This window comes from Arachis ipaensis, chromosome B1 (assembly GCF_059453495.1).
Source record: "Arachis ipaensis isolate K30076 ecotype BB chromosome B1, ASM5945349v1, whole genome shotgun sequence".
Lineage (NCBI taxonomy): Eukaryota > Viridiplantae > Streptophyta > Magnoliopsida > Fabales > Fabaceae > Arachis > Arachis ipaensis.
The window spans coordinates 146,094,232-146,165,195 of record NC_142436.1 but is presented as its reverse complement, the minus strand read 5'-3'; the positions used below and the strand labels follow the sequence as shown (position 1 = coordinate 146,165,195).

General features: G+C 38.2%; 8 protein-coding genes and 2 pseudogenes across 8 annotated transcripts; 4 read left to right on the top strand and 6 right to left on the bottom strand.

Annotated features, from left to right (window-relative positions):
• Positions 1 to 15,617: 15,617 nt before the first annotated feature.
• On the bottom strand, positions 15,618 to 16,524 carry LOC148578777 (uncharacterized). Its single transcript, XM_088500699.1, has 2 exons — positions 16,168 to 16,524; positions 15,618 to 16,085 (listed from the first exon to the last, which is right to left on the bottom strand). The coding sequence occupies exons 1-2, from the start codon at positions 16,471 to 16,473 to the stop codon at positions 15,618 to 15,620; spliced, it is 774 nt and encodes a 257-aa protein (XP_088356825.1). The 5' UTR covers positions 16,474 to 16,524.
• Positions 16,525 to 23,086: 6,562 nt separating this feature from the next.
• LOC107614759 (uncharacterized) lies at positions 23,087 to 24,901 on the bottom strand. Its single transcript, XM_016316899.1, has one exon. It carries the CDS (start codon positions 24,899 to 24,901, stop codon positions 23,087 to 23,089), a length of 1,815 nt encoding a protein of 604 aa, XP_016172385.1.
• Positions 24,902 to 26,992: 2,091 nt separating this feature from the next.
• On the bottom strand, positions 26,993 to 27,684 carry LOC107620112 (dirigent protein 21-like). Its single transcript, XM_016322331.3, has one exon. It carries the CDS (start codon positions 27,617 to 27,619, stop codon positions 27,077 to 27,079), a length of 543 nt encoding a protein of 180 aa, XP_016177817.1. The 5' UTR covers positions 27,620 to 27,684; the 3' UTR covers positions 26,993 to 27,076.
• An 11,784-nt stretch (positions 27,685 to 39,468) lies between these two features.
• LOC148578776 (uncharacterized) lies at positions 39,469 to 40,188 on the bottom strand. Its single transcript, XM_088503196.1, has one exon. It carries the CDS (start codon positions 40,186 to 40,188, stop codon positions 39,469 to 39,471), a length of 720 nt encoding a protein of 239 aa, XP_088359322.1.
• A 2,852-nt stretch (positions 40,189 to 43,040) lies between these two features.
• LOC107614750 (receptor-like protein kinase ANXUR1 pseudogene) lies at positions 43,041 to 45,767 on the top strand (annotated as a pseudogene).
• Positions 45,768 to 48,177: 2,410 nt separating this feature from the next.
• On the bottom strand, positions 48,178 to 48,843 carry LOC148578775 (TPD1 protein homolog 1-like). The gene is made up of 3 exons (XM_088503195.1): positions 48,762 to 48,843; positions 48,576 to 48,683; positions 48,178 to 48,491 (listed from the first exon to the last, which is right to left on the bottom strand). Exons 1-3 carry the CDS (start codon positions 48,835 to 48,837, stop codon positions 48,178 to 48,180), a joined length of 498 nt encoding a protein of 165 aa, XP_088359321.1. The 5' UTR covers positions 48,838 to 48,843.
• Positions 48,844 to 56,544: 7,701 nt separating this feature from the next.
• HCF107 (high chlorophyll fluorescent 107) lies at positions 56,545 to 59,792 on the top strand. Its single transcript, XM_016342669.3, has 8 exons — positions 56,545 to 57,184; positions 57,424 to 57,567; positions 57,658 to 57,963; positions 58,062 to 58,121; positions 58,230 to 58,475; positions 58,663 to 58,773; positions 58,869 to 59,045; positions 59,247 to 59,792. The coding sequence occupies exons 1-8, from the start codon at positions 56,660 to 56,662 to the stop codon at positions 59,601 to 59,603; spliced, it is 1,926 nt and encodes a 641-aa protein (XP_016198155.1). The 5' UTR covers positions 56,545 to 56,659; the 3' UTR covers positions 59,604 to 59,792.
• Positions 59,793 to 63,689: 3,897 nt separating this feature from the next.
• Positions 63,690 to 65,262, top strand: LOC148578774 (uncharacterized; annotated as a pseudogene).
• Positions 65,263 to 66,331: 1,069 nt separating this feature from the next.
• Positions 66,332 to 67,337, top strand: LOC148578773 (uncharacterized; the record flags this gene model as incomplete). The annotated part of the gene is given in 4 exon segments (XM_088503194.1): positions 66,332 to 66,697; positions 66,699 to 66,722; positions 66,724 to 66,930; positions 67,010 to 67,337. Coding segments are annotated over 4 exon segments (759 nt in total), but the record flags the coding sequence as incomplete, so codon positions are not given.
• Positions 67,338 to 68,946: 1,609 nt separating this feature from the next.
• LOC148578772 (uncharacterized) lies at positions 68,947 to 70,759 on the bottom strand. Its single transcript, XM_088503193.1, has 2 exons — positions 70,257 to 70,759; positions 68,947 to 69,220 (listed from the first exon to the last, which is right to left on the bottom strand). Exons 1-2 carry the CDS (start codon positions 70,757 to 70,759, stop codon positions 68,947 to 68,949), a joined length of 777 nt encoding a protein of 258 aa, XP_088359319.1.
• Positions 70,760 to 70,964: the final 205 nt, after the last annotated feature.

Sequence of the window (70,964 nt, the reverse complement as noted above, 5' to 3'; positions counted from 1 at the left end):
CGGAGAGCTCTATTACCCATTGAACCATTCTCCCTGCAACATCCATCTTTTGGAGGATTTGCTTCATGGGTTGGTTCGTGCGGACTCTTATTGTGTGAGCTTGGAAGTAAGGCCGTAGCCTTCGTGAGGCTACTACTAAGGAGTAGGCAAACTTCTCTAGTTTGTGGCACCTTAGTTCGGGGCCTTGTAGAACTTTGCTGATGAAATACACTGGGTGCTGACCGACCTCATCTTCTCTTATCAGGGCTGACGCGACAGCCTTGTCTGCTACAGCTAAGTATAGGACGAGGTCTTCCCCAGCTATAGGTCGGGTCAAAATCAGAGGTTGACTCAAGAATCTTTTGAATTCCTGGAACGCCTCTTCGCATTCAGGAGTCCACTTGAACTGACATCCCTTTCTTAATAAGGAGAACCGTGGAAGGGATTTTAGTGCTGATCCCGCCAAGAATCTGGAGAGGGCTGCAAGTCGGCCGTTTAGCTGCTGGACCTCTCTTAAGCAAGTCGGGCTTTTCATTTCTAGAATAGCTCTACACTTATCGGGATTTGCTTCGATCCCTCTTTGCGTCAGCATAAACCCTAGAAATTTTCCAGCTTCCACTGCGAAGGTACACTTTGTAGGATTCAGTCTCATCCCGTGTGACCTTATGGTGTCAAATACTTACGAGAGGTCTGCTAAGAGGTCGGCCTCTTTTTCAGTTTTTACCAGCATGTCGTCTACATAAACTTCCATTAGGCTCCCAAGGTGGGGAGTGAACACCTTATTCATCAGCCTCTGATATGTGGCCCCTGCATTTTTCAATCCAAATGGCATGACCACATAGCAGAAGTTGGCTCTGGGTGTGATGAAAGATGTCTTCTCTTGATCTGGCTCATACATCGGGATTTGGTTATATCCCGAGTAGGCATCTATGAATGACAAGTATTGATACCCCGAGCTAGAGTCTACAAGGGTGTCAATGCTTGGGAGTATATAAGGGTCCTTAGGACATGCCTTATTTAGGTCGGTGTAGCCGACACACATTCTCCACTTGCTGTTTTGCTTTTTGTCTAGCACTACATTGGCTAGCCATGTTGGATATTTAACTTCTCTGATGAAGCCGACTTCTAGGAGTGCCTGCACTTGCTCTTCTATTACTAGGGCTCGTTCTGGGCCGAGCTTGCGTCTTCTCTGTTGTACAGGTCGAGTCCCTGGGTATACCGAGAGCTTGTGGGACATAAGCTCGGGGTCTATCCCGGGTATGTCGGAGGCTTTCCAGGCAAAGAGGTCGGAATTGTCTCTTAGGAGCTTAATCAACCCTTGCTTTAGGGCTTCCCCCAGGTTGGCTCATATGTTGGTGTTTTTTTCTTCCTCTTCGCCAACCTGTATTTCCTCAGTTTTTCCTCCCGGCTGTGGTCGCAGCTCTTCTCGGGCCCTTGCACCGTCGAGCTCTATGGTGTGGACTTCTCTGCTCTTTCCTCTTAGATTCAGGCTTTCATTGTAGCATTTCCTTGCCAATTTCTGATCTCCCCTCACCGTCGCTATTCTCGCTGAGGTTGGGAATTTCATGCAAAGGTGGGGAGTGGATACCACCGCTCCGAGTCGATTAAGAGAAGCTATGCCGATTAAAGCATTATATGCTGACCCTACGTCGATGACTATGAAGTCTATACTCAGAGTCTTGGATTTTTTCCCTTTTCCAAAAGTGGTGTGGAGGGGCAAAAATCTCAGTGGTTTTATTGGCGTGTCGCCTAGTCCGTACAAGGTGTCGAGGTAGGCTCTTAATTCTTTCTCATCCAACCCTAGTTTGTCAAAAGCGGGCTTGAAAAGGATGTCCGCTGAGCTTCCTTGGTCTACTAGGGTTCTATGGAGATGGGCATTGGCTAGGATCATAGTAATTACCACTGGGTCATCATGCCCAGGGATTATTCCTTGCCCATCTTCTCTTGTGAATGAAATGGTGGGAAGGTCGGCTGACTCTCCTCCGACCTGGTAGACTCGCTTGAGATGTCTTTTGCGAGAGGACTTGGTGAGTCCCCCTCCCGCGAATCCTCCTGAGATCATATGGATATGTCTCTCTGGGATCTGCGGTGGTGGGTCTCTTCTATCCACATCGTCTCGTTTTCTCTTCCCATGACCGTCTGATCTTTCTATGAGATATCTGTCGAGCCGACCTTCTCTAGCCAGCTTTTCTATCACATTTTTAAGGTCGTAACAGTCATTTGTCGAGTGACCATATATTTTATGGTACTCACAGTAGTCGCTGCGACTACCCCCTTTTTTATTTTTAATAGGTCTGGGAGGAGGCAGTCTTTCAGTATTGCAAATCTCTCTGTATACGTCCACTATGGAAACCTTTAGAGGAGTATAAGAGTGATATTTTCTTGGTCTATCGAGACCGAGTTCTTCCTTCTTCTTGGGTTCCCTCTCCCTCTCTTTTGTTGAGGGGAGATGCCCAGGTCGCCAGCTCGAATCTCTTAGTCTAGCATTTTCCTCCATGTTAATGTACTTTTCCGCTCTTTCTTGTACATCACTTAAAGAGGTGGGGTGTCTTTTTGATATGGACTGTGAGAAGGAACCTTCTCTAAGCCCATTGACTGCCTCGGTGGGCAAGTCTTGGATTTCTAAACATGCTTTATTGAACCTTTCCATATAGGTTCGTAAGGATTCTCCGACCTCCTGCTTTATCCCCAGGAGGCTTGGTGCATGTTTTACTTTGTCTTTCTGGATAGAGAACCTCATCAAGAATTTTCTTGAGAGGTCTTCAAAGCTGGTGACTGACCTCGGGGGGAGGCTGTCGAACCACTTCATCGCTGCTTTCGATAAGGTGGTCGGGAAAGCTTTGCAGCGCGTCGCGTCAGAAGCATCAGCCAAATAGATCCGATTTTTAAAGTTGCTTAAATGATGCTTTGGATCTGTGGTTCCGTCATAGAGGTCCATATCGGGGCTTTTAAAGTTTCTTGGAACTTTTGCCCTCATTATGTCCTCACTAAAAGGATCCTCCCCTCCTGGGGGCGACTCTTCTCTATCGTCACGGGAGTTCCGACCTTTGAGGGAGGATTCTAACTTTAAGAGTTTTTTCTCTAACTCTTTTCGTCGATCCATCTCCTCTCTTAGGTGCTTTTCTATCTCCTTTTGTCGCTCCCGTTCCTGTTCTAGTTGTTCCAAGCGACTTTGGTGGACATGGACTAATCCCATAAGTTCGGTTGCGTGGGACTGTCCGTCTTTCTCCGAATTGCGCCCTTCTGAGGAATTTACCTTCGGAGTTTTGACTCCGGAGGTACCCTCTCTATGTTGATCGTTGGTTCCCTGGTGGAGGGTTAGGTCTACGTCATTATTTCCGGTGTCCAGATTCTCTTGTTCGGAATCTGTCTCCACATGACCCTCCTCAGGGGATCTGTCCGCCATCACTGGTTGATCTCTCGGGTCCCCGGCAACGGCGCCAATGTTCCGGGGCTTACCTAGAACCGGACAGTGGTTGGGCTTGTTTGTGAGGCCCAAGCGCATGAGGAGTGTGGTCTCCGACTTGGTTTATATTTGGGAGCCGCCTCCGAGTTGTATGTTCCAAGAGATGGGGGGTGGTACCTGCAAAGACACTCCGATGCCTAAGTCAGCATGGGGTTAAGCAGGTTTAGAGTGTATTGGAACTTAGAGATACCTGAGAGGTGTCAGTATATTTATAGTGGTGAACCAATAACCACCGTTGAAGTAGTGCCACTTTTTAAGGGGAATAACCGTCCCTTTATCTTAGGGTGGTTGAGATATGGCTCATGGAAGTGGTTAGAGAGATTCTAGGGGCAGTTATCCTCTTGAGGGAGGGTTTATCTGCCAGCTGATCCTCGTACCGACTTCTTTAGAGTAAGTCGTGAAGATAGCCGACTTCGTGGCATCTGGTTTGTGTAGTGTGAGGCTCAACTCCTTTGGGTTGGGCCTTTTTACTTGGATCCTGGGCCTTAGCATTGGGCCAGGGTATGATCAAGTATATTCTTTTAATTTGAAAATAATATGAATGTATTTAAATAAAAAAATTAACCACTATTATTTTTTAAAAATCGAATAAATATAATTAATTATATGAGTACAATAATATGAATACATACAAATTTATAAATCATTAATTTAAGTTATGTCTATTTAAATTTTAAATTATAAACTAATACAAGTTTTATAATTTAAAAATCTAATTATTTAAATAAAATTAAATTGATTAAAATTTATAAAAATATACTAATACAATTCAAATCGTATTAAAATGTAAACAAGTTTGTTGAGTCCGTAAACAAGTTTGTTGAGTTCATAAACAAACTTTACGTAAATAAATAAGTTTAGTCAATGTGATAGATCAATTTTGTATCAATATTACTCCACGCATAAACCGAGTAACTTAGGGAGTTTTATAATCACACAGACTACTCATAAACCGTGGAAACCTAGCACACTCATATTATTCATACATAATCCGTGTTTACTTTTCGCGATTTATGCTCATTTTGTATCATTCGTAAACCGTGCTTATCTACCACGGTTTATGTGTAAAAAGTAAAACGTGGTAACTTATCTAGCAAAGAAAAGTGAGCCATTGGATGAAAGCTCACACCAATTTCACACAATTAAAACCATCATTGATGGCTACTTGATGGCTACAAATCACAAAAATTGCTGGCCCCCTAGCATTCCTCTTAAAAAAATATAGAAACCTAATTAAAAATTTAGTGAAATTATAAAGATGGATAGAGTAATTAAACAAAAAATAATGCAAATGAAAACAAAATCAATTCATTTATTTTAGTCAAATTAAATAATTAATATAATTAATTAATTATAGTTAATATCGTCAAATAAAATATTACATAATTTAATATTTATCTCGATTAAATCAAATAAATAATTAATTTAATATTTTAAAAAATCATTAATCAAATATATAAGAGAACAAAATTAATACAAATTAAAGTAAAATTAATTTATTTATTCTAGTTAAATCAAATAATTATTGTAATTGATTAGTTATAGTAATGTGGTCAAATAAAATATTAAATAATTTAATATTTATTTCAATCAAATTAAATAAATAAATAATTAATTAACATATTTAAATGAATTTGATAAAATAAATCAAAAAAAATATTTTTTAAAAATACATCACCTAAGCTACGGTATTAATTGAAAAAAAAAATCTGATTTTAATAACAAATAAATAATAGATTTTATAGCCAAACATGTACTATGCAAATAACTGATATATACTGATGTTTTGTTTAGTTGTCTCGCGATTTGTAGTCAGAGCTTGTGACCAAGGGAGTAAGGGATTCATATTCCCTTTTTTCTTATTATTTGTTAAAAAAGAAAATTCTGCGGTGAAAAATTGTCATCACACGAATGCATATATTTTTTTTTATTGGAGCGGTATATCCAGATGCGAATATAATGAAGCCTGGACGAAAATTGAAGAGATAATATTCAATTTGGTTCTTGAACTTATACGCGAGTCTCAATTTAGTCCTTAAAGTTTCAATTACCTTTATTTAGTCCCCAAATTTTGTGAACATAACTCATGTTAGTCCTTGAAACAATTTTTAATGTACAAACATTAACGGAATACTGTTGTGACAGCCGGATGCCACACTAAACTTTGTAAAATAATGTTGTTTTGGTTTTAGCACTCAAATAACCTAAAAACAACATCCTAAATGATGTTTATTAAAATTTTACCTAACAAAATAAGTAATACAATGTCGTTTTTGAGCTATTTAAATGTCAAAACCAAAACTGCATCATTTTACAAGTTTTAACGTGACATGTGATAGTCTACAACAGCACTCTATGAATGTTTTTATACTAAAAATGATCTCACGGACTAATATGAGGCACGTTTATAAACTTTAGGGACTAAATAGAGGCAATTAAAACCTCAGAAACTAAATTGAGACTCGCGTATAAGTTTAGGGACCAAATTGAGTATTATCTCAAAATTGAAATGGTGAATATTTATCTTCAGTTCTACTCCTAGAAGGCTAACAAGCGTAGCAAGCAGCAGTCTTAATTAAAGTTATTACTATTGCCTGATTACTAGTTATAGGACGTGAAGGTTTAGGTAGGGATAATTTGACTAATTTCGCTTCAGGCTTAGCTTACGTACACATTTTAATTCTTCGATATACCGCGGCCTCCAGCCGCAGCCTTCAACTAAATAGTCTAAACTAATAAATCAAACTTTAAATGCTTGTACTATTTTGCGTGTTGGACCCGCTGGCGGGACTCAAAGTCAAATTAAAATAGATCATCAGTTTGGTGGATTAAATTCCTATTTTAATTTTTGAGATTCACACTATTACTCATTTTGGTGGATTAAATTATCAATTTGGTTACATAATTATTCAATTTGATATTCAAAATTTAAAATTACTTATAATGATTTTCGAGATTTAGATTTAGACATAAATGTGGTCCCTCAACCTTTTCTAGTAATAACTCAGCAAATGGAGTGTCATAATGGTATCCTTTCTGCTATGCTGGATCCTGCAATGGCTAGCTAATGTTAGCGTAGCAGAGAGGGTGCCACCATGACACTCCATCACATTGGTGTTCGAATCTAAATCTAGAGGACCATTATAGATAATTTTAAATCTCAAAGATCAAAATGAGTAATCGTGTGAATCTCAAATACCAAAATGGGGATTTAGTCCAATTTGGTGCAATTACAGCCTCAGGGCGCCATATCCTTCCTGCTACCTTTTTTTGGTTTGTATCAGGATATCCATCAGATCGAAAACTCAATGACTAATTCCTCGAATATTGCAAAGGCACAAAGTAGACGACCCTTCCAAGCAAACAAGCTCCATTCTCATTCTCCAGTGAGTATCGAACTCGGAAAGATAATTAAGAAATACGGACCCTCATCCATCTGTCTACTTTTTAGTTTTAGATCGAGTAATGATAATTTATAACTCCGAATAAATTATTGAGTAATTGTTATAAGTTGTTTAACAATTTTTTTCACGGTTCTTTCACTGACTAATAAATTATTGTATATACAAAATAATATTCAAATTTTGAACTCTTGTTTAAACAGACAAATAAGTTAATCACTCGACTAACTTAAATTGGTTGATTTCGCAGTTTTTTTTTTGTTTTGCTAATTTTCAATTTCTAATAAGTTATTTAACACTTTGAATTATATAAATAGTACATAATACTTGTTCTAGACAATTTCTATAAGTCTAATACTAAGAACTAGATTCAAAAGTACGAAAAATTTTAAGAAATCTATTTGATAATTAAGAACTTTTTAGAATTTTAAAAAATATATTATAACGAGGGTACTAACTCTTCATTACTCATTTTATTTTTTAATAACTCAATTTTATGAGTATAATATTATTTATATAAGAGCCTCAAATCATGAATAAAATATCTTATGAAGGAGAAAAAAAATACTTTAGTAATGTTAGGAAGACAAAACATAATCAGTCCCAACAATCTAAATTTACTTTATTTAGTATTTGTTTATTATAGGGTGTATTAGCCAAATATAGTAAGTTTTGCTAAATTTTGACTAATTTTTTATGTTAACAAATATTTTTGCTTATGAAAAGGATAATTCATAAAAAGAACAACCTATCTAAGAGAAACTTATAACATCATAAAAGAAGTAAAGTATCTTTTTTGTCCCAAACGTTTGGGGTAAGTTCTATTTGTATCCCTAACGTTTAAATCGTCATATTTGTATCCCTAATGTTTATAAAAGTGATTCAATGTTATCCTACTATCAATTATACTAACAAATCATATTATATTTTTCAATTAGTCTCACTTGAATGTATTCATTTTCAATTAGGTCTCACTTGGATGTGTTCGATTTTAATATTATACCCACTATTTATGTTTAGATTCAATTATGTCCCTAGAAAAGTGAATTATGTAAATGTTGTAGGAATTAGTTTCAACATTTGATGAGCTATTTTTCGGAGTATATCATCGATTCTATCCCAGACATTTGTATTCTAACTTCAAGAAGAGATTTTTAAAACTTAAACTAAAGCGTTCATGATGTGTAATTGACAGTAGAATAACATTGAATCACTTTTACAAACGTTAGGATACAAATAGAATGATTTAAACGTTAGAGACACAAATAAGACTTACCCTAAACGTTGGGGACAAAAACAATACTTTACTCCATCATAAAATTATAATATATGCACTATTTTAAATACGTGTACTCAAATATAATTTCTATCTTAATCCCTATTGTGATTCATGCTAATTTAAGTATTAGAGTCTTATAAGTACACTTCCATCATAAAAATGACGGAATTTAAAACATTAAAAATTTGGAATAAAAGAGCAGTGACAATATCATGTCTCTAATTCACTTCTTTTACAAATTTGTTCGAGTAACCCCTAAATTAAAAAAAAAATTTGAATAAAAATACTGTTTTATATATATATAAAATAAACTATCAAAGTGTAGGTTTAAGTATCCATAAATGATTTGTTCGAAATCACTTACTCACATAAACACTTCAACAACAATACAATGTAATTTTAATATAAGTTTCTCTCAACAATAACATAACGCTATATTAAGAAGAAAAATAACACTATAACATTAAGACATATCTATATTTTCTATGAATTCTCCTAATAAAGAGAAAACAAAAACTCTCGCTGAAAATCTATAATAACTTATGAATTTTACTTAAGAACTATATCATATACAAATCTCTATTTATAAGTAAATATAAGTACCTGTGCCTACATCCTTAATATTTAATTTAAGAATAGATTTGATTGTGGATAACTTATATTTGCTGCTTGCTTTTCAATTCTTGAAGGTTCCATATTTTTCAATGTTTGTCAAAATTTACAACTCATGTTTCACTTTAGATTAAGTTAGCTTTTTCTACTTAATTCTTCTTCCTTCTAGTATTCATCAGGTGGTGCTTTTCACTCAATAGAGTTCAAATTAATCAAAACCATAAAATGACAATTGAATAAATTTTTACTTGTCAAACATATATATCAATTTGTATAATCTTGTTCTTGTGCAATTTGATGAATTCAGTTTGTCACATTCTTTTGGACATTTGAATGAGTTACCATATTAAAATTTTTATAATCTTTTAACAATTTGATTATGATAAGATCTTTTAATTTCTAATAAATGATACTAAAAAATTTGTGTCGCTAATAAAATAACTAATATACAAAAAAATCAGAGTAAAATTGGATCTCTTGAATTAAAAAAACTTGATGATTCACAATTATTTAAAAAAAAATCACTTTGATATAAAATTACTCATTTTATGAATGAAAATATAATTTTTTAATAATACTTAGAAAAAATTATATTAAAATATAATATCTAAAATATTTTTAAAAATATATTTAATATTTAATTATTTTTATCGTATTTTTTATTTTTTTATGAATTTATTTATCATTCATATTTTTTAAAAATATTTTTATTAATAATATAAACTGTTATGACCGTTATACATCACTGGAAAGTTATAGCTCGGCTAATTTTCTTGTAACCGATATATTAACTTCGTCGAATTATGATTATAAATGATTTGTTCAATAACGTCGGAAAGGGTATTAAATCCTCTTAAACGTCGGAAAACGGTTATCCTCGTTCCCTAATTATAAAAGAGAACTATCAGAATTCAAAAGGTAGGTCATCTTTCTAAGATAATAACTCTTCTCATAATTCTCATCAACTGACTTGATCGTCGGAGTGCTTTTTGCAGGTGCTCCCCCTCCTGTTTCATTTGGTGACCAAGGCATATCCTGATTCGGATAATAGGTCGGCCAACTCTCGCTGGGAAACAAGTTATAGCTCGGCTAAGGCAGGATATAGCTCGGCTGAACCAGGCAAGAACATTTGGCGCCCACCGTGGGGCCAAAAATTTAGGATATCTACCTTTATAGGCCCCAAATACCCAAACATCCGTCAATGGCCGATGCACCTCCTCCCACCCCGTCTGAGCTCCTTCGGATGGTAACCGAGCTTCAGCAAGCAAACCAGCGTATGGCTGAGGCGAATCAGCGTATGGCGGATGAGAATCAAAGGATGCAGCAACAAATTCAGCAATTAGCCAATGCTCGCCTTGAACACAACAATAATCGGCAGACAAATGATGAACGTCAATCCGAACCGACCCATATCTCGGAAACGCCTCAGAATGATGATGATGATGGAGATCCTCGGAATGACAATGCTTCACCTGAGGGCGAGGACGATGAGCTTGATAATTCTACAAGACTGTTCACAGCCGACATCATGAATTACCAACTTCCCAGACAATTCACCTTACCGACGACTCTAACCCCGTACGATGGGCTAGGAGATCCTAAGCAGCACATCAAAAAATTCCGATCTATTATGATCGTCAACGGTGCATCTGATCCTATTTTATGTCGTTGTTTTCCGTCTTTTCTAGATGGTCCTGCACTTGACTGGTTTTGCTCTTTGCCTGCAGATTCTATCTCACGTTTCCAAGAACTGGCGAAGCAATTCGAAGATCACTTTGCGGCATCAGCAATATATTTGCATGATTCCGATTATCTGACTACCATTAAGCAAGGTCCGCAAGAAAGTCTGAAGGACTACATTACCCGATTCACGAAGATAGCGATGAGGATCCCCGACCTTCACCCTGAAGTCCACTTGCATGCCATTAAAAGCGGCCTTCGCCCAGGCAAATTCCAGGAAGCCATCGCAGTGGCCAAACCAAAGACTTTGGCCGAGTTTCGGGAGAAGGCGAAGGGACAGATTGACATTGAAGAGCTCCGCCAGGCACGGAGGGCTAAAAAGTCGGCAGTCAACAAGGACGACGATAAATCTCGGGATAACAAGAAGAGCTTCAGACCTATGCCCCGCTACGAGTCATACACCCAGTTTAACACAAAGAGGGATGATATTATTAAGGAAATATTGAACTCCAAGCTGATTAAACCTCCTCGCAAAGCTGGGAGTTATCCTGAGCCAAAGAACACTGACAAATCTAAATATTGCACATTTCATCAGAAGTACGGTCATACAACTGATGAATGTGTGATAGCAAAAGATCTCCTGGAACGCCTAGCAAGACAAGGGCATCTTGACAAGTTTATTGCAGGTCATATCCAGAAAAGAACTGGTCCAACCACTGATCCATCCGCCATAAGTACATCATCAAGAGAAAAGGACAAGGCCCCTACTCAACCCAGAGGTATCATCAATTGCATCTCGGGAGGTTACGCCGGAGGCGGACACACAAGCTCGGCCAGGAAACGCACTTACAGGGCCATGTTGGCCCTTGGGGATACCACTAATAAACCTCAACCAGCCCAAAACGTGCCAGAGCTGACCTTTTGCCCTTCCGACTTTAGTTGCAATGACAGCAATTTAGATGACCCTGTGGTCATCTCCATCCAGTTGGGAGACCTAATAGTTCGGAAAGTTCTTCTAGACCCGGGTAGCAGCGCCGATGTATTATTTTTTACTACATTTGAAACGATGAAACTGAGTACTAACATTTTGCAGCCATCTGTTGGAGATTTAGTTGGATTTTCAGGAGAACGGGTCCCTGTTATGGGTTCAGTGTGGTTGCAAACCACACTCGGTGAGCAGCCACTATCTAAGACACGAGATATCCAATATCTTGTAGTCGACTGTTTTAGTCCTTATAATCTAATCTTAGGAAGACCTTTTTTAAATAAATTTGCTGCAATTGTCTCCACAATTCATCTCTGTGTAAAGTTTCCTGTGCAGGACAATATAGTGGCTACGGTTCATGGTGACCTTCAAGAAGCTCGGCACTGCTATAACACAAGCTTAAAGCCTATCAAAAGAAGCAGTGAGCGGAGGATTAATTCTATACATGCTGAACAGCCAACCCTTGCCGAATTAGATCCCAGAGCCGACTTTCAAGATCGTCCTCTGCCAAATGAAGAGCTAATAAAGGTCACATTAACTGACGACCCGATGAAGTTTACTTTCGTAGGAACATCCACTAAAGATGGGGAAAAGGAAAAACTCGTCCAATTTTTACAACAGAATGCCGATCTATTCGTCTGGACCTCCGGAGACATGCCAGGCATAGACCCCTCTGTGATCACACATAAACTGGCAATAAGTCCAGCCGCCCGACCAGTATCTCAGAAAAAACGAAACCTTGGAACCGAGAAGAGGCTTGCATCCATGGCCGAGGCCAAGAAGCTCATCGACGCAAATTTCATCCGAGAAATCAGATTTACAACATGGTTAGCCAATGTTGTCATGGTAAAGAAAAGTAATGGTAAATGGCGCATGTGCGTCGACTTTACTGATCTAAACAAAGCTTGTCCTAAAGATGCTTATCCATTACCGTGCATTGATACTTTAGTAGATAACTCCTGCGGTTATGGTACCTTGAGTTTTATGGACGCATACTCTGGTTATAACCAGATTCTTATGCATCCATCAGACCAAGAGAAAACAGCCTTTATAACAGAATATGGTAATTATTGTTATAATGTGATGCCTTTTGGTTTAAAGAACGCAGGTGCGACGTACCAACGACTGATGAACAAGATCTTCGACCGGCAAATAGGTCGGAACATTGAGGTATACGTCGACGATATGGTCGCCAAGACAAAAGCCGACCACTCTCACATTGATGATCTTACTGAAATCTTCGGCCAAATCCGAGCTTATAACATGCGGCTTAATCCTGAAAAGTGCGCCTTCGGTGTACGAGGAGGAAAATTCCTCGGTTTCATACTTACCAGCCGAGGAATTGAGGCAAACCCCGAAAAATGTCAAGCAATCCTCGACATGAATAGTCCGACAACGATCAAAGAGGTTCAGCGATTAACAGGGAGATTAGCGGCGTTGTCGAGATTTCTGCCGTGCTTGGCATCTAAATCCTCTAACTTTTTTCAGTGTTTGAGGAAAAATACAACTTTTCAATGGGATGAAAACTGTGAAGCTGCATTTACAAGTTTAAAAGAAATTCTTCTAAACCACCTGTTTTACAAAAACCTAAGATCGGCGAGCCATTATATTTGTACTTATCAATTACTAATATGGCAATTAGTTCTGTTCTTGTTGCAGAAAACCAGAAAATACAACAACCAGTTTACTTTGTAAGCAAGTCATTGCAGAACGCCGAGCTTCGCTACCCGAGGTTGGAAAAGCTCGCCTATGCGCTGGTATTCTCTGCAAGAAGGCTCCGTCCTTACTTTCAGAGCCACACAATCAACGTCAGAACTACACAGCCGCTACGCCAGATACTCGCTAAACCCGAATTAGCTGGAAGGTTAATCAAGTGGTCTATCGAACTCTCGGAATTTGATATTCATTATCAACCCAGAGGATCTATAAAATCCCAGTACTTGGCCGACTTTGTTGCCGAGTTCACCGGACCAAACCCAGAAACAGGGAGTACGCAATGGGTATTATTCGTTGACGGAGCATCAAATCCCCAAGGATCAGGAGCGGGAATACTCTTGGAAAATTCTGAAGGAGTTGTCATCGAGCATTCTCTTCGATTTTCCTTTAGGGCCAGCAATAATCAGGCCGAATACGAAGCACTAATTGCTGGACTCAGGTTAGCAATTGAATTGCATGTTACTGATTTAAAAGTCTACTGTGATTCCTTATTAGTTGTCCAGCAGGTAAATCAGTATTTTCAAACCAAGGATCCGATCTTGTTAAAATACCTAGATATTGTCAGCCACCTTGTGGGCAGTTTTTCAAAGATTGAAATTACTCATATACCTAGGGAACAAAATCACAGAGCAGATTTACTCTCTAAACTAGCTACCACTCAATCACACACTGCCACACTTTTACAGTCTACCCTGGATAAGCCGAGTATAAATCTAATCGGCACTTTTAACATCGTCCATGAAAATAGTTGGCAAAAGCCCTATATACAGTTCCTCAGAAATGGGGATATTCCAGAGGAAGTCAAAGATCAGAAAAAATTTAAAAGACAGGCATCCTTCTTTACACTTTTAAATAACGATTTGTATAGGCGAGGTTATTCTCGACCTCTATTGAAATGTTTAGACAGATCGGAGGCCGACCTTGTTATTGATGAAGCTCATGAAGGCATTTGCGGAATACATTCTGGAGCAAGAAGCCTAGCGCAAAAGATTCTCCGAGCTGGTTTTTACTGGCCGACAATATGGGAAGACAGCAGGAAAAAGGTCAGAACCTGCGATCGTTGCCAGAAGCATGCTCCGATCATTAACATACCAGCTGAAAACCTGCATCACTCAGTGGTAAGCTGGCCATTTAACCAATGGGGAATTGACATCCTCGGACCTTTTCCCACCGCTCCGAGACAGGTGAAATATTTAGTTGTTGCAATTGATTATTTTTCTAAATGGATTGAAGCTCAACCTTTAGCAAGAATTACTTCAAGTCAAATGATCTCCTTTGTATGGAAGAGTATAATTTGTAGATTTGGTTTACCTCGACATATCATCACTGATAATGGTCGCCAGTTTACCGACCATAATTTCAAAGCTTTTTTGCAGAATTTGCAAATAAAACAACACTTTTCGTCAGTAGAGCATCCACAGTCAAACGGATTAGCAGAGGCGGCAAATAAAGTTCTCCAACAAGCATTAAGAAAAAAGGTTGATGATGCCAAAGGCTTATGGGCCGAGCTTATTCCCGAAATACTGTGGGGATATAACACTACAGTGCATTCAACAACTAAAGAAACACCATTTCGTTTGGTATATGGTTCAGAAGCAATACTACCAATTGAAGTCTCACATGGCTCCTTCCGAACAGAAGCCGTAGAACATGAACAAGCTCGGCAATCCGAGCTTGATTTAATTGAAGAAGTGCGAAGCATGGCGGCTGTACGACATCAAGCACTACAACAACGGATAGGTCGGCGGCATGACCGAAGAGTACAACCAAGATCTTTTAATATAGGCGACCTGGTACTAAGAAAGACTGAAGAAGCCCGAAGACCTTCCTCCCATGGAAAGCTCTCAGCAGCATGGGACGGACCTTACAGAATACATGAAGTCCTTGGCAGAGGAGCTTATCAACTGGAGAGATTGGACGGGACAAAACTACCCAATACTTGGAATATCAGTTCCTTAAAACAATATTACAGTTAAACACAGCAGCACGCTAGTACTCTTTTTCCTACCCCGAGATTTTTCCCAAAGAGAGGTTTTGCTCGAGGAGGTTTTAATGAGGCTAGCTTACCTGATTTGAATTTGTACAGGTATTGCATTCAATAAACGTTTCCTTTCTATTTTTACCAAATTCTTATACAATAACGCCTTTGCCATACAAGAATACGCTCATTTCTTACTCTATTATAACAACGTTGTTACTTCAGCAAAAAAGATCTATTTCTTCAAACTAAAAGTCGCATTAGATGACGAATGCGCAAAAACTATGTTAAACATCGTTTAAGCAATACAGCCTCATAATCAAATCCTCTTTTATCAGAGGTATGAACAACAAATTAGGAACAGACAAGGCCTAATTTAATAGATAAATGCAGTCAGCAAAAATTCCATACTCAAAACAGTCTAAAACATCAGTTCTTACAAGGCTTTCACATATCATGTGTCAGAAGAAGCCTTCCAAAAACAAAACACAATTAAAATACTTAAAATAAAAACATCTTTTTCAATCAGCTAAGTTATCATCGCCTTCCTCGGCGACCTCCTCATCATCCACCAAATGGCCCTCCCGAACTACCTTACTCGGATCCATGGCAGTAAAATTCCCATCTGGCACCATGAATTTTGCTTGGGTAACAGCACGCTCGAAACCCTCGGCAAAAGCGTCCAAGATCTCTGCCTCTCGGCTAGCTTCCATCTTCTTCATTTTTAAAGTAACCTCAATCATCTGTTCACTCATAATAGATAAATCGTTCTCCTTTTTTCTCAGAGTTTCAACATCTCTTTCATGATTTTCTTTCTCCAACCTTAATTCTTCGTTAACTACGTCAAATTCTTTTTTAAGCTTACTCAAGACAGACTCTTTTGATTCCAACTGCCCTTTGAGCACATCACTCTCTGCAGCAGTCCGTAGCATTTTTCTATGCTTTTTCTCCTGACTCCGGCCTATGCTGACCAGCCGAAACCCTAATACCTGGTGCACAAACACAACTCACATAATAAATATCATAGCTACTACATATTCCTGAGTAAAATGTGCAGCAAGCAAGCCTCACCTGCATGAATTGATCAATACCCACATCCCCAACCTCATCAATACGAGACACATCAGAAGCAGCCTGAACAACTTCGTCGGCCACAACATTAAAAGGAAAATTTCTATCCCATACAGACAAGCCGTCCCTCCCGTCTTCAAAAACATGAAGTCTTTCTTGCTTCACAGTGAAACTCGATAATTCATCAAGTTGAATTGCCTTATCCTTTTCTTCTGCATCCACGATAACTACCTCAGACTTCCTCTTTTTGAAAACAATACCTTTCTTTTTCGGTGGCGGTTGGTTAACCTCAGCCTCACCTTCCATTTTTTCCAGATTTGATGAAGACCCTTCGAAATTTTTTACTTTGAAACGGGCCCTCAGACTTGATGCTGAAACCCCGGGATACTTCCCAGCTGCAAAAACAAAGTACAGTTAGTACGATAAATAAGTACATCATCAAAATCTATTGAGATAAATTACGATCCCTCACCAAAATAATTCTTGACTGAAGCTCTATTTTCATCCCAGGGAAGCAAATGTGAAACAGATATTAAACCACCCTTGCTGACCATTTTCATAAGGAAAGCTAATATACATTCATTCCTAGGAGTTATAAGCTCAGGGCCTAATATGTGCTGGGGTTGACAGCACCAATAAATCAGAAATTTCTCACCTAAGTGTTCATCCAAATAAAATGGAAATTCTTCGTCAACCGTTTTTACTTTAAGAAACATTTCCTTAAAATCTTTGAAAGAGGATTTGTATAACTTGAAAACAGAAAATCCAGGGGTGCTGTTCAGATTAACCCAGAGCCCCTTCCAGACCCCTTTGGCTTGAAAAAGGCTAAAGAAAAGTTCAATTTCTGGTTCAATTTCAAGAAACTGCATCAAAACTTGAAAACATTTTAAAAATGCCCACCCATTCGGATGAATTTGGGAGGGTGCACAGTTCATCTATTTTAATACATCACACTCAAACTTTGTGAAAGGCAGTTTAATGAAAAGTTCCTCAAGAACACAGCTATACATAAAGAAGTTTTCAAAATCTTTCTTCCTATGAAACACACGATCCATGCGATTGCATGGCAGCAACTCAATTCGAAAACCAGGCCTAATAATCCTGGATAAATTCACCTCACTAACACTCCCCTTGTCAACAAAAAGAGAAGCTCTTATCTTAACATCATTGTCTACCCATTCGTAAGATTCATCATCATCAACCTTAGGCAAAACCTTCACTTTCTTCTCAACCATTTTTCCTTTTTGAAAAATCAGAAAGTAACTAAAAGGTTAAAGAGTATTTTTACTAACCTCTTTGAGTCATTCTCTTCGCGTCTCTGGAACCAGCAATAGTTAAAACCACAACGCTTTGTTTCAGTAAGTGTAACTTGAATTAATTCCAAGCCATCCATTCAATAAACCATTCAGTTCCACAATAAATCCCAACCCTTCATTAAAACCCCATTCCAACGGATACAAGCCTGCTTAGGAAATTGCACCATTTTTTTATTACAGTTAACATTAAATGGCACTTATCACGACTTTTCCAATTTCTTAAAAAAAAAATTATATATATAATAATAATAATAATAATAATAATAAATAAATAAATAAAAATAATAAAAGTTTAACTTCCTTTAATAGCCAATGAGACACGTTGATTTGGGGGCTCCCTCACGCCGAGCTATAATTCAGATTCATAAAGCTCAACCTGCCTCATTTTAAACCAGGCTAAGCTTGGGGGCTGTGTTATGACCGTTATACATCGCTGGAAAGTTATAGCTCGGTTAATTTTCTTGTAACCGATATATTAACTTCGTCGAATTATGATTATAAATGATTTGTTCAATAACGTCGGAAAGGGTATTAAATCCTCTTAAACGTCGGAAAACGGTTATCCTCGTTCCCTAATTATAAAAGAGAACTATCAGAATTCAAAAGGTAGGTCATCTTTCTAAGATAATAACTCTTCTCATAATTCTCATCAACTGACTTGATCGTCGGAGTGCTTTTTGCAGGTGCTCCCCCTCCTGTTTCATTTGGTGACCAAGGCATATCCTAATTCGGATAATAGGTCGGCCAACTCTCGCTGGGAAACAAGTTATAGCTCGGCTAAGGCAGGATATAGCTCGGCTGAACCAGGCAAGAACATAAACTTTTAAATATTATTTTAGTAGTTTATCAGATATATATATATATCCCAATTAAAATGGTCCCTGATGTAGCATGTTTTTGTATGAATTCAACGAAAGATTTTACTATTTTGGGTTAATAATAAATAAATTTTAAAATTTAAAATTTTAATTTTTAAATTTTAAATTATTCTAAAAAATGAGGATTAGAATAATTTTATAATAAAATATTAGCTAATACCAATTAATCAAAATTTAACTACCTGTATTTTTTTTTAATTTAATTTGTGTACAAATTTCCACCGCCTCTACAAATAAAATACAGGAGAAAGTTTTGAATGATATGGATAGAGGAGATACAACATGTTTTGGAACATTTTCGGCAGAAGAAGATTAAGAATAGAAGAAGAATGCGGGACGCGTTTAGGGATTAGGGATTAGTAGGAAGAATAATTGAGAATAAGAGAGATAAGCTAGCTAATATTGTCTATTTAATTTACAAATTAAATAATAATGTTGTGTTAAGTTAAATATGAAATTAGTTTTTCTTGATAATTCTAATATTGTCAGTCCTCTTTGCTAATTAAGGTCTCTTAACTAGTCTTCAGTACTAATTAATTTTGATTTAAAAAAATAAAATAAAATAAAAAATAAAATACATAAAAAAAATCCTTAATCCCTTAAAATGAATTAGTTACTTCTATGTAAATCAAATTTTAAAAACTCAGATTTATGTCTCAATCTATTCAATTTGATTTATCATAAACAGTAATAAATCAAATTAAGAAATTTTGAATTAGGATTGTTCCTGTGTGAAAATGGATTCCGAGGTATAGCTTGTTCTGCTGATGTTTGAACTGGCTTTCCTCAAAATACAGAGTGAGGAACGTCGTCTTCTTCTGGGGAGGTGGCGTTGGGTACCTGAAAAGGGACTCCAACGCTCAAGTAAGTAGGGGTACGAGAGAGTTCAGAAGAAAACTTAGAGTGAAGTACGTACCCTTAGCTTAGTAGTTTGTTGGTATTTATAGTGGGTTATTTGAATGGTTTGTTACGCGTATCTTGCTTGTGGGTTTGACGGGGTCTGGATTTTGTTACTGTCCGGATTTGTTGGGATGATACTGTTCTGAGTGGGGAGGTTGTTGGAAAAAGTATATCTGCCAGCTATGCCAGATTCCGAGTTTATAGTAGGTGTGGGTCATAACTGAGTAACAGATCATAGCCCCCAAGCTTGACCTATTTTTCTGAGTCAAGATATAATAGGTCGAGCTTAGTGTATAGCTCGGAATCGGGTATAGTGATAGCCCCCAAGATCGACGTGTTATAGCGTGTGTGTTTCGAAAAATGGTTCAAACTGGTTGTTTTGGCAGTAAATTGAATATATATTTGGATGAGAGAGAAATTTTCGGGAATCGTGCGTGGTGCTTTAAATTTTTATTAAGAATAGGGATAGTTTTTTATCAGGGGCGTTGGTTTTGGAAACGGTAATCAAAATCAATGGTTAGGGTTTGTTTGGATAATTTTGATTTTTAACCTGAAAGTTAGGTTAATGGGCTTGTGGATTTGGTAGGCTCTTGGGTTACTGCTACTATTTTTACTTCATCTTCGCGATTTTCTGGAAATGAGCAGAAAAGATTAGTGTCTTCCACTTCTGTTTGTATTCTGTTTCGTTGCTTATGAATAAGGGAAAAAGTGTAGTTGACAAGAAGGTTAAGGGAAAGAAAAAGAAGGGGGTGGTGGATGACGTCGACAAGATTGTTGAGGAAGTTTTCGTTTGGGATCTCGCAGATCCTTATGGGTGGGTTGCTGAGTCTATTAAGGGTTGGGTGTCTGTGTTTGATGATGATCGGAGTGTTTCACAATTGGGTTCACCTTCTTCTTGGGTTAGGGCTGGGAGTGAGGTTAACTTAAGGTTTTTGTCATGTAGTGCGTCTGATCGTGTCTTCCATCGTAGTGAAGGTTTTGAGTGTTTTTACATGTATAGTGCTGTCTTTGTAGAATTAGGGGTTAGGTTTCCCTTTTCTGAATTTGAGTGTGGGGTGTTGATGCAGTTAAAATGTGCGCCATCACAATTACATCCGAACTCGTGGGCGTTTGTTAGGGCTTTTGAAATTTTGATGAGTGTGCTGGAGGTGGAGGCATCGTTGGAGGTTTTCTTTGCTTTGTTTCAGTGTAAGGGGGTAAAAAGGGGGTGCTGGCTGAACCTTGCTAGTGCTCCGGGCCGCGCTATATTTAGTTTGTATCGTTCTTCTTTCAAAGGCTTTAAGTCTATGTTTCTGAGGGTTGGGGTTGCTAAAAACGATTTTCCGTGGTATATCGATGATTGTTTGTTGGAGAAGTTTTCTTTGTATTGGGTTCCGAGACCTAGGCAGATTCTTGATATGGATAGGATGGAGTATGAGAACGAGATGGTTGTTGAGTTTCTTGTCAATCATGTATCCTCGTCTTTTCTTCTTTCTGTTGTTGATATGTTAGATCTTGAGGCTGATAAGGATGCCTTATCTGAATATATAGGTAAAGGAGTTGTTTGTGTTGTTTATTTTTGTAAGTTTTTGTTTGTTTGTTGATTGTTTTGATTCTGTGCCGTTGAGAAGGCTCTTAAGGTTACATCTAGTAGCTTGCGGGCATTCTTTCGAAATAAGAATGTCAAGAAGCAGGGGTCTAGCAGTCGGACTGGGGTTGATAAGGGAGGGGAAGTGAATCAACCTTCTCCTATCAAGAAGGTTAGCTATAAGCGGAAGAGGATGGATGCCAAGGACTGTGGGAATGTAGCTGAGGAGAAAGGTGATATGAGGGAGGTTAATCTGGACCAAGTAAAAAAGTTTACTGAGAATCAGAAAGTTCTGCATGGCTACAGGGGTGACGAGGACTTGACGTCATTGTGGAGTGAGTATTTTCCCTTTACTGTGTTGGCCGATGAGCATGTTCAGAGTCCAGCCAATGTGAAACTTATTCATGATGTTGGAGATGTTACCGTGGCTCAATATTTGCAGGTATTTGTTGTGTTATGTATAGATGTACTGATCAATTTATTGTTGTATTGATTTTGGTTTCTATATTGTTGTTTTGTAGGTTATTGGTGCTCGGTTGATGTGTGTTGGTCGGACGGAGGAGTTGAGGCTTTCAAGGGCTATTTTGATAGGGCTGCTATGGATCAACTAATGCGGGAGAATTTGGAGAAGGGGAATAAACTCCGCGATGCTTTGAATTTGGTGAACCAGTTGGGAGAGAAGTTGGCGACTGCTGAAGCTTCTGTGAAAAAGTGTGGTGAAGAGAAGACAGCTCTTGAGGCGAGATTGATTGTGCTTGGGGTAGAAAAGAAACAAGCTGAGGATGAGAAAGAAAATCATGGTCTGGAGATGTTTTCGGCTGGGTTTGAGAGGGCTGTTGAGCAGATCAAGCTGTTGGTACCTGCTGCTGATTTGTCGAAGATGGATCCTTGTAAGGTGGTCGTTGGGGATGAATTGGTAGATGATGAGGATGGTGTTGAGGGTGAGGGCAAGAATCCTGGTGCTTAATTGTTGACATTTTAGTTTGTCTTTTGCTGAACTTATTTGACGCATAGTTGCTTGACTTTTTGTGATGAACTGCTGGCTTTTAGCTTAAAATATAAAGTATTTGATGTTTTGATTTTGTTCATATAGTAGTTTGAAAGATATTTTGGTATATTATTTGTATGTTTGCTTGTGACGATCGGTCGGTTAGGATAGCGTATAGCACGTGTGTTTGTAGCGGTCTTACGTTCATAAGACTATTGGGGAGTATATGCACTATTTAGTGCTATTTGTAGAAGATTGGATGCGCTTTATTCGTCGTTTTAGGGAGATGTTGATATGGTTAGGACTGGGTTTGATAAGCTTGTTAGGCGTTTGATTAGTTTTGCGATATTTTGAATTTATCATAAACTTAATATTGCTTGCTTGAGTTTAGCTGCGCAGATGGTATGGGAGATAGGAACTAAAAAATTGTGTTTGTTTGGTTTGTAATATGGTTGGTAAGAAAGAGTGCGGGGTGGTGTGCCTCATTAAAACCTCTCCAGCAAAATCCTCCTTAGGGATAAAATCTGGTAGTAGGAAAAAGAGTGCATCACCATGTCCGACTTATAGACTAACTGTAGTACATTTTGAGAGAGGATATGTTCCAAGTGTTTGGTAGTATAGCTCCGTCGAGCCTTTGTATTTTGTATGCGCCCTTGCCGACGACTCTATGTACTTTGAATGGTCCTTCCTAATTTGCGCTTAGCTTGCCATGTCCTTGTGGCTTTCGTATGGCTTCGACTTTTCTTAGTACAAGGTCACCTTTCGAAAATGTTCTTTGTTTGAGTTTCCTGTTGTATTTTCGAGCTATAGCTCATTTTGCCGCTGTTTGTTGTAGTGCGGCTTTGTCACGAGTTTCGTCTATGAGGTCGAGTTCAACTCTTCTGCTTTCCATATTGTTGCTTTCGTTTGTTAGTGTGGTTTTGGTGTTTTGTAGGGATACCTAAATTGGTATCATTGCGTCACTTTCGTAAACTAGCCTGAATGGCGTTTCCTTTGTTGTTGTGTGTTCGGTTGTGTTGTAGCTCCATAAGATTTCGGGAATAAGCTCGGCCCATTCTTCTTTTGATTCATTGAGCTTCTTTTTTAGTCCTTGCAAAATGATCTTATTGGCGGCTTCAGCTAAGCCGTTAGTTTGTGGATGTTCGACAGAAGAGAATTGTTGAACTATTTTGAAATTTTGTAAAAAGGTTGTGAATTTTTTATCTATAAATTGTCTACCATTTTCGGTGATGATGGATTGAGGAATACCAAACCGGCATAGTATGTTTTTTCATACGAAAGAAATCATTTTTTCAGAAGTGATTTTTGCCAGTGGTGTAGCCTCTATCCATTTTGTGAAGTAATCTATGGCGACAATTAAAAACTTAACCTGGCCTGGAGCGGGTGGGAATGGTCCGAGGATATCTAGCCCCCATTTGTTGAATGGCCAGCATATGTCGGATGCATGTAGTTGTTCAGCCGGGGTATGAATGATCGGTGCGTGGCGTTGGCAGTGGTCGCAATGTTTGACTTTATTCATGCAGTCTTGTTGTAACGTCGGCCAGTAGTAACCAACTCGGAGGATCTTGGCAGCTAGACTTCGGCCGCCGATGTGTGTACCACAAACTCCTTTATGGACTTCATCTATTGTCAATTTGGCCTCTGCTGTGTTTAAGCATCTTAGCAGGGGTCTTGTGAATCCTCTTTTGTATAAGTCGGCTTCGAGCATTGTGTAGAAACTTGCTCTTCGTTTGAACTTTCGTTGATTTTGGACGTTGCTAGGGATGTTCCCTGTTTGCAAGTAAGTGATGAAGGGTGATCTCCAGTCATCTTCCTGCGAAATACTCGATATTGATGTTAGTATAACACTAGGTTCTTCGAGTGTTAGTTGGGATAAAATGGATGGTGTAGTTTGACTTCTTATTGTTGCTAGTTTTGAGAAAATATCTGCTCTGTCATTCTGTTCCCGAGGTATATGAGATATGTTGAATTTTTGAACATTTTTGACGAGGTTGCTGACGATGACATTGTATTTTTCTAGCAACGGGTCTTTTACCTGGAAAATACCTGTTACCTGTTGTACTACCAGCAGAGAGTCGCACTTGACGTTTAAATATGTTATTCCCATTGTTTGAGCTAGTCGGAGTCCTGCAATTAGAGTTTCGTACTCTGCTTGGTTGTTGCTTGCATGAAAAGTAAATTGCAGGGATTGCTCGAATTGCGCCCCGTGTTTGTCTTCGAGGAGTATTCCTGCTCCGGAGCCTTTGCTGTTTGAGGCTCCGTCGACGTATAGTGTCCATGTGTTGTTTTTAGGATCTTGTTCCTCTGCAGTGAGTTCTGCAATGAAGTCGGCTAGTGCTTGGGATTTGATGGCTCCTCTGGATTGGTATTGAATGTCGTATTCTGACAGCTCGATCGACCATTTGATTAGCCTTCTTGCTAGCTCGGGCTTCGTCAGTATTTGTCTTAAAAGTTGTTCTATTCGGACCACGATGGTGTGACTTTGGAAGTAGTGTCGTAGGCGTCTAGCTGTTGTGACCAGGGCTAGAGCTAGTTTCTCTAATTTTGGGTAACAGATCTCGGCATTTTGTAGTGATTTACTGACAAAGTATACTGAGTGTTGCTGCTTTTCTGCTTCTGTTACTAAGACAAAACTGATAGCATGGTCAGTAATAGATAAATATAGATAGAATGGTTTACCTACTTCTGGAGTTTGGAGGATTGGGGGAGCTGAAAGTATGGCCTTGAGCTCGGTGAAAGCTTTTTCGCATTCCTCGGTCCAGTGAAACTCCTGTTGTTTTCTTAGATTTTTGAAAAAATGGTGTGATCTGTGGGCTATCCGAGGCAGAAATCGGGCTAGGGCTGCCAGTCGGCCGGTTAGTTGATGGATCTCCTTGACTGTCTTTGGACTTCGCATGTTCAAGACTGCCCGACACTTCTCTAGATTTGCCTCTATACCTCGGCAAGTGAGTATGAAGCCGAGGAACTTGCCACTTTGTACTCCGAAAGCACATTTATCAGGGTTAAGCTTCATATTGTATTTTAGAAGTTGTTGGAATATTTCTGGTAGGTCTTTGACGTAGTTTGCTTCGGCAAACCTGGTCATGTAGTCTTTTAGGCTCTCGTTTGGTCCCTGCTTAATGGTGGTTAGGTAATTAGAGTTATGGACGTATATTTTGGATGCGGCGAAGTGATTGACAACCTGGTCTGCTAGCTCGTCCAAGTTAGAGATGGAGCTTTAAGGGAGATTGGAGAACCAAATCAGAGCGGCTTCGTCTAAGAAAGTAGGGAAAGTGCGGCATAAGATCGGGTCGGAATCTTTATTCATGAACATCATGGCTTGGAACTTAGTGACGTGGACGTTCGGATCTCCTATTCCATTGTAAGGTTTTAGGGTTAATGGTAGGGTGAAGTTTTGGGGCATTTCGAAGTTCATGACTTCTTTGGCGAAGGGGTTGGTTCTCTTTTTGGTAGTCATTTTGGTGGTTTTGGGAATGGCGTGTCTGGTTTCCGAGGTGTGCTCGTCATCGTTATACCTGTTTTCGGTACTTTTGTGTTCTCCTTTGCTCCGATCATGCCCCATCTGTCGTAGGAGCTCAGCCATTTTTTTATTCTCGGCCCTGAGGGCCCCATTAATTGCCAAAATTTCCGCTTGGTTGATGGAGGGAGTGTGACTGTGCTCGTCTGCCATCTGTTGTGTCCTGCAAAAGGAAATGAAGGGATATACAAAATACAGAAAAGGCGGGGTTAGATTAAAATCGTGGCCCCACGGTGGGTGCCAAATATTCCTGTGTGAAAATGGACTCCGAGGTATAGCTTGTTCTGCTGATGCTTGAACTGGCTTTCCTCAGAATACAGAGTGGGGAACGTCCTCTTCTTCTGGGGAGGTGGCGTTGGATACCTGAAAAGGGACTCCAACGCTCAAGTAAGTAGGGGTATGAGAGAGTTCAAAAGAAAACTTAGAGTGAAGTACGTACCCTTAGCTTAGTAGTTTGTTGGTATTTGTAGTGGGTTATTTGAATGGTTTGTTACGCGTATCTTGCTTGTGGGTTTGACGGGGTCTGAGTTTTGTTACTGTCCGGATTTGTTGGGATGATACTGTTCTGAGTGGGGAGATTGTTGGGGAAAGTGTATCTGCCAGCTATGCCAGATTCCGAATTTATAGTAAGTGTGGGTCATAACTGAGTAACGGATCAAGGATACATGTAATAAATTGAAGCGAATAATTTCGGTTTACTAGTGAAGTCATGTTAAAAAGTTACATTCCATAATAAATCGAAGAAAGTTGTTTCAATTTACTTCGAATAACTAAAAGTGTTAAGTACGATTTTGGTCTCTAACGTAGAAGTCAAAAATTTATTTCGTCCATGCCGTTGTTGTTACTCCTTGCTGCCGCTGCTGCTTCTTTCTTCCTCATCACATACACTAACGGCAAAATAAGAGAGAGCAGTGGGAGAGAGAAAGAGAAGAAAGGAACGAAGCCTTCCACAGCGTCGCCGACCACCACAGTGCCCTCTTCGTGGTGATTTGTAGCCCGCCAACACCGCATCGCCGTTCACCGCCGCAGCCCCCCTCCCCACCACCGCCGTCCACCGCAATCCTTTCCCTCTGTTTTAATTTTTTATTCCTTTTTTCTTTAATTTTTCAAATTTAAAAGATTTCATTGTTGTTGTTGTTGATGCTTCTGGTTGCTTCTGTTTATTCCTTTTATTCCATTGTTGTTGTTCATGCGTTGGTTGCTTCTGCTTCTGTCAGCTTCTGTTTTTACTTTTTCTTTTGGTTCTATTTTTATTGTTGTTCTGATTTCATTATCCATTGTTATTGTTGTTGTTGTTTTGCTGATTGTTGTTGTTTGATTGTTGTTATTCTGCTTCTGATTTCTACTTTTGCCTGCTTCTATTTTTGTGTTTGTGCTTCTACTTCTATTTCTAGTTAATGTTGAGGAAGAAGATTGAGAAAAAAGAGAGATATTTTCGTGCAAAGACGATTTTAAAACTAAATTAAACTATTGAGACCATTTTATAGAAAAAAAAGTCAAAAACAAAATAAATTTTCAACGTATGTTGAGACTAAAATCATATTTAACCTAACTAAAATTAACGGGTCCTACACATTCGACTTACCAATACAAACGAGGATAGTTAAATAATCGAATTATCTTAATAGAAAAAACTGTTAAATTATATTTTTGTGGTATCAAAATAACTTGTTGAAGAAACCTATTGATAGATCTAGCGCAATAGTTCAACCAATGACAAAAGATTTAAACTACAAAATCTAATTAATAATGCTTGACCGTTACATTGAGTTTAAGCGTTCCTCTGAGCTTAGCTAAATCCTTGAAAACCGTTTCCATAACCCCATACCCTTTGACGAACCGAAAATAACCGGTCCCAGAAACAACACCAAATTCTCGTTCCTTCATTCCGAATATATCAGAGCCTTGAATCTCCAACGTGCTTCCTTTGAACTTTCCATCGGTGAATATCACCGAGAATGCCATGTGCAACCCTTTTCCGTCAAGCTGCGAGTTTATGTAAAGTCCCTGGGCCCTTCCGATGACTTTTGAGTCGACGCTGGGTCCCACTGTTACTGGGTCATCCACCACTGCAACGGTGCCGAAGTGGAAGATGTTGGAGGTGGGGCCTGCCTTTCCGGCCACGGTTGCCGCGGTTGTGTCTTCGCCAGTGAAGTGTTCGTGGACGTAGAATGCAAGGTTTGTTTGATTTGGTTGGAGCTTGGGAAAGGTGTAGGCTACGTAGATGATTGTAACGGTGAAGATGAAGAAAAAGAAGTTGGAAGTGAGGTTCATTGGGGTGGCCATGGCTGCTCTCTAATGGTTTGAGCTATGGCTATTGCTATTATTGCTGTTGCGCATGTTATGTTAAATTTCACTGTTAGCGTTGATATAATTATGATTATTTGCGTTGATGATGATGACGAAGATGCTTATGTCTTGATTAGTTGATATTCGTCGCGGGAAGCGACAAAAGATTATGTTATAAGGTGGCAGCTCAATAATAGGAAAAGCATCTTTTTAAAATGAAGAAAATTGGTAAGATAATAAAATAAATGAATATTTAATTACATTAAATTTATAACCTTATATTTCATGATGTAAAATTTATTACTTTAATTTAAAAATAATTAGAATATTGTTTTCTGTTTTTGTGGAGGTTGACTGCTGTATAGCTCGTTTGCCGATAAGTATTTGCAAGCTTTTTTTTGGGATGAGTTATACTTCGGCAATGAGAAAACAAGAGAGTAGACAGTTGAAAAGACACTCCGTCACTCAAGTTAATAAGTAAATAGTATATACGTAATTTGTTAGATTTAAAAAAGTGGTAATACTAGGGAAACAAAAAAACAGTCAGAACTTACCTTATTTAACATTCATTAATTGTCGCAACAATTAATAAATGTTAAATAAGACAAGTTATGACTGTTTTTGGCTAATTTTCTTTAGTTATCAAATATTTCTGTTAAAAAATATATACACACAAGTTCTATTATTTCCACTAAAATTCGAAGTAAAGTGCTTACACAAGTAAGAGAAAAATTAATTTTTGGGTAATGTTAGGGGACTAAAAAAATAGCCAAAATTTGTCTTATTTAATATTCATTAATTGTTACAACAATTAATGAATACTAAATAAAATAAGAGTACTACTATGCATACAAGTCATTTTGGCATACAAGTCATACAAGTTAATCCTAACTCAACAAAATCCACTTGCATAACGCGCATGTGAAAATCACGTTTCTCTTTATATCTCGCGTTCCTCCTTCTCCTCCTTCTTCCTCTTCCTTCTTCTTCTCCTTCTTCTTTTGCGTTTTTTCTCCTTTTTCTTTGGTGTTTCATCTTCATCGTCGTTTTTTTATTGTTGTTGTTGTTGCTGCATTTTTTTTCCTCTTCCTCTTTCTATTGATTTTGCAACATTATGTATTTTTTTTTCTTTATTTGAGTTTTTCCTCCAAGAAGAATTATGAGAATATGAAATAAGAAAATGAAGAAGAAGAAGCAGCAGAAGATGATGAGGAGGAAGAGGAAGAGTTTTGAATTATGTAGAACTTATCAGCACACATACACCGAAAATTTTTAAACAATACACTCAAATATCTTCGTGTTACACCCAAATATTTTCGTGTTACACCCAAATTTGCTGCAAATACAGAAAAATATTTCCTCTAATGCTGCATTTTTTTCCTTCTTCTTTTTTTTTCCTTATTTCTTTCTTTCTTTTAGTTGAATGAATGTAAGTTCATCATTTTTCAAGTAATTTTGCAGCATTATGTGTTTCTTCTTCTTCTTTGTTTGATTTTTTTGTTTTTATTCTTGTTAAGAGAGTAAACCAAGAAGAAACTTGAGAAGGTAAAACAAGAAGAAGAAGAGTTTTGAATTATGCAAAACTTATCAGCACACATACACTGAAAATTCTTAAACAATACACTCAAATATCTTCGTGTTACACCTACATATCTTCGTGTTACACCCAAATTTGCTGCAAATACAGAAAAATATTTTCTTTAATGCATAACTTTTACATTATATTCAATTCAAACTATCAACGATGAAACATTATTCACCTCAAGAATCATAAACTACTAACAAAAATATTAACTAGAATCGAACAACACCTCAACCACTTGATTGGATTTAAAACAATAATCAATTTTGTTCTAGTTCAATTGATAATCTGAACTTGAATTATTCATTATCTTCAATAGCGAGATAACTGCTGATGGAGGAGAAGGAGAAGGAGGCAAAGAAAGGAGGAGAAAAAATTCCAATGAAAAAAGAATGAAAAAAGAAGGAGGAGAAGAAGGAAGCGATGTTGGTGACGACGATAACGAAAGAGAAGAAGAAGAAGAAGAAGAAGAAGAAGAAGAACAACAACAACAACAACATGCAGCAAGAAGAATAAGAGTAAACTACCATTTCTACTCATAAAAGTTGAAAACGCTGACATATCTACCCATAGAAAACGAAAATTACCATTTGTACCCATAAAAAATAGTTTTTACAAGCAAAATTATCCAAACCCTAAAAAATTAAATAAAATTCCTAAACTACCATTCTCTCCACCACTACCACTATCATCTCCTCCCTCCTCCTGTCTCTCTCAATGTTCTGAGCGACCCAATCCCAACATCAACCACATTACTGCTCAATACTACCGTCTCACCCTCCTCCTCAGCCGTCACCCTAACCCTTTCGACCGCACACTCCCCCATCGATGTCGATCGCGACTCAACAGCACCACCACCACCATCACCATCAGCCATCATTGCTGTTAACTTCACCACCTGAATGGATTGGGTTTTTTCTGCACACACATTCAAATGCTGCGACTTTTTTAAGGGTTAATCGAAAACACTCATCAGCAAGGTTAAGATCTATGACTCTAACCCTGAATCCTCCAAACTTTTACCATTGATTTCATTGTCTCCCTCGAGAACTCCCGCGTCGCCAACATCAGCTCTGACATTTCCACTGCACACTCCTGGCTCTCCATCCGCATCCTCCCCTTCCTGCCCGCCATATCCGTCGTCGCCATCACCGTTGGCAACGAGTACCTCACCACCACCGTTGACACGAGTATGGCGGCGCCGGCGCTAATAGAACATTTGAGTGGCTGTGCGAAGTGAGGATCGTCGATGGGGTCCATGGAGGCGCACTTGCGTTTGAGGGTGGAGTTCCAGTGGTTCTTAATGGCATTGTCGGTTCTGCCGAAAAAGAGTAGGGCTATGGTGGCCCACTTGTTGTCGAACCGAGCGTGAGCTCTGATTATGGTGCCATTCTCTTCGGGGGTGAAAGCCCGATGCTCCACCTGTGGAGAGAGCTGATTGCACCATCAGAGCCTGCAAGATTTGCCCTAGCAGAACATTGAGAGAGAGAGAAAGAGAGAGAGAGAGAGAGATGATAGTGGTAGTGGTGGAGAGAAGGGTAGTTTAGGAATTTTATTTAATTTTTTAGGGTTTGGATAATTTTGCTTGTAAAAATCATTTTTTTTTATGGGTACAAATGGTAATTTTTGTTTTTTATAGGTAGATATGTCAGCATTTTCAACTTTTATGGGTAGAAATAGTAGTTTACTCGAAGAATAATAAAAAAAAGAACGTGTAGTAATGACAGAAAGAAAAACGTGCGCGCGTGAATATAAATGACTTGTATAAAAAAAATGACTTATATATAAAGAATAATTGATAAAACAAATTCTGATTATTTTTGGCTAATTTATTTTGATTACAAGATATTTCTAAATTCCTTTATACTATCTTTGTGCTATAGCAAAATGACTACATAAATGCTTACACTATTTGCTAATTATATTGAAAAGGTGAAGTTAAGAAGGTAACCATTTAAAATTATTTTATTTAATTTATTAATATACATAGTTGTTCATACCCTGGCCCAACACTAAGGCCCAGGATCCAAGAAAAAAGGCCCAACCCAAAAGAGTTGAGCCTTTCACTACACCGACCAGATACCAAGAAGTCGGCTATCTTCACGACTTGCTCTAAAGAAGTCGGTACGAGGATTAGCTGGCAGATAAACCCTCCTTCAAGAGGATAACTGCCCCTAGAATCTCTCTAACCACTTCCAGGAGCCATATCTTAACCTCCCTAAGATAAAGGGACGGTTATCCACCTAAAAAGGTGGTACTACTCCAACGGTGGTTATTGGATCACCACTATAAATACCCTGACGCTCCTCAGGTATCTCAAGTTCCAATACTCTCTAGACCTGTTTTGCTCCCTTTGCTGACTTTGGCATCGGAGTGTCTTTGCAGGTACCACCCCCCTCACTTCTCACGAACAAGTCGGGCGGAGGCCCCCAAGGTGTCAACCCACTTGCAGGTCTCCTCTCTCATACGTTTGGGCCAACCAATACCATCTAGCCCATTAATCTCCGATTACCCATCGTAACATTGGCACCGTTGCCGGGGACCCGAGAGATCAACCAGTGATGGCGGACAGATTCCCTGAGGAGGGTCATGTGGAAACAGATTCCGAATAAGAGAATCTGGATACCGGAAATAATGACGCGGACCTAACCCTCCGCCAGGAAACCAACGATCAACACAGAGAGGGTACCTCCGAAGTCAAAACCCCGAAGGTGAATTCCTCTGAAGGCCGTGAGTCGGAGAAGGACGGACAGTCTCACGCAACTGAACTCATGGGATTAGTCCATGTCCACCAAAGTCGCCTGGAACAGCTAGAACTGGAACGGGAACGACAAAGGGAGATAGAAAAGCACCTAAGAGAGGAGATGGATCGACGAAAAGAGTTAGAGAAAAAACTCTTAAAGTTAGAATCCTCCCTCAAAGGTCGGAACTCCCGTGACGATAGAGAAGAGTCGCCCCTAGGAGGGGATGATCCTTTTAGTGAGGACATAATGAGGGCAAAGGTTCCAAGAAACTTTAAAAGCCCCGATATGGACCTCTATGATGGAACCACAGATCCAAAGCATCACTTAAGCAACTTTAAAAGTCGGATGTATCTGGCTGATGCTTTTGATGCTACGCAATGCAAAGCTTTCCCGACAACCTTGTCGAAAGTGGCGATGAAATGGTTCGACAGCCTCCCCCCGAGGTCGGTCACCAGTTTTGAAGAACTCTCAAGGAAGTTCTTGATGAGGTTCTCTATCCAGAAAGACAAAGTAAAACATGCGCCAAGCCTCCTAGGGATAAAGCAGGAGGTCAGAGAATCCTTGCGAGCCTACATGGAAAGGTTCAACAAAGCATGTTTGGAAATCCAAGACCTGCCCACTGAGGCAGTCATAATGGGGTTAGTCAATGGGCTTAGAGAAGGTCCCTTCTCACAGTCCATATCAAAAAGACACCCCACCTCCTTAAGTGATGTACAGGAAAGAGCTGAAAAGTACATCAACATGGAGGAGAATGCTAGGCTGAGAGATTTGAGTTGGCAACCTGGGCATCTCCCCTCAACAAAAGAGAGGGAGAGGGAACCCAAAAAGAAGGAAGAACTCGGTCTCGATAGACCAAGAAAATATCACTCTTATACTCCTCTAAAGGTCTCTATAGTAGATGTATACAGAGAGATTTGTAATACTGAAAGGCTGCCACCCCCCAGACCCATTAAAAATAAAAAAGGGGGGAGCCGCAGCGACTACTGTGAGTACCATAAAATATATGGTCACTCCACAAACGACTGCTACAACCTTAAAAATGTGATAGAAAAGCTGGCTAGAGAAGGTCGGCTTGACAGATATCTCATAGAAAGGTCGGACAGTCATGGGAAGAGAAAGCGAGATAATATGGATAGAAGAGACCCACCACCGCAGACTCCGGAGAGACATATCCATATGATCTCAGGAGGGTTTGCGGGAGGGGGACTCACCAAATCCTCTCGCAAAAGGCATCTTAAGAGAGTCTACCAGGTTGGAGGAGAGTCATCCGACCTCCCTACTATTTCATTCACAAAAGAAGACGGGCAAGGAATAATCCCTGGACACGATGATCCAGTGGTAATAACTATGATCCTAGCAAATTCCCATCTCCATAGAACCCTAGTAGACCAAGGAAGCTCGGCGGACATTCTTTTCAAACCCGCTTTCGACAAACTAGGGTTGGATGAAAAAGAGTTAAGAGCCTACCCCGACACCTTGTACGGATTAGGTGACACGCCAATAAAGCCACTGGGATTTTTGTCCCTCCACACCACTTTTGGAAAAAGGAAAAAATCAAAAACTCTGAGTATAGACTTTATAGTCATCGATGTAGGGTCAGCATATAATGCTTTAATCGGCAGAGCTACCCTTAATCGACTCGGAGCGGTGGTATCCACTCCCCACCTTTGTATGAAATTCCCGACCTCAGCGGGGATAGCAACGGTAAGGGGAGACCAGAAATTGGCAAGGAAATGCTACAATGAAAGCCTAAACCTGAGAAGAAAAGGCCGAGAAGTCCACACAATAGAGCTCGGAGGTGCAAGGGCTAGAGAAGAGCTGCGACCACAGCCGGGAGGAAAAACCCAGGAGATACAGGTAGGCGAAGAGGAAGGGAAAATTACTCACATAGGAGCCAACCTAGGGGAAACCCTAAAACAAGGGTTGGCTAAGATCCTAAGAGATAACTCCGATCTCTTCGCCTGCAAGGCCTCCGACATGCCTGGGATAGACCCCGAGCTCATGTCCCACAAGCTTTCGGTCTACCCGGGGTCCCGACCTGTGCAGCAGAGAAGGCGTAAGCTCGGCCCAGAACGAGCTCTAGTAGTGGAAGAGCAAGTGCAGGCACTCTTAGAAGCCGGCTTCATCAGATAAGTTAAATACCCAACATGGCTAGCCAATGTAGTGCTAGTCAAAAAACAAAATGGCAAATGGAGAATGTGTGTCGACTATACCGACTTAAATAAGGCCTGTCCCAAGGACCCTTATCCACTGCCAAGTATTGACACCCCAGTAGACTCCAGCTCGGGGTATCAATACTTGTCGTTCATGGACGCCTACTCGGGGTATAACCAAATCCCGATGTATGAGCCAGACCAGGAGAAGACGTCATTCATCACACCCAGAGCTAATTTCTGCTACGTGGTCATGCCATTTGGATTGAAAAATGCAGGAGCCATGACAAACCCCATTTGTAGGGTTTATCTTGTGCTTGATTTAGGGGATTTTATCACCTTTTACCCACATTTATTCAATGAATTAGCATGGTTTTACATATTCTCCTTTAATTGTGCTTAAGAGTGAAAACATGCTTTTTAGGACTTAAAATAGCTAAATTTAATTCACCTTGATTCTATTAGATGCCTTGATGTGTTTGTCAAGTGATTTCAGATTTAGGAGGCAAGGATTGGATCAAGGGAATGAAGGAAAAGCATGTAAAAATGGAGAACTCATGAAGAAATGAGGGAATCGCAAAAGCTGTCAAACCGACCTCTTCGCACTTAAACGACCATAACTTGAGCTACAGAGGTCCAATTGATGCGGTTCCAGTTGGGTTGGAAAGCTAACATCCGGGGCTTCGAAACGATATAAGATTTGCCATAGTTGCATCGCGCATAGGGGCGCGCACGCGCACGGTACGCGGACGCGCCGATGGTGGCACATGACCCACTTAATGCAAACGTGGCCAGCGATTTTAGAAGCCTTGTGGGCCCAATCCAACTCATTTCTGATGCTATTTAAGCCAAGGATTGAAGGGGAATCAACATACTTTTCATACTTTTCATACTTTTCATACTTTTTCATACTTTTCATACTTTACTTACTTTTGACCATTAGTTTAGTTTAGTTTAGTTTAGTAGTGAGAGTTAGTTTCTAGAGAGAGAAGCTCTCTCTTCTCTCTAGAATTAGGATTAGAATTAGGTTTAGTTTTTAGATCTAGGTTTTAATCTTTGCTTTCTTCCACTTCTATCTCTCAATTCTTTGTTGCTACATTCAATCTTCTTCTATTCCTTTGTTGTAATTTCCTTTATGTTGTTCTTATACTTTGTTGTAGATCTAGTATTGTTCTTTCTACATTCTTCCAATTCAATAAGAGGTAATTCATAATAAATGTGTCTTCTTTGCTTTTCTATTGTTGATCTCTTGTTTTTGTAGTTGTAGATTCCTTTAATTCTTGCATTTAATAATGTTTACTCTTCTTGCACTTTATGTGTTTGTTGAAATGTCTCTTTTAGTTTTAGTGTAGATTTTGTTCCTCTTGGCCTAGGTAGAGTAATTAGTGACACTTGAGTTATCTAATTCCTTTGTTGATTGATAATTGGAGAGATTGCTAATTGGTTTGGAGTGCACTAAAGCTAGTTTTTCCTTGGGAGTTGGCTAGGACTTGTGGCTCAAGTCAATTCATCCACTTGACTTTCCTTTAATTAGTAAGGGTTAACTAAGTGGTAGCAATGAATAATTCTCATCACAATTGAGAAGGATAACTACGATAGGACTTCTAGTTCTCACACCTTGCCAAGAGCCTTTTATAGTTGTTAGTTTATTTTCATTGCCATATACTTTTCATGCTTCTTATCCAAAACCCCAAAATAACTCATAACCAATAACAAGACACTTTATTGTAATTCCTAGGGAGAACGACCCGAGGTCCAATACTTCGGTTTATAAATTTTAGGGGTTTGTACTAGTGACAAACAACTTTTTGTATGAAAGGATTAGTGATTGGTTTAGAAACTATACTTGCAACGAGAATTCATTTGTGAAATTCTATACCATCAAAAATCCATTCATCAAGCCACATACCAGAGGTTGATGAATAAGGTGTTCGCCTCTCACCTTGGAAGCCTAATTGAAGTATACGTCGACGACATGCTGGTAAAAACCGAAAAAGAAGTCGACCTCTTGTCAGATCTCTCACGAGTCTTTGACACCATAAGGTTACACGGGATGAGATTAAATCCCGCAAAGTGTCCCTTCGTGGTAGAGGCAGGAAAATTTCTAGGATTTATGCTGACACAAAGAGGGATCGAAGCAAATCCTGATAAGTGTAGAGCTATCCTGGAGATGAAAAGCCCGACTTGTTTAAGAGAGGTCCAACAACTGAATGGCCGACTTGCAGCCCTCTCCAGATTTTTGGCAGGATCAGCACTAAAATCCCTTCCACTGTTCTCCTTATTGAGAAAGGGATGTCAGTTCGAATGGACTCCTGAATGCGAGGAAGCGTTCCAGGAGTTCAAAAGATTCTTGAGCCAACCTCCTATTCTGACCCGACCTATAGCTGGAGAAGACCTCGTTCTATACTTATCTGTAGCAGACAAGGCCGTCTCATCGGCCCTGATAAGAGAAGACGAGGCCGGTCAGCACCCAGTATATTTCATCAGTAAAGTTCTACAAGGCCCTGAGCTAAGGTACCACAAACTAGAGAAGTTTGCCTACTCCTTAGTAGTAGCCTCACGAAGGCTACGGCCTTACTTTCAAGCTCACACAATAAGAGTCCGCACGAACCAACCCATGAAGCAAATCCTCCAAAAGATGGATGTTGCAGGGAGAATGGTTCAATGGGCAATAGAGCTCTCCGAGTTCGACTTGAAGTATGAAACTCGGACGGCGATTAAAGCCCAGTGCCTCACCGACTTCATTGCAGAATATGCAGGAGACCAAGAGGAAAAACCAACTACATGGGAACTCTACTTAGATGGATCCTCAAACAAAACAGGAAGCGGTGCAGGCATAATATTGGTGGATGAAAGAGGAACCCAGATAGAGGTTTCCCTCAAATTTGAATTCCCAGCTTCAAATAATCAGGCAGAGTATGAAGCCTTGATTGCTGGATTGAAGCTGGCGGAAGAAGTCGGTGCTACAAAGGTGATGATATACAGCGACTCGCAAGTGGTGACCTCCCAGATAAGTGGAGAGTATCAGGCAAAGGACCCAAATATGAAGAGGTACTTGGAAAAAACTCTGGAACACATTGGGCGCTTTGCAGAAACCGAGGTCAAACACATAACTCGGGATCTAAATAGCAGAGCAGACGCCATATCCAAGTTAGCAAGTACCAAGCCAGGAGGGAATAACAGAAGCCTGATCCAGGAAACTCTCTAGGAACCCTCCGTACTAAAAGAAAAAGACAAACAAGAGGTCCTCGAGGTAGTCAGATTAAGCCTCGGATGGATGAACCCCTTGGTCGAATACATGAAATTCAACATCCTTCCGAAGGAGGAAAAAGAGGCTAAGAAAATCCGGAGGGAAGCACAACACTACACCTTGGTGAAAAATATTCTCTACAGGAGGGGGATATCAACACCATTGTTAAAGTGCGTACCGACCTCAAAAACCACCGAGGTGTTAGAGGAAGTCCATAGTGGGATCTGCGGAAATCATTTCAGAGCAAGGTCATTAGCCAGGAAAGTGGTCCGAGCTGGATTCTACTAGCCGACCTTGCAGAAAGATGCGACCGAATTTGTGAAAAAGTGTCAACCATGCCAGATGCATGCAAATTTCCACGTGGCTCCCCCGGAGGAGCTCATCAGCATCACTTCTCCATGGCCCTTTGCGAAATGGGAAATGGATTTGTTAGGTCATTTTTCCCAGGCGCCAGGACATGTCAAATACCTGATCGTGAGAATAGATTACTTCACAAAATGGATAGAAGCAGAACCATTGGCCACCATCACCGCACAGAGAAGTCGGAGGTTCTTCTACAAAAATATCATCACAAGATATGGGATACCCTATTCCATTACTTCAGATAATGGAACCCAGTTCATCGACTCTACCTTTAGAAGCCTAGTAGCCAGTATGAAAATCAAACACCAGTTCACCTCGGTGGAGCACCCGCAAGCCAATGGGCAAGCCGAGGCAGCCAACAAAGTCATACTGGCAGGGCTGAAGAAAAGATTACAAGATGCAAAAGGAGCCTGGGCCGAAGAGCTCCCACAAGTGCTATGGGCTTACAGGACAATCCCCCCGTCCGCCACTGGAGAAACGCCTTTCCGACTAGTCTATGGTGTATAAGCCATGATACCAATAGAAGTCAACGAACAAATCCCAAGAGTAATTTTCCATGACGAGATCGGAAACATACAGGGGCACAAAGAGGAGCTCGACTTGCTCCCCGAAGTCCGAGAAGAAGCCCAGATAAGAGAAGCAGCATTGAAGCAAAGGATGACTACAAGGTACAACAAAAAAGTCATTCGAAGAACATTCGCCCCGAATGACTTGGTCTTGATCAGAAACGACATTGGAGTCAACAAATCAGGGGAAGGAAAACTCGCTGCAAATTGGAAGGGACCATACAAAGTCAATGAGGTCTTAGGAAAAGGTTATTATAAAATAACCGACCTGAACGGAACCGAGTTACCGAGGTCGTGGCATGCTTGTAATATGAAAAGGTACTACAGTTAAAAGTGAACTCTACTCCCTGATGTACTCTTTTCCCAACTTCATGATTTTTTCCCAAAAATCAAAGGGTTTTTTCTGGAGAAGGGTTTTTAACGAGGCATCATAGTAGAGGCTAAGGGAAATAGATTGTCAATAACCCTTAGTAGCAATAAGGTACCTCCCCAATTAATAAAGATCTTTTTCATCTTACAAATATCTCTTATAAATTCCTTCTTCGTTTTCTCTTTCTTTCGACGAAACGCGCCAACTTAAACTCGACAAAACGTGAAAATCCCATGAACCGACCTAGATGGTCGTCAGGATAAAACGACGAGGTACAAGTCGGTGTAAAGAGGTTACAGAGGTTGATCATGATAAACTCGGAAACATTCCGACTCATAAGTCGAAATGGGAAACCGAGTAAAACAAAAATGAATCACAAAAGTAGTCTAAGTCATAAAAACTCAATAAAACAAAATTGAGTACGAGGAATAACAAAAGAGATCGAAAAAACCCAGGAAAAGATTAGAAAGCTGTCCTAAAAATCCTTAAAACAAAAAGGTTCAGAAAGACAGACAAGCCAAAGAAAAGGTTTTTCAGAAAAGATCAAGGGGAGTTCGAAAAATCAATATCAAAAAGGCATGCACGCATAAGGTAACTTAAACCCTTATCCAAAAAAGGGTATTTATCAACATTAAACCCTTATCCAAGAAGGGGTATTTATTTTTTGTTAATTTAAACCCTTATTAAAAAAGGGTATTTTAAATGTTTTGTTTACGGCCTTATAAGGCCAAAAGTAAATCGTTCAAACACCACCAAACACAAATAAAAAGTTTAAAAAAGGGGGAACCCACAGGCCGGGCTCCCAAATAGCCAACAAATTACTTTTTCGGAAGAGGAGTAGACGGATCACCACCACCAGAGTCAGGAAGAGCGCCACCAGGACCAGGGAGAGAGACATCCATAGGAGACGAAGAGGAAGTCGGAGGAACTGCTGAAGTGCTCGGAGCGTCCTTTGGGTGAGGAGGGGACTCAATGATCCTCTGCCCCCGAGTCTTCAATTCTGACTCGAAAACGATCACGGGAGCAGGGGGATCAACTATGGCACCGTCAATGACGACTTTGTCAGGATCCAAAGGAGAAAGATCCAAGTCAGGAGCAATGACTCCAACTTGCTCCCTAAAGATCCTCCAAGCCTCCTCGGCAGCCTCAGCAATAGAGTCCTCCAACTCGGTATATGCCTTCCGAGAATTCAGCAAATCATTCTTCACAGACATAAGATCCTCAAATAAACTTTGGTAGCTGTCCTGCGCTGTCTTCCTCAAGCCCACCTCCATGTTGCATTGGGCTTGCAACTTCCTCTCCTTCTCCCGAAGGCCATCTCTCTCCTCCCTCAGCTTGGCGACCTCCTCCTTCAACCCCCTCTCATGCTCTTGATATATAAGAAGTCTTCCTTCCAGCTCCTCAACCCTCGAGGTTGAACCCAAAGAACTGAGAGGAGCCTTCTCAAAAATATCTAAGAGTTTACCACAAACACCCGCCGCCCTGAGACTCTCCTCAACCAAAGTGGTAAGGTGATTCCTAACAGTTACATCATCCATACTTATACGAGCATGGGGGTAGATGTACTTTTGGACGAATGCAAGGGCATCCGCCTTAACCTCACCTTCAAAAGAAGAGCCAGACTCTAAAGTCTTGCGTTTCTTCTTCTCAGGCTCAGGAGAAGGTCGGACGGAAGGGAGCGGCTGAGAGGAAGCTGAAGAAGAAATCACAATGGGCTGGGAAAGAGTCCCAACGTTCCGAGGAGGAGGAGGAGGAAGAGGAGAGATAATCGCATTGGAGCCACCAGTCCTGGCTCGAGACCTTGCTTTGGCCTCCTGGACTCTCTGGTAAGATTCCTGAGCATTCTTCTTCGCCATCTCTACAAAAACAAGAAGTAATTAAACAAGTCGGTACAAGAAATCACAAGTCGGAAGTAAATTAGAAAAACAAAAGCTACCTAGTTGCGCCTGGATAAAAGTCGGAGACCCCTGGAGGAATTTCTTAGTATCCAGATATGGGGCCCTCCCCCACACTTCTCGGAGGAACCCCACAACGGCCGCCTCAACTTCATCTAGGTCATCCAGACCATATTTCTCACAGGGGGAGGCCTCCAACCAGTACAGGAAAAAGCGAGGAGAAGAAGTATCATCCAGAAAAAAGGGGTGGTGACCCTCTACAGCTTGCACTTTGAAAAAATAATTTTTAAAGTCATGGAAGGATTCGTCAAAAAGGGTGAAAACTCTCCGACCCTGTATGGCTCGGAAAGACACCCACTGTTGCTTATTATTTAACCCACTAAAGGGTTTGGTCATATGAAAAAGATAGAAAAAAATCTTCAAAGAGGCCGGGAACTCCAAAGCTTGGCTGATAAGTTGATAAATTTTCAAAAAACCCCAAGAGTTGGGGTGAAGCTGAGTAGGGGCAACTCGGCAGTGATGCAAAACAGACATCTCAAAATTTGAAAAAGGAAGAAAAACACCCAAACGGGTGATCATACACTCATACATAAAGAAAAAATGAGGGGCCGCTTCATTGGCCCTCCCTAAGCAAACCCGGTCTTCTGGACCCGAGGCTACCAACTCATACTTCGGCTCGTCCTCCTTAGAAGTACAAATTCTGTGGCGAGTACGAAGGTGGGTGATAAACCCAGTATCGACCGAAGGTTCCTCCCCTAGGACCGTGACATCAACCCACTGAGAAAGAACATCTACGGAAGCCATTTTTTTTTCTTGAAAAGGTGACAAAAACCTACAAGGGAAAAAGAAAAGGAAAATCAAAAAACACGGTCTCTAAAGGGAGGGAATACGGAACTAAACGAAAGTCTACAAACCAACCTATCTATCTACAAAATAAAGGCATGCAAATAGAAAAGCATGTTACAGAAGGAGAAAAAACTAACCTTTATCTGAAAATGAGGGTTGGAGGAAGTAAAAGCCTTCGAACACAAGAGTGTAGCACGAACAGATGAAGAGGAAATTTGAAAAATCGCAGAAACAAAACAAGGAAAGAGAGGGAAGGTATTTATAAGTACGTTAGGGGCACAATGGTAAAAACGGGGCAGTCATTAATAAAGACGCACCGTTACCAAGACCATCAATTCCTGCGCACATCCCTAACGGACGCGACGCTTGATTAGACGTAACTGTCAGAACCAAAAGGTCACGAAAAGTCACGTCGGTTACAGACCGTCACGTCGATTCTCCAACAAGTCGGCTACGACCCCGAGTAGAATACTCGAACCCAAATCTTGAAGAGAAGTTGGGCTCGAGTAGGGGCACTGTTCATACCCTGACCCAACACTAAGGCCCAGGATCCAAGAAAAAAGGCCCAACCCAAAAGAGTTGAGCCTTTCACTACACCGACCAGATACCAAGAAGTCGGCTATCTTCACGACTTGCTCTAAAGAAGTCGGTACGAGGATTAGCTGGCAGATAAACCCTCCTTCAAGAGGATAACTGCCCCTAGAATCTCTCTAACCACTTCCAGGAGCCATATCTTAACCTCCCTAAGATAAAGGGACGGTTATCCACCTAAAAAGGTGGCACTACTCCAACGGTAGTTATTGGATCACCACTATAAATACCCTGACGCTCCTCAGGTATCTCAAGTTCCAATACTCTCTAGACCTGTTTTGCTCCCTTTGCTGACTTTGGCATCGGAGTGTCTTTGCAGGTACCACCCCCCTCACTTCTCACGAACAAGTCGGGCGGAGGCCCCAATGTGTCAACCCACTTGCAGGTCTCCTCTCTCATACGTTTGGGCCAACCAATACCATCTAGCCCATTAATCTCCGGTTACCCATCGTAACAATAGTTATATATTATTATATTTAAAATAATCTAATTATTTTAGCAATAATTAAAAAATATAAAAAAAACTAATACAAAATAAAATAATTTTAAAGTATTTTGAAAAAAAATAATATTAGAAGTTTATGTGTGAATTTTCAAAAAATGTTGATTTTTTAATATTTTCCAAAATATAGAAGGGTGATTTCTAAAAAATCAAAATGGTAGGAGTGATTTGTAAATTTTTTAAACCAAGTTTTACTGCCTTCAAACCAAGTTTCACTGCAATGAAGACGAAAAAGAAGTCGTCCTGTGTATATATGTTGAGTTGTTGCATTAAAGCAATTCTTAACGTAGGGGGCTTAACGTTTAAACAATAAAGAATAAACCATTACCCGTTATTGGATCGGAACTTCTCCCATCGAACAACGCTCTTGCCGGATAAATAAAGAAAAGAAAAGAAAAAGCAAAAAAGGCACAGAAATAATTAATACACAATCATAGGAAAGTTAATTAAAAAAGAAACATCGTTGTTTTGCTCCTCGCTTTATTAATTATTCACCGACTTCCTCTGAAGAATTTACGCGTTAATTTCCCTTCAATTTTCTCACTTGTAACTTGTCCTCTGTCTCAGTTTCTTCTCTACCAAGCAGCTTCTTCTTCTCTCCAGCAATGAGGCCTCATTCTCGGTACCCGTTTTCTCTCATCATTTTCTCCATCATCTTAATCTTAATCACAACCACAAGAACTGAAGAACCAGCTGCGAAATCCTTCTTAATCTCATGCGGTTCTTCCACCGGTGGAACAGATTCTAACGGAAGAACATGGTTGCCAGATTCCAAGTACTTCACAACACCTTCTTCCATTGACACAAAGAATTCAACAGCAAAACAACAAGACCCTTCTCTTCCTTCACAAATACCATACATGTCTGCAAGGATCTTCACTTCTTCTTCATCAACTTTCCGGTTCCCTGTTTCATCAAACACACGACACTATATCCGACTCCACTTTTACCCTTCCGCCTACGATTCTTCTCTTGATCCAAACAACTCATACTTCTCCGTCGACGCAAATGGCTTCACTCTGCTCAACAATTTCAGTGCCTACCTCACAGCAAAAGCTCTCACAAAAGCCTACTTCATCAAGGAGTATTCTCTCGTCGCTGCAGAATCAGGTAAACTCAGCATCACGTTCACACCGTGTTCCAAACGCCATGGATCATACGCTTTCATCAATGGCATTGAAGTTATTGCTATCCCTGACTTGTTCACTCAACCACCACCTCTGGTTTCAACTCACCAATCGATTTCTGTTGCCAACTCGTCGTTGCAAACCATGATTCGGTTGAACGTTGGTGGACAATACATTTCACCCGACAGAGATTCCGGTGGTCTTAGCAGAACATGGTACGATGATTCAACTTACTTGTTCGCCGCAGCCTTAGGTGTCACTGCTGTGGCGGATAAGAATCTTACGATTCAATACTATTCCGATCTTCCAGAATACATTGCTCCTAAGGATGTTTACGCCACCGCAAGAACAATGGGTCCTGATAATCGAGTGAATCTGAATTATAACCTCAGTTGGGTTTTTCAGGTTGATGCAAATTTCACCTACATTGTGAGGCTCCATTTTTGTGAGCTGTTTTTCACCCGAAATAATCAAAGAAAGTTTAACATTTACGTTAACAACCAAACTGCACTGGAGGGTGCTGATGTTTATGAGTGGACTCAATCCAAAGGTGCTCCCATTTATCAAGATTTTGCCACTTTTGTTGTGGATGTACCTGGTGTTGATGATCAAGAATTGTGGGTGGAATTGCATCCCGCTGTCAAAACAAAGCCACAGTATTATGATGCAATTCTTAATGGATTGGAGATATTCAAGATCAATGACAGCAATGGAAACTTGGCAGGGAAAAATCCTACGCCATCAAAGTTGCTTCTTGATTCCGAAGCTAAGAAAGGTAACAAAAAACATAATAATCTTGCTGCAATCATTGCTACTGGATTGGTTCTTCTTGTTGCAGCTTTATGCTTACTTGTTTACCTTAGAAAGAAGAGAAAGGGTGATAGAAATGAAACTGTTCTTGGTAATTGGTTGGCCATACATGACTCGCCGAACACAACAACTGAATGTGGCCACCATAAGAGTGGTGCTGGTTGTAGTATTTCAACACAAGGCTTATTATGCGAAAACTTTTCAATGGAGGAGATTAAACTCGCTACAAACAACTTCGATGAATCAAAGGTCATTGGTGTTGGTGGATTTGGGAAGGTTTACAAGGGTGTCATACGAGGAGTGAAAGAAGTTGCTGTGAAAAGATCTAACCCATCTTCAAATCAAGGAATCAACGAGTTTCAGAATGAAATTTACATGCTTTCAAAGCTAAGACACAGGCATTTAGTCTCTCTAATTGGTTTTTGCCAAGAAGATGGCGAAATGATTCTAATTTATGATTACATGGCCAATGGAACTCTTCAGCAACACCTCTATAAGAGTAACAAGCCATCTTTGCCATGGAATCAAAGGCTTGAAATATGTATTGGAGCGGCCAGAGGGCTTCACTACCTTCACACCGGTGCCAAGTTCACCATAATTCACCGTGATGTTAAAACAACAAATATCCTTTTGGATGAAAGTTGGGTAGCAAAAGTATCTGATTTTGGTTTATCCAAAACTGGTCCAAACATGAATCAAACCCATGTCAGCACAATGGTGAAAGGTAGTTTCGGTTACTTTGATCCTGAATACTTCCGCAGGCAACAACTGACAGAGAAATCTGATGTTTACTCTTTTGGGGTGGTTCTGTTTGAGGTGTTATGTGGAAGACAAGCTCTTGATCCTACGTTGCCAACAGAGCAAGTTAGTTTAGCTGATTGGGCTTTGATGAACCTAGAGAAAGGTTCACTTGAAGATATCATTGACACTCGTCTGCAAGGGAAGATTAGCATTGATTGTTTGAATAAGTTTGCTGAGATTGCTGAGAAGTGTTTATCTGATAATGGGCTTGAACGTCCTTCAATGGGTGATGTACTGTGGACACTTGAGCTTGCACTTCAGCTGCAGAAGAATGCTGATGCGGGAAAACTTGAAGAAAAGAAAAAAGAGAAGGCAAATGATGACTCATGCATCTTGTTTGATGACTCAAATTATTTTCACAATAAAATTGCTATGGCAACAGGAAGATAAGAAGTGGTACTTGTGTTAGTTTCTGAAGATTAATCTTCTTAGTTTTGAGTTCCTTTTGTTTGTGTCTCTGTGTTTGTGTGTGTGTGTGTTAGACTTTGAATTAATTAGGAGCAATGAGTAATGTAGAAAGAAACTCAGGATTATGCGTAATATATACTTACTTTCAAGAATGGTACTTTTACTTTCATCTCTTTAAAAGAATGTGTATTTTCTTTTTGCTACTCCAACTTCCCTAAGAAGGCTTATGATTGAGTCATGATATTGGTGTTGCAGTTTTTTTCCCCTCAAAGGCTTGTTGTTCAAAAATTGTTTCTAAAAAGTACAAATTACAACTTACAATAATACTATCTGCTACAATTATTTTTAAAAAAAAAAATTTGCACACAAGGATTCTCCGATGAGCCATCGTTGGTGAGTATAAGCTTTTCCATATGTTTGGCCCAAGAAAACTGGAACACATGAGTTATTCTTTTTACACTATCAGAGTTTAGGGATATTTATTTTGTAAATATATCTAGAGAAGGCAATAGATGTGTCGATTGTTTAGTGCATAAAAACTTAAATTTCGAGCGAAAACTACACTTTGGAATACTTTTAGTAAGGTAGTTAGCACTTTAAGGCTGCGTTTGTTTTTTTGGGAAGACCGAGATGGGGAGACTGAAATTGAGTATTATGTTTGGTGACTGGAACTAAAATTTTAGCCCCGATATACAAAATTTTAGTCTAGCGTTTGTTTTGAGGTACTAAGACAGAGACTGGGAGATTGAGACTCGGTATCATGTTTGTTAATTCAGAGACTGGTACTAAAATTTCTGTCTCTATCTCTATCTCCAAAATTTCAATATTTCAGTATTTCCAAAAAGTAGGGACACATGGGACTAAAATTTTTAGAGATAGAGACTGAAACTTTAATAACGTTTTATACATAAAATACCTCCATTTCAATTAATTAATTCCAATTTTATCCTTTGTACAAATTAAATTAAAATTTTATTCTTGTTTCAATTTCTGTCTCTCACTTTGCACCAAACAAAATACTGAAATTTATTTCAATCTCTGTCTCTTAGTCTCTATCTCTCAGTCTCAGTCTTTTCGTCTCTGTCTCTCCAACAAACGCTACCTTATATTTCAAGAAGGTTGAAACACAAGGGACTGAAATTTTGAGGGACGGAAATTAAAATTTTAATAACATTTTTTTCTTCAAAAATACTTTCATACTTCATATAACTTTTTAAATTTCAAATATATTCGTTAGTATCATATTTATCTTAAATTAAATATGATATTGAGACATAACTCAGTTCTATACATTTTCACTAAACATAACATATAGACTTAATTTAGTTTCTGTCTCTCAATTTCAATCTCTCTTCCCTTATCTAGTTGGTATCTAGTTTGTCTTTCTTTAAATTTTAGTCCCGTTTTAATAATAAAAAATTAAGAATAATATACTTAAATATTTAATTTTCTCATACCAACATAGATCGATTAAGTGATAAGTTTATTTGTTCACCTAAGTAAGTATCAAAATTTCGAATTATACCTTGCATATATAACAACTTATAAGTTAAGGTGTTTATTTTTACGTAATTGAATGCACATGTAAAATTGTTTTACAATTACAGTACATCAAAATTATATAATTTTTTTGAAGTTAATAATTGATTTTAACTATCTAATAATTTAACCAATATGATCTTTTTCTTTAAAAAAAAAAGTTAAATGGTAGAGTATGTTTATGTTACTTTCAAAATAATGTACGAGGATCAAATTCGCTCCTAAAGATGCAATTGAAATGTCTATTTTACTTTTGCCCTTAATGAACAATATTCGGCAACAACTCAAATTAGTGATTAAAAAGGCCACTTTCTTTTTTCCCTTTTTCTCTTTTGTCTGTTGACAAAAACAGAGACAAAATTTGACGTTTTGGCTATTCCATGCGTCCCTTTCTGGCAGAATTTGAGACATCGACTTTATAAGGAAAACATACATTGAGAAGCTTGCAGAATTTACGTGACTCAAATAATGCTTAATTTCAATATGTTCAATTTACGGAACCTCCGTTCATACATAATAAGCCCTGTTCATCAATACCGCTAGAATAAAAACGAAAATTAAAAAAAGAAAAAAGAAAAAAGGACAACTCAATTATTCTGCACCTAGAACGCACTTGCTGCAGCATGAGCAAATTTTTAAACTCTCCATGCAACATGCAACCACAACCCCACAACAGAAGCATTTTATGTTGGAAAGTCTAATATAAATATAATCATAACAACTTAATTGTTTCCATTGAGAGAGATACAATTGTAAGATTACTCTACCAAAATGCCATATTTTCACTTGTTTGAAACAAATATGGATTAAACATTTTTAGATGAATTCATTTTATACGTGATACTGTGTCAATACATCTATGATCTACCACTAAAGAGAATATGGACCTTATTGAAGTAATAAAGTCATGATAAATCATAGATGAGTCGGCACAATGTTCCATACAAAAATGAGTACACCTAACATTTTTCTAAACTTCCTTTATTTTAATTTTTTGTTGGGTGTCTTTTACTTGGGAGTTGAGCAAAATTTAGCAGACTTGAAAGCAAGAGGATACAAGAAGGAGTTGGAGTAAGTGAATCTAATGATCTGACTAAAGGCTAAAGGCTTTCCTCCATTAACCAAACAATCATCATAAGAGAGCCTCTTGAACAATCTTGGGTTGATTACTCTTGCAGAAGCAAACCAGCCACAGCGAAGGTGAATATCATATGGAGCACATTCAGAAACACATGTATTCACAATTTGCACAATGTACTCTGGAATTCCGGAAGCAGATTCTCTACTTTGTGAGATGCTTATGTCTTTGTTTGTGCATGAACCTGGATGAGAACATTTTTATGTTAGCCTTGTTAGTTACAATAATAAACTCAAATTTTACAAACAGTGAAGTATGTGTAAAATACCATGCATTAAAAATTTTCTTGATGTAGAGAGTGTCTGTTCTGCTTTCACCGTCACGGTTGTCAAGTTTCTTTCTTCATAGAAAGAGTGCAGAATCTGGGTTGACCGACCTGCTAAAACTATGACAAAAATAAGCTTCAGGGAAGGATTATAAAGAAAACTAACAAGGTTTATCTATCTTTGTGTACCTGAATGCATTTCAACATCACAAAATACAAAGGGCAATGTGAAGCAAAGGAAGAACATAAGGCAGTAGTGGTTCATAATGGTTATGTTTCTTTGTAATCACACAGAAATGCTATGAGGGTGAAAAAACTGAAGACACTTGAAGGGGAGTGGAGGGAGTTTAAGTGCCTAAGAGAAGTGTGAGGTCATCAGCTGATTCTAACAGTCTTATAAAATTTCACTTTTATATGCATACTTGTGTACAAAAGTTTATAGACTAAAAATTCAATACATAAAATGTAAACAAGAATGCGTATTTTGGATGTTCAATTTACCGTGTTGTTGCTTAGTTAAAAAGGAAGACAACAGCCAATGAATGCACAATGGCAAAATGCCAAAACTGTTTCCTACCACTGTAAAATCCAAACTCCAAAGGACAAACAAGCACAAGCTTTTTCGGTTAGAAGTTATGTTAAAATATTTTACCCTTGTACTAAATTTTATACTACTAATCTAGAGTTTTACGTGAAAATAAATAATTGAAGGATTCTACAGAACTTCATGTACAACAATATCACCTAACGAGTTATTGAAAGAATTGATGAAAATTAACATGATCAAAGATTGACTCCAATCTTCTTCCGAGAAAAATCCTTGTGCTGATGAGCGAATTAAAAAAATTGGTAGAACAAACGTGTTCATTCCCGGCGGAAATCGAATCATTCATCAGTTTTACCTTTTTCTTTCTCTGATAAGCATAATCTTCTGGCTCCCTGTCTTCTTTACATTCCGATCGATGGAACTAGCATCCACAGATAGTACTACAGAACACCGTGCGTGACTTGTGAAATCTAAGGTGAAAGTTACAGGGGAGCAATGGCAGCCTTTATTCATGAAAAAGAGAGCACAGTTACATGGACTTGTACGATTGAATAGCCTCTAATTATGATTCGATGCATTTCCATATTTGTTTCGCCCTACATGTTATAGATCTATTCTGACTTTAAGAAGAGGTAAATTTCCATCATGTAAACAATTCATGAATGGCATATGCATAGATACATGTACTTATTGCTGACACGATTGCATGCATCATACTTTCATCAATCATCAGCAATATGCGGTAAGAAATGTCTGTCGTCACAAGAAGTTAATCAAAATATACACGAGATAATAATTATGAATTGACATGTTCAAAAACATTATTATTAAATATTAATAGATACGTTCAGTTTTATGTAAAATAACAAGTTGAATGAACGAATGACGAATTGCTCAGCGGGAAAAAAAAAGAAAGAAAGACTCCCATTGAACTTTCGGTCGTACATGTTTTGTCATGATTGGCATATTTTGATATTCGATCGAGGAACTGGCCGTGTGTAGAGGTAAAAAAGTGTCAGAAAGGTGGTAAACTAACATGTAATCATCAATGAAACGCATTGAAATTTCAAAGTACAGAATTGCGTATGCTACATGCACATACACTTTCTACGTAATTATTACTAGCTAGTTCTAAAGAATTAGACTAAATACTTTTCCATACTTTTATTTTGAATCCATGCTCCACCAAGTTACGTTGTCTGCTTACTATAGAAAATTGTAAAATTAAAGTTGAAAAGTCATGGAAAGTTAATGATAGACGAAAATAGTTAGATAATAATTTAGTTAAATCTGTCAAATAATTTAATAATTTTTAACTGTCTGCATAAAAACAACTGCATAGCATTGACTAAACTTAAAAGCCTATGTTAGAAGAAAATAACCAGAGTAATGAAATACAAAATATCAAATTTAAATATGATAGGCAAAAGGTTTATTATTTATTAGCTTTGATTTTAATTGGTGGCCAAATTTTAAAAGGTGGCTACTCCAATGAAGATTTAATGATTATCATCATGTGAAGATACATCATTTTGACCATTGGATGATAGATTGTAGGGCTTGATTTGATTTGAAGTAAAAGTGTTACTTTTATTTAAAATGTTGCTAAATAAATAAGTTACACTTTTTGAACAAGGATCATCATGAGAAGATGTTTTTGCCATCTTCATGGGAGTAGTTGCCATTTTAAAATATTTCTTAGCTTCCTGTCTCCGTTTTTTTCATCCAAATACTATATAAGCTGATCTGGTCATTATAACTTAGCGACTACAAACCATAATTTGGATATTAGATCAAGACATTAGGATTTTTATGATTCACAAATTATTAATATATAACTCGGTTGTTATATCTATAACTCAGTCGTTATATCTTAAACTCAGCCTACAGTTTGGTTCATTCTTTATTATTCGGTAACTGCCACCTATTACTCAAAGAACAAGTCTTGATCCATTACTTATAACTCAGCCAATGAAACTTATATCTCGGCCCAAATTTACCTATTGATCTATTAGCTATATCTCGATTCAAATTTACCTCTTGATCTGTTAGCTACAACTCGACTAATTATACCTATAAATTAAAATTCAAGTTAAATAATAAAAGTGACTTATCTTCAGTTAGAGAAAATCTTGGCTATAATAGAATCATCTAAATATGTTCAGGAGCAATTACCACAAAATCAGGCTAACATCCTTAACAGTTTCGCAATACTAGGTCTGCTGAGTAACCACCTACAACACAATATCTCTATAAATACCAAATCTTAATTACGTGAAAGGTACGCTATTCACTCTGAATAACTTATACCTCATCTTATACTTTTTCTTACTTGAACGTTGGAGTCTCTTTGCAGGTCCCAACCCCTCCGGTGTTCCTTAACAACTGAAGTATAACTCGACGTCTATGTTCTTAGGACAGAAAACTCCATATAAATAGAAGAAGGAGTTATACCTCGACACTAGAAGGAGTTATACCTCGACTCAAATTATTGTGCAGAAACATTTAACGCCCACTATGGGGCCGAGTTTACTTAACTCCACTACCATCTTTCTACCCGATTATTTACCCTATTTTGCCGTTTATAATCAATGGCCGATGAGCAAACTCCACCACCTCCTCTACCAATTCAGGCTGAGTTATTAGCTAAGAACGCTGCGCTCGAGATTGAGGCCTAGAGGTTAACTGAGTTGTTAACACAACGGCAAAAGAACCTAAATAGCAAGTAAGACCACAAGGATGCTCATAATGATGATCAGCTAGCATGTGTCAGGAACTCATACTCTGGTATCACACATTCAAAGGTGTTGAAAAGACGTATAAACCCTTTTTCCAAGGAAATCATGAAGTTTTAGATGTCGAAGAACTTCACCCTATCAACTACTTTAAAGCCATACGAGGGGATTGAGACCCGAGCATACATGTCACTAAGTTCCACTCAATGATGTTTCTTAACGATGCTTCTGACTCAATATTATGTCGTTCTTTCTCCACATTTTTAGATGGTGCTGCTTTATCCTGGTTTTCATCTGTACTTGCAGGTTCTATCTCTACTTTTCAGAAATTGGTCGACCTCTTCACCAACAATTTTGCAGCATCCAAGATTTATGTTCATGATTCTGACTACATGACGAGGTTCAATAAGATAGCAATGGAAATTTCCAACCTCAACCCTGATTTCCACTTCCATGCTCTTAAGAGTGGTCTTCATCCTAGCAAGTTCCACGAGACTATTACTGTCACCAAGCCAAAGACTTTAGCAGAATTTCGAGAAAAAGCAGTTTGACAGATGAAAATAGAAGAACTTAGACAAGTTCGGCGGATCAATAAACCAACTCAATCAAAAGAAGATGATCAGAAGGACCTTTGTAAATCAAAAATTGATCGGCAAGGAACTTATACCCTTCAAGCACTACTAGGCAAAGAACTATGACTCGAAGATGCACTATATTTTTTTCACTCACAAGATTTTTTCTACATCGGATTTTGCTTGGAGGGATTTTAATGAGACACTTCATCCTATACCTTTAATGTTAAAAGGGTAATCCTCAATAAATAGTACATTATTTTTAACTTCATCATTCTTTATTTTTATTCATGTCTTTAGTTCGACTACTGTTTTTCCTACGCTCTACACATATTATAGCAAACCAATATTAAAGTCGGCATACAAAAACAAACTGACAGTTATAAGTCAGAACCAATCCAACAAAGTGGCAACCATAAGTCGGAATCAATACAACAAACGAGCAACAATAAGTCAGAATCAATCCAAAAAAAACCGATACCTATAAGTCGGAATCACTTCAAACATTGATAATTATAAGTTTGAATCAGCTAAAGCAAACCAACACCTATAAGTCGGCGTCAGTCTGACAAACAATCACCTATAAGCTCGTTCAAAAATATATTGAAATAAGCAACACATTTTCCAATGACAAGTTTGTCCAATTTTATTTTCAAGATTATCAAGTTGATCTTGGGGGCTAATCCTCATATCTCTGAATTATAACACAACCGCATCTCTTCTATATCTTGCCGAGTTATAAATCAATTTTCATAAAAGTTCAACCTGCTTCTCTTAAAAATAAATAGGTCAAACTTGGGGACTGTGATCGGATCATTATAACTCGGCGACTACAAGCTGTAATTCGGATATTAGGTAAAGACATTAGGATTTTCATGACTCACAAATTACCAACATATAGCTCGGTCGTTATACCTCAAACTCGGTCTACAGTCTGGTCCATTCCGTATTACTCGGTAACTGCCACCTATTACTCAAAGAACAAGTCTTGATCTATTACCTATAACTCGGCCAATGAAACCTATACTTCGACCCAAATTTACCCATTGATCTATTAGCTATAACTCAGCCCAAATTTACCTCTTGATCCGTTAGCTACAGCTCGACTAATTATACCTATAAATCAAAATTCAAGTAAAATAATAAAGGTGACTTATCCTCGATTAGAGAAAATCTTGGCTATAATAGAATCATTTGAATATGTTTAGGAGCAGTTACCACAAAATCAGGCTAATATCCTTAACAGCTCCGCAATACTAGGCCTGTTGAGTAACTAGGCATCGGATTCGATGGTCCTAGAACATTTGGACCATTAAATGGTCGCAGAACAAAACATGTTTTTAAATTTTTTTTAATAACTCCTAAATAGTCCTTATCTAATTTTAATTATAAATTAATCCCATATATTTTATTTAATCACAAAAACTATTTTTTATTTTATAAATTATTATTTTATCATTAATCTATTATGTTTATTAACAATAAAAAACAAAACAATAACGAATTAGATCTTCCATTGATCGTAATAAACTTTTTGGTTATTCCAATTGATTAAAAGATTATATTTGATCCGTGACGTTCGTCCAAAACTGTGAAATCGTGTTTCTTTGAAAATCAATCGATTGGATTATCAAAACAATCGATTGAATTTCAAGTTTCCCATAACTCAATCGATTGGACTACAGGTTGTTATCACAAAACAATCGATTGAAAATTGCAAGGCAGCATGGTTTTCGCAAAAATCAATCGATTGGTCATATTACCCAATCAATTGAACGATGACTAAAATGTGGGTTTTTTATAATTCAATCAATTGTTTATACTACCCAATCGATTGAATGCTTCAAAACAACCTGAGGTCTCACAATTCAATCGATTGGTTGTATTACCCAATCGATTGAATTCATCAAAACAATATGGATTTGCCAAATTCAATCGATTGGTTGTGCTACCCAATCGATTGAAGTGTGTACTACGCCTATTTCAATTTTGTTATCGTTTTTATAAATTATTATCTTATTATTCATCTATCTTATCTTTAAAATTCTATCTTCAATTTTTAAGGTTTTATTTTAATTTAGATACTCTAATCTTATCTTTTCTTCAAATGAATGTGAAAGAGTAGCACACCGGTCTCTATAACCGTTCTATGTATGAAAAGAGGAGATTAATAGCTATGTTGATACCCATTTTATTCCTAAACTGTGGAGTATTGCAGTGCTTTGATAACTAGTTGGAACTTGATATTAATGGAAAGAATTGAGGCTGATATTAATCTCCTCTTTTCATACATAGAACGGTTATAGAGACCGTAGTGCTACTCTTTCACGTTCATTTAAAGAAAAGATAAGATTAGAGTATCTAAATCAAAATAAAACTTTAAAAATTGAAGATAGAATTTTAAAGATAAGATAGATGAATAATAAGATAATAATTTATAAAAACGATAACAAAATTGAAATAGGCTTAGTACACACTTCAATCGATTAGGTAGCACAACCAATCGATTGAATTCGACAAATCCATATTGTTTTGATGACTTCAATCGACTGGGTAACACAACCAATTGATTGAATTGTGAGACCTCAGGTTGTTTTGAAGCATTCAATCGATTGGGTAGTATAAGCAATCGATTGAATTATTAAAAACCCACATTTTAGTCATCGTTCAATCGATTGGGTAATATGACCAATCGATTGATTTTTGCGAAAACCATGCTGCCTTGCAATCTTCAATCGATTGTTTTGTGATAACAACCTGTAGTCCAATCGATTGAGTTATGGGAAACCTGAAATTCAATCGATTGTTTTGATAATCCAATCAATTGATTTTCAAAGAAACACGATTTCACAGCCCTGGACGAACGTCACGAATCAAATATAATCTTTTAATCGATTGGAATTGCCAAAAAGTTTATTACGATCAATGGAAGATCTAATTCGTTATTGTTTTTGTTTTTTATTGTTAATAAATATAATAGATTAATGATAAAATAATAATTTATAAAATAAAAAATAGTTTTTATGATTTAATAAAATATATGGGATTAATTTGTAATTAAAATTAGATAAGAACTATTTAGTAGTTATTAAAAAAACTTAAAAAACATGTTTTGTTCTGGGACCATTTAATGGTCTAAACGTTCTGAGACCATCAAATCCTTTGCTGAGTAACTACCTAGGCTTGCTGAGTAACTACTTACAACACAACATCTCTATAAATACAAAACTCTAACTACGTGAAAGGTACGATATTTACTCTGAATAACTTATACCTCATCTTATACTTTTTTTTATTTGAGCATTGTAGTAGTCTCTTTGCAAGTTTCAACCTCCTCCGATGTTCTTCGACAACTGAAGTATAATTCGATGTCTGTGCTCTTAGAACAAAAAATTCTATATAAATTATTCCTCAGCACTGAAAAGAATCATATCTCGACTCAGATTATTATGCAGGAATATAAGCTAAAAAAAAAAAATACTCTGTGTACCATAAAGATCAATCGCTTATACTAAATTGATTATATTATATATATGTATATTTTTATATATAGTATTTAAACAGATTTTTAATATATATTACGTATTTTAATATATATTTTATATAAGTAAATAATTGATAATTTTTTACGTATATTATAATTATAAAATAAATAAAAAAATAGATATAGTTAGGTTAAATGTATAAAGAGTTAAATTATAACTTAAAGAAAATATATTAATTTTAAAAAATTCTCAGCAATGATAAAAAAAAGTAATTAAAAATGCCTACACAATTTTTGGAAAAAAAAATTACATTTTAATATATTAAATATATTTAAAAGACTTTTATTAAGGATACTAGTTAAAAATAAAATTAGTATTTTCTATAAAACAAGTGAGGTAAAAATGTGTTCATCCTCTTGCATATCTGTGTGTCTGAGAAATCACAAACATAAACACACATGCCAATGATGATCCCACACGTGTCACTAAAATCTGCACTTTGGATGAAGTCTCAGCCACAAAAGTCCTCCAGCAACGTGGATAAATGTCATACCAGTTTATAAACACAGTACGAAACTACGAAAATGCCCCCTTTTTTCAACTATAAAATGATATTAAAACATCAAGCACGCATCATGACCATGTCTAAAATAGTAAACTTACAAATGCTCCCTTCATCCTCCACCTTCGACCTCACATTTCCTTCGTATAGTAAAACACAAAAACAGTTTAATCCGTTAACCCAGAAATGAACGCTTTTCCTTCCCCATCATCTTCATCTTCTTCTAACTTCAATCTCTTCACTCAGCCCAAGCACAACAACTACTACCACTTCAAGTTCAGCATCAAAATTCCAGTTTTGCCCTCTCCGCCATGTTGCTCTCTCAGAGACTCTTCCTCATCCACCACTACTGTACTGGACAAAAATGCCATTTCCTCCCAACAGAGTCCCAGTTCCAATGTAGTTTTGCCGAAAGACGCCAACTATGAGGGAGGGCTCGTGGTTCGCCGGCCGGTGATGGAGGTTTCCGGCGATGAGGAGGAGGACGGAGGGAAGGACGCGACCGATGACGATGAAGCGAATGGTTCTGCTTCTGCGATCGATGCCGGACTCACGAAGTTCGCGAAGAAGATGCCCATGTTTGAGCCCGAAAGGGTGGAATCGAATCCCAAAGAGAAGCCGCTAACTGTGAACTTGGACTTGGCACTGTACAGGGCCAAGGTCTTGGCTAGAAAATTTCTCTATGAAGAAGCAGAAGCTATACTTCAGAAGGTGTGTTTCATTATCATTCCATAACCTTCTCTGTTTAACTATCAATATTATAAAGTTTAGTGTTGGAAATGGCGACTAATCACATGGAATTGTTTAGAATAATTGTGAGGATAATAGCTGTGACTCGTGTTATGTCAACCATCTAAGTGAGAGTAGCTACCGTTAGAAATTGCCAAAATTGAGAGTGTTTCTAATTCTTTATTCTTTATTATTGTTATAATTTTCGAATGGGAATGAAGTGTATATACTTTTGGCCGGAAGATGGTCGAGCTTATGTGGCACTTGGGAAAATTTTGAGCAAGCAATCAAAGACAGGTAAAGCGAGAGAGGTGTACGAGAAGGGTTGCCAGGCTACTCAGGGTGAAAATGCTTACATTTGGCAGGTTAGTCTTTCTTCTTTCTTTCTTCTTTAATGTGTGATCGCTGATTCCTCTCTTGTATGTTGAGTTTGGGTTTAACTTCTTTTTTATTAGTGTTGGGCTGTTCTAGAAAATAAAATGGGAAATATGAGGAGGGCAAAAGAGTTATTCGACGCTGCCACGGTTGCTGATAAGAAGCATGTTGCTGCTTGGCATGGATGGGCAGTTCTAGAGTTAAAGCAGGGAAATATCAAGAAGGCAAGGAGTTTGTTAGTGAAAGGTCTTAAGTATTGTGGACAGAATGAGTATATTTACCAAACACTGGCATTGCTTGAAGTTAAAGCAAATCGGTATCAGCAAGCTCGATATTTATTCAGTCAGGCCACGAACTGTAATCCTAACAGCTGCGCTAGTTGGCTTGTAAGTTGATCGTCCGAGGGATAATGTTTCTGTAACATTTCTATTTTTGTGCATGGTATCTTAAGGAAAATATGAATTGATTTTGTTCTTGGAAACAGGCTTGGGCACAAATGGAGGTGGGACAGGAAAACTACCGTGCTGCTAGGAAATTGTTTGAGGTATGAATTTGACAATCAATCAACATTTCTTTGACATTTACTTCTACTAATTATGATTAATAAATTATGAATGACTTGTGCTTCTTTTGTTCCTTTGTAATTTAATAGAAAGCAGTACAGGCAAGTCCTAAAAATAGGTTTGCTTGGCATGTGTGGGGAATCTTTGAATCTAAAACGGGCAACATTGACAAGGGAAGAAAACTTCTAAAGATAGGCCATGCTCTAAATCCGAGGGATCCTGTTCTCCTTCAGTCTCTTGCATTGTTAGAATACAAGCACTCAACGGCAAACCTTGCTCGGGTCTTGTTCAGGAGAGCATCTGAATTGGATCCAAGGCATCAACCTGTTTGGTTTGTAAGAATTTCTCCACTTGGATCAAATATGCATTGTTGGTTTGTGTCAATTTCAGAAGTTCCTATAATATATATTTTCAGAAGTTCCTAGCTACAATTTTGATTTGCTGGTGGCTTTTGGAGTTTCTTCTTTGGTTTGTAATTCTGTGAAAAAGAGAACGAGTAATCAGATATTTGGGAATATGCAGGCTTGGGGTTGGATGGAGTGGAAGGAAGGAAACTTGAATAAAGCTAGAGAGTTATATCAAAAGTCCTTATCAATTGATTCAAACAGTGAGAGTGCTGCTAGGTGTCTTCAGGTGATAAATTTATATGAATGCATAAAATGTAGGGACATATTAATCCTAAAAAGAGCTTGGTATTCACCTCTTGTAACTACTACTCCCGAATGCAGGCGTGGGGCGTTCTAGAACAGAGGGCTGGTAATCTTTCAGCTGCCCGAAGATTATTTAGATCATCATTGAACATAAACTCTCAGAGTTATGTGACATGGATGACTTGGGCATCACTGGAGGAAGATCAAGGAAATTCTGTTCGTGCTGAAGAGATTCGTAACCTCTATTTCCAGCAGGTAACTGTTTGAGAAAATAGTCTAAATTTCCTACTGCTTCAAGTAACTTATAATCCAAAGTTTGCCTAATGAATTAATCACCATGACTTTGAATAACTTAACCAATCTTTGGATCTGAGAGATAAGGGAAAAGTTGAATTTCGATGGAAGTACTATTTTGATAGCTCCTGCATATATAACAAAATTCAATTTGTTGAACAGCGCACGGAAGTTGTAGATGATGCTTCATGGGTTATGGGATTCTTAGATATTATAGACCCAGCCGTTGACCGTCTGAAGAGACTCCTCAAGCTGGACCCGAATTCTTCCAACATGATGCCGGATTCTTTCAAAAGTATCACCGGAATAAATAAAAACAAGGTTGATTTAGCCGGCACAAGTTCTGATGTCGATGATGGTGAAGAAGATGAAAGTGGTTTTGATTTGGATGCTTTCATTATGGAAAGGTTGTCCTTAGATACATCCAAGCTGGAAGTTCAGTTAGAACCATCAACTGTGAAGACAAGTAAATCTCCAAGGAGGATATGGAGATCAAACAATAGAATTGTCAAAGTGTAAGTGCACAGCATAGGGCTCATGTAGTTTAGGATTTGGCCTTGTGTCCTATACAAATTGGTGTCTTCAAAAAATTTGCTTTGAATATAGTATGGCACAGCAGGAGATACGTCCTGTCATATGTTGAATGCATATATTACAAGAATACTTTTGAAGAAAACAAAAAAGAAACGGAGAAAAAAATTATACTCATGATTCATAGCACTGCATTAGTGCATTTATCTTCAAGACATACATATTTTAATGTGTCAGTGTTTTGCGTCTACATAAAATAAAAGAATCACATTTGGAACGAAACAGAGTAGAGACTAGAGAGAATGAGAAGGTGAATATAATGTGATGTAAAAATGATACGAAAGTATAACTATGCTAACTCAACTACTCTCTTCTATATTCAATTCATGTAATTACAATTAAACTGAGGAATTCTAGTTATCATTTTACAAGGACTCTCAATTTATAACACTTGCAACTTGCAAATCAGCTTGAAAATGATACAATAATGGAGTCAAGATTAAACATGTGATCCTGCACTTTTTTTTTTTAAATTTATGTTATATTTTATAATAGTAAATGCAATTGTTATGAGACGTTAGATAATGGTTACGAATTTTTAAACCAGTGTAGTTACAAAAGAGATATACTGCTAGAAAGCACAATATTTATTGTAGATTATTTGCATACTATATAATATATACATAACAACATTGTTATTTTTATACTTAGAAACGAAAAAGGGGAAAAAAATAATGTGCTAGAACCTATTTAAAATCAACCAAGTTTGCAAGTGGCAGCGAATTTTTTATACCTAGAAATCTCTTGGGTCAACAAACACATTCCCCACTGGTTTCTTCATAAGCAGTTCAACCTTTTGCTCACTGTGGCTTGAAAGCTTTCTTGTGAACCAGAGATCATAGATGCATGACATAGATGCTGTTTGAGGGACATGGTTTGCAAGTGGATCACCTAACCCGAGCTCAGTCACAACCACTCTGCAATCCTTAATACTTTCTCCCAATCTTGATGTGAACTTCCACATGGATTCCATTAGCTCCTCAAGGTTTTCTTCCTCTCCATGGAGTGCATAGATGAAGAGAAACCCAAAGGGTCTACCAAGTGATGAGTCATCATCACTAACTGACATTCTCAGACTGAGACAAGGGAAGATCTTATCTCTTGCTTGGTTTAAAGTTCTATGAAGAAACTTAAGGGTTTGTGACTTTTAAAGTTGAAGATTGTAGGCTTCACAAGTGTTCCATATGCTAAACATGATCCATGAGCTTGTAGCTTTAATGGCTTTACTCTGCAAGTTTAACTACCCTTTATCATCCTTGTAATAACTTACCCATGTTCCAAGGCTGAGTTTCTCCTTCCGTTGCTGCAAGCTATTTTTCCGAATCCCACACTCACGTCTGCGGTCTGCTTTATCTTCTCTTTTGCCGCTTCTTCTTCTTTCTTCCGCCAATATGAGCTCAATTGTTCAGGTAATACAGATTTCAATTTAATTTATTTTCATTATTTGCTCAATTTTAACTTTCTCTTTTATGGATTTGCGTATTCTGTTTTGAACGCCAATCCTGTTATTCTTTTTCTTCAATCAGGGTTATAGCAAGTCGCTGGCCATGACCGTGCTCTCTGAGATCGGTGATAAACCTTTTACTTAATAAGTTTTGAATTAGGGTTCGCCTCTTTACCAAGTCGCAGATTCATATCGCCATATCGGCACTTCTCTGTATGTCTCATTGTCTCTATCATTATAATTTTTTAAAATGACAAATCTAAATTTTTACTATTAACTAAATAAATTGAACTAATATATGTGCACAAAAAAGCACACTCCCAAAGATATTTCGGTTTAAATTAAATATTTGTATCTTATAAAAGTCATATTTAAATATTGAATATTATTTTAAACTATTAAGTTGGTTATCATTTTAACTAAAATACTTAGTAAATATTCATAATCGTTCTTGAGATTTGCGCAAATACTCAATTTAATCTTTAAGGTAGTGTTTGTTTTTAGAGACACGACATAACAGGACACTGAGACAAAGACAATAGGACGAAGACATTAAAAATTATGTTTTGTGTATCGTGTTTGGATACGATGGATAGGACACTATTGTAATGTCCAGTATTATGTTTGGATACACATGGACAAAACTAAAATATTATATAAAATGACTAAAATAGCCATGTGATTCCAAATTTTCTAGTATAAATTAATTTAATAAAAAATGAGAGTACGTAAGAGTACAAACAGTGAAAACTTAAAAAAATATTTGAAGCAGTCAAAAATTTTAATAAAAAATTATATAATAGTATTTATATTAAAATAAAATTTATAAATATAATTATTTTCTTTTTAAATTTATTATTAATATGTAGGAATACATATGGTTAATATTAACAAAAAACATAAATCTCAGTTTGATTAATAAAAAATTTTGTTTAGGTTAATAAGCCAAATTAATTTTAAATACAAAATCAGTTTTAAAAAAAAATCCAACTTTACATGAAAAAAATTATTTTTTGCACATAAAAATCTATTTTTATTTAGAAAACTAATTTTTTTATCTAAAATTTTATTTTTCTTTTCAAAAAATTGATTTTTCTTTAAATTATATAAAATCAATTACAACTTATAAATTATTTTTTAGCATTTTTAGATATCAATTTTACCTTTATAATATTTATCTTTCAAAAGTCTCAAGACTAATTATTTTTGTTATTATTTTTTATTACAAATCAAATAATATAATATAAAGTTAAAATAATGTTGAAGTAAGAATGATAAGAAAAAAGAATTATCCAGTCCAATAAAAATTTCTATAAAAAAGTGAGAGTACCCGAGAAAAAAAGAGAAAGAAGGAGAATGTAGAGATAGAAAAAGAGTATGGAAAAAAAAGTACTTTCTGAGAACGACGCAAAATTGGAAAAATAAGAAGGGGTAACAGTGGAATAATAAAAAATAGCACCATGGACAAAAAAGAAAAAATTTCATAAAAACAGTCCGTGTCCCTCTTCTAAATCCCGTGTCCATCATTGTCCTTCGTAGAAGAGTGGACACAAAAATATAAAAAACTGTCCCGGAGACAATATGTTCAGTGTCCATGTCTCTGCTTCCAAACGCTTTTTAAAGATGTGCTGTCCATGTCTCTGTGTCCTGTCTCCGAAAACAAACGCTACCTAAGATCCTGATTTCTTCATTGTAGTCCTCCAGATAGAGTTCTGAACACTCAAAGTGGTCCCTGGCCATATTTTTGGTGATGAGTCATCACCGGAGCGCTGACGTGGCCTCAGTTTGCTACGTGGGAGGGCTCCAAAACGTCGTAGTTTTGGTTTGGCGTACTTGATAGCCAAAAACGACGCTTTTTAGATGTTATTTAGTATGAAAAACAGTTTTCTCTCCAACACAAACACTTCACTTCACTCATCTCTTCTTCTTCCACTCTCTGACTTCATCTTCATCTCGTCATCAATGGCGTAGCCGTAGGGTTCTATTCGCTGGATTGAAAAAGTTGAGAGAAGAAGTAATCCAAAAGTTGTTTTCGTTCTTCCCCTCCCTCACGAGAAGTACGAGGTTCTGACTTTGTGATCGGACTCAAGGTAACCTTCCCTTTTTTTTTTTTTACTTTGCATTTTCAATACAGTGTTGGTTGATGATATACAAGTTGTTAGTGTAGTTGAGGTTCTGAAGTTTTGGTGTCATTATAGTGTCTAGGGTTTGAAGGTTGGCTGGGGTTTGTGGGGTTGCTCTATTTAACCCGATTGAAACAGGGATGAAACAGGGAGATGTATGCAGGATTGGAAAAAAAATTGTGTTCTTATGGTGATTTTTTTTAATGCATTAGTTGACTTAAAATTCTGTCTATATTAAGTGAAAATTTAAAATTTCTTGTAGATGGAAGAGAAGTTGGGCATCATGTTTCATCATGGGGTGACTTCAAAAAAAATGCAGAAGGAATTATGGTATATTCTCTAGACAACAAGGTCTGTTTAGGTTATCTAGACATTGATACTCTAGATGTCTTCTACATACGGAACTACCATAAGGAGCTTGGGTACAATGACATAAAATAGTGCTGGTGGCATGTTCTTAGAAAAGGCTTGGATAATGGGTTGAGAAATGTAAACAATGACAAAGAGATAAGAGAGATGGTGAATTGTGCTAGGACAAATAAGGGATTGATTGATGTATATTTCAAGCATGGAGTGTCAGTGCCGGAGGTGTTAGAAGGAGATAACACAGTTGTGTACTCGGATGACGATGGTGGAGAGGGGTGTAATGCAAGTACAGATGCTGATGTGAGTCCCCCACTCAATGAGACTCATGCACTCATAGTTGCTCCTATCCCGAAGGTTGTACCCAATAGTTCTTGCAAATCCAATCCCAAAAAAAAAATATCTCCATGGCAATCACAACCATCACACTCTAAAACCAAGATGCCTGCAAAAAACACTAATCCTCCCAAGACAACCAACCCTCCCAAGAAGACCAACCCCCCAAAGGCAACGAAGCCCAGTAGATTCATCCAGCCGACCAAGCCCACCAAAACCAGCCAGCCCACAAAGCCTAGTCAGAACATTAAATCAGATAAGAGCAACAAGCAGAAATTGTCCAAGAGATCAAGTATTTTTAGGAGACCCTGTACACAGTCTGCTGCTAGAGGATTCAGGAGCAACGTGTTTAACAATGAAGTTCCATTTGATGTATCTTCTGACAATGAAGAGGATAGCCTGTTTAAGCCAGGTCCGGATGAGGATAGTTCCTCTGATTCTGAGGCTGCAGGGAATGATCCTAAAACTGGGAGTAGGATTAGGAGAAACATGGTACATGCAGAAGTAGGATCCAGAAATATTAATCCACTAGGTAAAGGAAATGAGAAGATATTGCATGAAGACGACGGTTTGGTGCAGGAGGTGAGTGACGCTGAAGTTGACCTTGGGTTCGTGGGTTATGGTGATGAAGGTGCAGAGGATGGACTAGACCCAGGTGTTGACTCATATGACACCAATTCTTGGCACTCGGAGGAGATGAAGACGCCTACAAACTCAGAAGATGAGCTGGCGGAAGAAAATGATTCTGAAGAGGCATGTCCGCTGTTTAGAGAGGGTGCAAGGTTTGGAGAGCTTCATCTTGAGGTTGGCATGAAGTTTGGAACAAAATGGGAATTTAGAGAAGTTGTGAGGGAATACACAATCCAAGAGGGTAGAAGCATAAAGCTAGTGAAAAATGATAACATAAGGTGCAGTCGTGCAGGGTAGTGTGTAAGGTCAAAGAGTGTCCATGGGCGGCTTATGCATCAAGAGACCATGAAGACACGTGTTGGAAAATTAAGACTTTCAACGATGACCACACTTGTCCAAGAGAGGATAAGAATAAGGCTGCCAACAAGAATTGGGTATGCAGCAAGTTTGTAAAGAAGGTGAGAAAGTATCCAAATTTTAGACACTACGAGGCTACAACTTACTTTAAGACATGGTTTGACTTGACACTGAATAAGAATTCAATATCCAGGGCATTAACAGATGCTAGAAGTGTAGTATATGGGGATGAGAAAGAGCAATATAAGATGGTTAGGGATTATGGTATGACGTTGTTGAAGACTAATCCCGATTCAACTGTGCAAATATACACCATCCCCCAACCAGATGGTGAAGTTACCTTTGATAGGATGTATGTATGCTTAAGCGGCTGTAAAAACGGATTCAAGGCTGGCTGCCGTCCTTTGATAGGTCTGGATGGTGCTTTTCTGAAGACAAGATTTGGTGGCCATATTTTGTCAGCTGTGGGGTTAGATGCAAATCACTATATTTATGTAATAGCCTGGGCTATTGTCAGAGTGGAGAATACAAAGACATGGAGATGGTTTCTTGAGCTACTTCATTAGGACTTGGGTTACTATAAAGATCATGACTGGTGCTTCATATCAGATATGCAAAAAGTATGGAGCACTTATACTTATTGTCCTGCTTTTATTTTATTGGATATTGATGGTTAGATGTTCCATTAATAATTGTGCTGTTATATGCTTATATGCTTATACGGAGAACTTGTAATTATGCTGTTATACAAAGATTGCTGCTAGATGCGACAAATAGGTTAATATCCTGAATCATTATGCTTGTATGCTTATATGGAGAACTTGTAATTATTGGTTGTCTGATTAATCAGGGTGTCCTATAAGCATGTTATATACTTCCTTAATCATTATGTGCACGCTGGATAAAGGTTAGGGACTTTTATGGGTCACGACTATGATTTTTAGGGACCATTATGGGGATATTTATCGAATTTCAGGGACTTTTATGTGTCACGATTATAATGTCAGGGACGTATATATACACATTACTTTTGTAGTCATGTATGTATAATGTTTCATGAAATTGGCAGGGACTGATATCAGCAGTGAAAGAAGTGATGCCTGACGTGCATCACCGTTTCTGCGTCTGGCATTTATGGAAAAATTTCAACAAGAATTGGAAGGACTTACAGCTACGGGGGCTTTTGTGGGAATGTGCAAAGGCAACAACTTACCAAGAGTTCAGGGATGGAATGACCAAGATCAAAAGATTAAACGAGGATGCTTGGACATATTTAGAGAAGTGGCCGATGGATGCTTAGACCAGAAGCTTATTCAGCCATAAGTCAAAAAAATATTGTGCACCTGCCAATTTTGGATGCTAACGGGTAAGCTGCTTGTGTATAACATGGTTCATGTCACTGTTTGGCACCTGCATGTATTTCGTGTGTGCACGCTTGTGCTACCCTCTCTCGTGTGAATAAGCAGCCGGAGAATTTCTGTCACAGATGGCTGACCATGGAATCATACAGGAAAACTTATAACCACCACATTAATCCAATTCCGGGGGAACCACTATGGGAGCAAGCAGAGGACTGTAATAGGCCACATGCCCCTAAAATCAAGACAAAACCTGGAAAATTAAAGATGAAGAGGAGGATGGATGCGGATGAGAATAGTGGTTTTAGAACTAAGAAGCCTAAAGTTGACCCAAAACTGTTGGGCAACACTGGAGACAGTGTACACCTAAAAAGACAGCTAGGGGCCTTTACATGCAGTTTCTGTGGTGAAAAAGGGGCATACAAAGAGAGGCTGCAAAAAAGAAGAGGGATGCTGATGCTGCCGCTGCTGCTGCTACAGCTGCCGTTCCTGCCGAGGCGGCTAAAAAGAAGAAAAAGGATCCTGCGCCTGAGCAGCCTGTTGAGCAGCCCCAAGACGATTGTGGCCAAGCAGATGTGCAAAGCAATCCTGTGGAGATCGAGATAACTCAGCCTATTGCTTCCGAGCAAGAGGATTCTCAAAATGTAACTAAAATTTTATATCTTCAGGCTTTTATTATTTCCGTCGATCAATTATACTTAATGCTAACTTTTACTCATATAGGATCTTGGACTGAAAAGACCTTCGAACTTCGAAGCTGTCACCAAGAAGAAGATCCTCTCTGCCGCCAACCTCACCAACAGTAAACCCCTTGCAGGGTGCATCTTTAGCAACAGCTACAAAGTTTGCCAACTTGATGAAGTTCATCCCAACGCCAGGATTTAAGCCACCAAGAAAGAAGAACTGAAGACTTTAGATAAATCTTCTTAGGAGTTTCTGTTTTGTGTAATTAGTCTTTTCCATCATACAATGACTATATGGTGAATTGTGATCCAAAGGCCTTTTTGAGATGCCTTGCTTTTGATGAAACTACAGATAGCAACATTCGTGTTCCTTGGCTGCCTTTTATCTTTGTCTTTTGTTATTTTTTGATAAACAATGAAATTTATCTTAATATACTATGCTTTGTGGTTTACCAATCACTGTTCTTGCCTTATTCAACCTTTATTGATTACTGTTCATTTCATGCACAAACATAAATAACAATAGTTTCATAGTTAACAGCATTTTTGTTCCACCAACAAGCAGTTTTTTTACATCTGTTGCTAACAGGGAACCCTAAACCACCAACTCATTCATCATTTACAATATAGAATCACCAACAACACTATCAATACAAATACAGCTAACACTAACAACTGGGTTATCACTTTTTGCATATGGACATCCTCCTCCAACCTCTGAAGCCTCCAATCAAAGTTCATCTTCACTTCATAATCATCACCACAAGATTCCGACTTATCAACTTGTTCCTCATTCATAGAATCTGCCCACACAAAAAGCTCGCACCATCTCTTTTTACTTGTCTGTAACCAACAAACAATCAAAGTTCAGAGAGGAACAATAGAAGAATAGTGAGGGGAGGACAATCATAACAACTCAAGTAATTATTCTAACCCATATTATAATTGGGGCAGCCATAAAACGGTTTGTTCGGATTCGTATCTGTGCCAGACCATCTGAGAACTGGCTGGCAGCCACAGTCGCACCATTCTAGCGGGACCGATCTTCTGCTCTTCATTTACGTTCTCGCCCGGTTTTAACTTGATGGGGGAACGGACAAAGCTTCCACCTGCAGTGCTACCATCATCCATCATCAACATGAGTTCAGGCCCCAGACAGAAGTGTATGAACAAGAAGAAGTGTATGAAAAAGAAGAAGAAGAAGAGATGACGAAGAAGAAGAGATGACGTGTATGAAAATTTGGGGATTTAGGGTTACATATAATAGGAGGGACCAACTTAGGTACAAATTAGAAATTAGCCCGCTCAGCTAGCCGTTGGACCCCTCCAGCGTGGCAAACCGAGTCCACGTCAACGCTCCGGTGATGACTCATCACCAGAAATATGCCCAAGGACCTCTTTGAGTGCTCGGAGCTCTATCTGGAGGACTACAATAGGAAAATTGGGATCTTGACGATTAGATTGAGTATTTACACAAATCTCAGGGACGATTATAAGTATTTACTCCTCATTGTCTCTATCATTATAATTTTTTAAAATGACAAATCTAAATTTTTACTATTAATTAAATAAATTGAACAAATATATGTGAACAAAAAGCACACTCCCAAAGATATTTCAGTTTAAATTAAATATCTGTATCTTATAAAAGTCATATTTAAATATTGAATATTATTTTAAACTATTAAGTTGGTTATCTTTTTAACTAAAATGCTTAGAATAAAATTCGTCAGTAATAAATTTTATTTGCTATTAGTTATTTATATGATTAAATTATATCACATAATATTAAAATGTAAAATATTAAATATTAGTTATTTAAATTTTTTTTTTGGACATTGGCCATTAAGGCCCAACTTACCCAACCAAACCTCAGCCCAATCTAAATTTCCTAATTCATTCAATTTTGAAGTATATCTTTTTCTATTCTTTTCCTGTTCAGCACTCCAATTGACCACCGCAAGTATACTCTTCCATTTAGGCAATTGGTATGTTGAAGTCATTGCTTTGCTGTTGCTCTCTCCGAAACCTATGTTGATATGTAATTGTGACTGAGACTTTCAGTTGAGTCTCCTCTGCTGCCTGCGCTCTGACTAAAGCTCCGATGCCGAGGGTGCATAAACATGGAAGCTTCCGCTTCCTCTCCTCTGAATTTGTAATTTTGATGATGCAATGTTTTCCAATTCGCAGCCTATTTGCCTTGAAATTTGTTTCCTGCACCGAACCCGCTCCCTTTTCTCTTGTAATCAACCTGCATTTCATACTTCTTCAAAATAAGATTTGTTATATCAATTTGATTGCATGTCTTGTCTCAATTCAAATTGTTGCTGCCGTTGAAATTTCACTCCTGCCGTTTCTGAATTATTGTGTTCCTAACTTTATTATTGATTTTCCTTTTCCAAGAGTTGTTGTCAACGTTGAGCTTCCATGTTAATAATACGCCGCATCCCCAGTGGTGGTTGCATACTCCAGTTCTGATGAAGGCAATATGATGCTGCCATTTTAGCAACTGTGTGAGCAAGCTGGTTTTCTTCTCTGGGTGTCCAAGTTAGACCACAATTTGATAATCTTTTTATTAGCTCTCTAATATCCTGTAATATTGCTTCAATTTCTCCAATGGAAGTATTTGATTTTATGGTTTGGATTAATTTTAAATTGTCTGATTCAATTAATGTTTTCCCCAAATCCAAATTATCAATAATAATAAGGGCTTGCCTAATAGCTATAGCTTCAGCTGTTATACTTGAATATGTGCTAATTTTTCTAGAAAAGCCTAACACAAACTTTCCATTATTATTCCTAATGACCACAGATATTGCTCATTTTCCATCCTCCTTCATAAAAGCAGCATCCACATTAGCCTTTAACCAGTCTTCCAGTGGAGCCCTCCATCTGATCAGGTGTGCTGTTCTATTTTTCTCGCTCTTCTTTTCTACAAATCGCTGGTCTGTTGCTGAAATATTTTCTAATTTCTTGTCTTCCACACCTCCCAAGCTAGAAATCATATTCTACTTATTCTCATCTCTTGATGATCTCCTCCCTGTTTTTTTACTTTTTCTATATATTCCATCAACCAGTCCCCAAACGATTTTATTGAGTCTGATGTGGGTATGCATTGACATTCAACCATAAACCAGGTGGCTCGCGTCCATTCGCAGAGAAATAGGGCATGCTTTGTAGTTTGAGTTTCTGTGTTACACACTTGGCAAATAGGATTAGCTATAAATTTCTTCTTATATAAGTTAGTATTTACGGGCAGGATATCTTGGGCTGCCTTCCATAAGAACGTTCTGATTTTTGGTGGAACTGTCATATTCCAAATCTCATTCCATAGTCCCCTTCTATCAGTGCTTATTGAAGGGCCATTTTTAGTTTTTTCTTGCGCCTCTAATCTTACTGCTTGATAACCAGTTTTGATTGTATACGTACCATCTTCTCTCCAAGGCCAATATAGAGTGTCATGCCTTTTTATTGTACTTATTGGTGTTCTTATTATGCTATCTGCTATCTCTTGTGAAAACATTGAGTAAATTTTGGTTTTGTCCCACTCGCCACTTTCATTGAGTAGCTCATTTACTTTCCTGTCGTCCGCTATCCCCAAATTAAGTTCTTTTTTCCTCCCTGCTATCCAATTGTCCTTCCTTATGCTAACATGAGTACCATCTCCTATACACCACTTTCCCTGTTTCCGGAGCAGCTCCCTACCTTGTAAAATACCTTTCCATACCCATGAAGCATTTCTTGAAGCCTTCGCATCCCAAAAATTCTCTTTCGGGAAATAGACAGCCATTAGAATTTGCACCCATGTTGCATTCGGATCTTTTATAATTCTCCAAGCTTGCTTAGCCAAATAAGCTAGGTTTTAAATCTCAACATCTTTAAATCCCAGCCCTCCGTCTCTTTTACTTGCTGTTATAGCTTTCCAACTCTTCCAGTGTATGCCTTGCTCTTTTCCTGATGAAGCCCACCAAAATCTGGCCACTCTTGAGCTCAGC

Bases quoted from the DNA above. Each gene is read 5' to 3' on its own strand.
- LOC107620112 (XM_016322331.3), bottom strand. From the start codon at position 27,619: ATGGCCACCCCAATGAACCTCACTTCCAACTTCTTTTTCTTCATCTTC.
- LOC148578772 (XM_088503193.1), bottom strand. From the start codon at position 70,759: ATGGCTGTCTATTTCCCGAAAGAGAATTTTTGGGATGCGAAGGCTTCA. The intron at 69,221-70,256 runs GTTCTTATGGAA...TATGAAATGCAG, and splicing joins GTTCCACCAAAAATCAGAAC to GTTGATTACAAGAGAAAAGG.
- LOC107614759 (XM_016316899.1), bottom strand. From the start codon at position 24,901: ATGACCAGGTTTGCCGAAGCAAACTACGTCAAAGACCTACCAGAAATA.
- LOC148578775 (XM_088503195.1), bottom strand. From the start codon at position 48,837: ATGAACCACTACTGCCTTATGTTCTTCCTTTGCTTCACATTGCCCTTT. The intron at 48,684-48,761 runs GTACACAAAGAT...TAGTTTTAGCAG, and splicing joins TGATGTTGAAATGCATTCAG to GTCGGTCAACCCAGATTCTG. The intron at 48,492-48,575 runs GTATTTTACACA...GTTCTCATCCAG, and splicing joins AAGAAAATTTTTAATGCATG to GTTCATGCACAAACAAAGAC.
- LOC148578777 (XM_088500699.1), bottom strand. From the start codon at position 16,473: ATGGAAGGTGAGGCTGAGGTTAACCAACCGCCACCGAAAAAGAAAGGT. The intron at 16,086-16,167 runs GTGAGGCTTGCT...TTTGTGCACCAG, and splicing joins GTATTGATCAATTCATGCAG to GTATTAGGGTTTCGGCTGGT.
- LOC148578776 (XM_088503196.1), bottom strand. From the start codon at position 40,188: ATGGATGATGTAACTGTTAGGAATCACCTTACCACTTTGGTTGAGGAG.
- HCF107 (XM_016342669.3), top strand. From the start codon at position 56,660: ATGAACGCTTTTCCTTCCCCATCATCTTCATCTTCTTCTAACTTCAAT. The intron at 57,568-57,657 runs GTTAGTCTTTCT...CTTTTTTATTAG, and splicing joins AAAATGCTTACATTTGGCAG to TGTTGGGCTGTTCTAGAAAA. The intron at 57,964-58,061 runs GTAAGTTGATCG...TCTTGGAAACAG, and splicing joins ACAGCTGCGCTAGTTGGCTT to GCTTGGGCACAAATGGAGGT.